The 71,705-nt window shown below is 45.4% G+C and overlaps 1 protein-coding gene across 1 annotated transcript; it reads left to right on the top strand.

Annotated features, from left to right (window-relative positions):
* Window positions 1–12,255: 12,255 nt before the first annotated feature.
* On the top strand, window positions 12,256–60,542 carry LOC119436669 (cytochrome P450 4V2). The gene is made up of 12 exons (XM_037703627.2): window positions 12,256–12,752; window positions 25,403–25,669; window positions 36,627–36,739; window positions 36,822–36,907; window positions 37,877–38,064; window positions 54,988–55,057; window positions 55,139–55,265; window positions 55,493–55,645; window positions 56,659–56,832; window positions 57,782–57,848; window positions 59,517–59,690; window positions 60,167–60,542. The coding sequence occupies exons 1-12, from the start codon at window positions 12,698–12,700 to the stop codon at window positions 60,343–60,345; spliced, it is 1,653 nt and encodes a 550-aa protein (XP_037559555.1). The 5' UTR covers window positions 12,256–12,697; the 3' UTR covers window positions 60,346–60,542.
* The last annotated feature ends 11,163 nt before the right edge of the window (window positions 60,543–71,705 follow it).

Genomic DNA, 71,705 nt, shown 5'->3' with positions numbered 1-71,705 from the left:
TGAGGAGCAGGACGTAGTGGCACGGCTGACGGGAATGGCCAACGGTCTGAGGTGGTGGCCGCGCGATAGCCTCGGCATAGCAGAGAGGTACAGTCACCGGTAAAAGCAACTGGAGTCGGAACCGGCGGAGTCTCGTGGGCAGAAGGTAGAGCTGCACAACTTGCTCTTGTATGACCTGACGAAGGTTGACAGGGAAAGGCGAGGGTGTTTGCGCTGCTGAGGACAGCAGCGAAAGCTGATGAGTGACCTCAGCACGGACGAACGCCTTCAGCTGGCCAAGCAGGGAGTCCATGTCAGGAGAGGTGGCCATGCTCGCTAGGATTTCGTCGGATACAGGGGGGCGCCGCGTGAGAAGCGCCTGTCTGCAGACCTCGTCGAAACTCTGGCAAAGTTCAGTGACCTGATAAACACTGTCAGTTTTTTTTTCAGCGCAAGGTTCATCGTCGGAAATGCCCTTCATGATGTGACGTTCTTGTCCACTTCCGCCATCGTCGGGGTGACACGCCGGCAGAGGTTGTCGATGTCCTCTATGTAGCTGGTGAACGTTTCACCATTTGCAGGAATCGGCTTCGTAGGCGTTGTCCAGCGCGAAGCTTGCGCATGCCAGGGCGGCCGAAAACTTCTGCGATGCTGGTTTGAAGCTAGCGCACGTGCGGAGATCAGTTTCGTGGTTTTTAAACCACAGCTTGGCGACACCCGATAAATACAAGATTGCGTTGTGAAGTTCAGGGGATCGTCCCATTTGTTGGTGGTGCTTGCTCTTTCGTACGATTCCAGCCAATCTTCAACGTCTTTCTTTTCGATGCCGCTGAAGATGTCAGGATCTCGCTGACGCTGGGCACCGGCACAAACGATGGCTGGCGAAAACCGGTGGGGATGTCTGGCTGGCGTCGTCAGGCATGAAGGACGGCAGAGGTTCGGTTGCGTAATTCCAGAGTGGGTGAAAACTGCAGCACCTGTATCAAAATCTAATGCCAACAAAGGATAAGACATGAGAGCAGCAGGCAGCGCTGGCAGCGTCTCAACAAGAGCAACCCACGCAAACTCGAGCTCGCGCCTCGCGGACGACTGCTGATGTGACTGCCGCGCCGGGCATTGCTCTTTACTACACTTTCTTTACCTACTGTTATGACCGGCCCGCAAAGGACCTCTCAAGTGTGTGAAGCAGTCCTGCTCATTTTCCCATGTCGAGGTAATTGCCCTCATCCCCAGGAAAGTGTCACCCCTAAGGTCCCTGTCACGCCCTGAGTGGACAGGCAGGAGAGTACATGAAGGGGAGGAAGTCAACTTCACAAACTGATAAGGGACAAGACTGCGCTGAGCACGCAGGCACTGACACCTTCCTGGACGCAACCACAAACAGACTTCGACTACAGAAGACTACGGGAGTGAATGACCCTTTCGGTGGGGACCTCGCCATCGATTGTATCGATTGTGCGCGAGGGGTTATTTAAGGCCGCCCTGGCCCACTTGTTAGGCAGCACGCTCGAGACTCGGATAGAGCCACAACCATGTACCAATGAAATGATACATACTTTCTATATTTTGGGATTTTTTTTTCATCATCACGATGCCCGCCTTCGTCGCCGTCACCTGATTCTTGCGGTGAAGGCCCACCTCACCCGGTCGAGATCGTATCGGCTGGTTGGAAGCAATAGGATACTCCACGCTTTGTCTTGACTTCAGCAGAATGGTGAGCGCTTGACTTTCTTTGAGAATTTGCCAGGTTTTAGCTCGTGTGTTTTCTAAAACGGCGAATTAGTTTCTGTACGTGCAGGCTCCTGTTGAAAGCTTCCTCACGTCACAGAAGAGTAAGAAGTCCTCGTTCGGGATTCACCACGGATTTGAGCAAACGGAAAAAGCCAGAGTTGTTACTACTTTGTGAAGAGCTGGGAATTCGTGTCATGAAAATTCAGAGAAAGGCGCAGCTTATAAAGGCGATTGACAAGTGCGGTGCTCTTGAGGACAAATTTTCAGAAGCATGGGAAGAGAGAGAGCAACGAAATGAAAAAGCTGAACCGAACGCTGCAGAAGAAAGGCAGAGAGCTGATCAAAAGAAAGCTGCAGAAAGAAAGGAACGAGACGGACAGAGAGCTCACGAACTAAAGCTAAAGGAACTGGATGTGCAGCGGGATCGGGCCAGGCAATCAGCAAATAACCTCTCTATAAAGGAAAGAGATTCAGGTGAAGCAGGAGTAAAAATAAAAGATCGCATGTCGTCGTACAATGTGAACGATGACATGGGATTGTTCCTCGTTACGTTCAAACGAACCTGCGAGAAAAACGGGTTTGCACTAGAGAGCTGGCCACAACAGATTCTGATCATCCTTCTTGGCGAAGCCACCGAAATAACTACACGGCTTAGAAGAGACGATGCAGATGAGTATCAGAAAGTAAAAGCTGCGTTGCTAAGGAAATATCGGCTCTCAGCGGAGGCTTTCCGCCGCCGTTTTCGGGAGGCAGCAAGAACATCGGGCGAGTCTTCAAGATTTCGCTTATAAGCTGAAAGCCAATTTAATTCAGCGGATAAAAGGAGAAGACGGGTTCGGTTGTAACGAAAACGTTGTTGAGATAATTTACATAGAGCCGTTCTATGGGCCCTTGAGCGAAGAGATGCGCATGTGTATTCAAGATACGCTGGGCGAAAAAGGCTTGGAACGTGCTTCGGTGCGACCAGATGAATTCGCCACACGTCGCAAACGCGAGAAAACAGACCGTTCACTAAATTTAGCCAAACGCAAAACAGGCGCTTCTTTCACACCGAGAACGCTGGAAGTGGGAAAAAAGACGTGCCGACCGGTAATTCAGGCCAGAATAACACCACACCAAAAGACGAAAGAAAAACAGCAAGAGAGTTGGAGGCTACAAAAAGGTCGTCTGTTTCCGCTTTCAGGAGCCTGGACACCTTGTGATCAGCTGTCGGAAGTTTAGAATTGTGTTTTTTTTTTTCGTGAAGAGCGACGACGACAACTTGGTGCTCTTAGAACCCTACCTTCGCGACCTAGTAGTGAATGGAATGCCATGTAAGGTACTTAGGGACTCAGCTGCGACAATTTACATTGTCCAACCCGCGTATGTGAAGCCTGAGGATTTCACCGGGGAATGGGCTTATATCCAGCAGACAGTTGAGAAGAATAGTGCTTGCTTGCCCATAGCCAGCGTGAAGATTGAGGGGCCGCTGACTGGAGCCGTAGTATTGCGAAAGCTGTCTAAACATTATTCTCACTTATTCTCAAAGTGCTCTGAGATGCTGTTGATGAAGAAGGGCCTGAGTTTTGGTAACCATACGGTCCAAACTCTCACGCGCTCCAAAGCTCGGGAGATCGCGGCGAAACTAAATCACGGCAACAAAGCCAAAAATATACCTCATAACATAGGCACTCAGGAAGCACAGCACGTAGCTAGTGAAAGCGGTGGAGAAGGCGCTAACGAGGAGGCATGCCTGTCAGTGGGAATTCCACAGCAAGGGCTAGCAGATGAATCGGAGACTAATTTGGTGCTGCCACATTCGGAAGGTTTTTAGACCTACTGAAGGTTGATAAAGAGGGAATCGCGGCATAGCAAGATAGCGATGTATGCCTCCACAAGCTGAAAGAACAAAAGGAAAAGTTGATAGCCAGGAAGAACATCACTTTTCAGCGCCGGAGTGGTCTTTTGCACCGACAGTACAACAACACGAAGGGGGTATACAGTATGATCAGCTCGTTGCTTCCTCAAGATACAGAGCTCCAATCCTCAACCTGTGCCTAGGCAATGGCTGGGCTGGCCATCCAGAAATAAAGAAGTATAAGGACAGGTTACTGCGAGAATTGTATTTGCCTGGATGCTTCAAAGATGTAGAGAATTATGTCCAGAAATGCGAGGCTTGTCAGAAAGTGGGCAAGCCACACGAAACGAGGAAATCACCTATGAAGTTTGTTCGTGTAATCACTGAAACCTTCAAAGGCTTAGAGGTTGATGTGGTGGGACCCTTTCCCGTGACTAGTTCAGGGTACAAATACATTTTGACAATAATTTGCCCCGCAACCAAATTTCGAGAGGTCGCTCCCTCAAAGAAATCAATTCAGTCGAGGTAGTTGAAGCCTTACTCTCGGTATTATCCCAATTAGGTTTCCCATCTGAGCTGCAAATCGATCAGGGCAGCGTATGCACCAGCGCTCTTACTACGACCTTCCTAGAAAGGTGCGGCATTACCATTATTCGAAGTTTAGTGCGGCATCCGCAGAGCAACCGTGTAAAAGCATGGCACTCCGTGCTAAAAAGGGTACTGCGGATTTTGTGTTACGAGCAAAGAAAGGCCTGGGGGGCGTGCTTAGGGGCCACTTTGTTTGCCTTGAGGTCGGTGCCGCATGAAGCAACAGGGTTCATCCCAGCCGAGCTTGTTTATTGGAGGTCGCTTCGATCTCCGCTTCAAATTGTGTGTGAGGCATGGGAAGGGCATGGGGATAATCCTGCAGTTCTTGAGTACGTATTAGAACTGCTACAGCGGTTTCAGTCTTGTCGAGAGATGGTGGAAGCAAGCATGAAATCCGCCCATAGGAAAGCTAAAGTATACTACGATAGGAACGCTCGGAAGCGAACTTTCACTGTAGGAGATAAGGTGCTTTTGCTAACGGCACCCAGAAAAAGAAAACAAGATAGACGTTCTTTAGGAGCACTCTGTGGGCGGAGGTCATAGAAGCTTTCAGACGCGAACTATGCCGTCAGAATAGTGGGCAGACGTAAAGAGCTGAGGATCGACCACACGAACCTAATAAAGCCATTACGAGAGCGCGAAGCCACAGTTCATCTCTCAATAAATGCACCCGAAGAAGTGGAAACAGAATTTTCTTATCCGATGCCGCCAACAGAACCTTTTCTTTCTAAGGTTCACGTGGACATAGGCGCAGACTCAAAATTAGATCCACGCCAGCGAAGAAAACTACGAGAGCTCATGGGTGGCTTTGAAATCTGTTATTTGGGTCGGCCAGGTAGAACTAGCTTGATAGAGCATGATATTAAACTGGTATCGGATGAGCCAATTCGGTGTAGATCCTACCGGGTTTCACCTAGGTAGAGGCAAATTTTGGAAACCGAGAGAGAGAGAGAGAGAGAGAAAAAACATTTATTTGGAAACCGAGATCCAGACGATAATAGAGATAGGGTTAAGTATTCAATCCGAGAGTGGGTACACTTCCCCGCTAATTCTGGTTGAGAGTCCGAGGAAAAGCCCCAGACCTTGTATCGAATACCGCAGGCTAAACACCTTAACCAAGGATCAGAATTACCCCATTCCTAATCTGAAAGAGCAGGTGGAGACAATCAGCATTGCTGAATACGTATCTACGCTGGAATTCACCATGGGTTAGTGGCAGGTACCATTGACAGAGAAAGCTAGCCATTATGCCACCTTTACATCCCCTCTAGGTACCTTTCGGCCTCTTGTCCTCACATTCGGCTTGAAAAAAAACGCTCCGTTTTGTGTCTCACGACCGGGTTCTAAATGAAATGCAGGACTACGCCCTTCCCTATTTTGATGACATCGCAGTCTTCCCTTATACATGGGAGGATCATGTGCATCACCTTAAGATGGTGCTGGAGAGTTTGCGTGCGGCCAGTTTGACCCTTAAAGGTTAAAAAATGTCCACTAGGAAAACGCGAAGTTAGCTACTTGGGCCACAAGGTCGGACGTGGCTACAGACGCCCCCTTGAAATATAGGTAGCCGCCATATCCGATTACCCAAGGCCAGTGACGAAAACAGACGTCTGTTCCTTCTTGGGACTAACTGGCTGTTATCAACATTAGATCCGTAACTCTTCAGAAATCGCAACTCCCCTCACGGACTGTTTAGAAAGAATGAACCAGTAAAATTTGTGTGGTACGAACCAAAAAAAAAAAACAATTCTTTTCTCATGTTAAAGGCCGCTTTAGCCGATAAACCGGTCTTGAGAGCTCCTGTTTATGATCTTCTTTTCATTCAGCAGTGTGATGCAAGCGATCGAGGCATGGGCGCGGTTCTCAGACAGAAAAGTGAAAACTGGGCGGAACACCCGGTAGTGTTCGTAAGCCGGAAGCTCACTGTGCGCGAAAAGGCCTATAATTCAGAAAAGGAGTGCGCTTGCCTTATATGGGCAATACACTAGCTCCAATGTTATCTCGCAGGATCGCGGTTTCTAGTGGACACTGACCATTGTCTTTTGACGTGGCTTAGAAATATGTCCCCGAGGAAATGCACACTACTTCGCTGGAGCCTTAGTGTGCAGGAGCATAGCTTTGATGTCAAGTACAGGAAAGGACGCGACAGTGTCAACGCTGATAGCCTCAGCCGCACCTTCCCTGTGTGAATCAAAACGTTGTAAAGGGCCCCTTTTTTTGTGTGTGTGTGTGTGTGTGTTTTTGTCATTTTGTTTGCTGTTTGGAATTGCTGATTAAACCCATTACTGATGTGTTTTAATGCTCCCTCAGTCTCTCAATAACCGCGGTTTTCTCGGGGAAGAGAAACAAAAACGTTAGACATTAGGTGGTTCAAAATACGCACTGAATTCTGGTTTTCTTATTTGATCCAGACCCACCTCAACCCGTCAAGATCGTACCACTACTCTCCCGGCTTTGGCGTGGCTGCTGCTTCTATCTGCTGTTGATGGATATATTTGTGGATGTATATACCAATTTTGTCCGCAGAATGCGTCCAACAACCGGGATCATATAACCCCTGTATGCTGACCTAGAAAGTTGTGCCAGTCAGCGTATCTATGTTTTGCGCAATAAAAAAAAAGTTATGCAAATCCAAAGCACATGTTGGAATCTGTGTGAAGCGACGCTTTCAGGAAGTGGTTAATTGAATGCTATAGACTCAATGCTGTTCGTACAACTCTATTGTACTCCTACGCAACGTGTAATCCCATGCAATTCTTATGTCTCTGCACCGCACAGATCACAAATTTATGTCAGGCAATGTTCATGTTTATGAAGTACACCTTTCGGAAGCTATGCCGAAATGCTTACAGAGGTTCGTGCGAATTCGCACTGAAAGACATCGACGCAATGACGTCACGAGGATAAAGACATTGTTTAATGTATGTCGAGGGAAGAATTATGGTGAATGTGCAAAGAAGTACGGTGCGAAAGACAGTGATAAAGTTGACAATTATTCGTCCATTTAATTCTAGCGTCTGTGGCCAAATGGAAACTGCATCACGCGTATGTGCGTTTGCGCGAACGTGCTCTCCTGTCTACGTGCTGCACGACATGGCGCAAGCAGCAATCATCTGAAAGAGCTACTTGAAGTTGGCACGAGATAAGTACGCTTGTGGATAAAGCGAGGAAATATGTGACCTAATGGTTAGAAGATCGAGCTCGTGTGCAGAAAGGCAGCGGTTCGATCACACCTTTTGGCACGTATATTATTGCGAAGCATTCTTTGCCTCTTCGCAGGCATTTTGTGGTAGGTAGGTAAGTTCCTGTTTCATTTCGTTTCATAAATAGGAAATAAAAGTGTCCCGATGGTGGGATCAAACTTCTGACGCAGAGCACATCAGCCCGATGCTCTGCCTTTTAGACTATGACTGCATGCATGCTTCTCTCGCGCCAACACCAATTAGCTCTTTCAGACAACTGGCGCGTGTTTCGCGTCACCTATAGCGCGAGATAAAGCAGGTAAGCACGCGCAAGGTTCCATTCGGCCGCAGACTTGCCACACTCTTTCCCTTGGGTCACGAGCGGGAGCGTGTAAATTGCTCCCAATTCTATCCTCGTGGCAAGTAACGCTTTGAGAAGACGTGTTAGACTGCACCACCTTCGGAATCGGCCCACGTCGTAATGAAACCGGTTGTAACGTTTCTTCTCGGAGTAAAAACAAAATATGTTGTAAGTCCATCGCCATCCTACTATCGTCGTCGTCTTGCTTCTGTCGTCACACAGAGGCTCGCGTCAAACCCAACCACTTGCTTTACACAAGCACGTTGCTCCATCTCGTAACTCTTCAGAGAAGCCCCAATGATGCTGAAAAGCCAGCTACCTGCAAAATGCTTGGCATAACATCGATTGCCACAATGTGTGTTATCCGTCTTATTTTATTTTATTTTATTTATTTGTATTAGCTATTCGGCAAGACAGCAGCAGCCACACCCAGCGACAGCCATGGTTAGCCAAGTCCGGGAGGGTTCGCCTAGAAATCTTTATAGAAAGAAGTCGCAGTTTCGCCCGAAAGGCGAAGCATCAATTGCGATAGCAAATTAGTAGGCAGCCATACGATGTAAACATAGTAGTCTTATCGGCCGTATAAGCTCGTCAACATTCGCTTACTAACTAAAATAACATGCATGGTGTCACGCGCGCACTGGCAAACATAAGTACATCTCACTCGATGAGCGCGGACACTCACTGTCAAAATGCTGGCGTGAGGAAGAGCGGCTGCAGCGAGTGATCTGACCTTCGTGCTGCCTCTCGCTTTAACGCGAACTAAGCAGCGAGAAGACAGCGCACACGAAGCTGTCAGCCCTCGGCGAACCTAGGCTCTATACTCATCGCAGATCGCTTTCAAGATAGGACCCGCACGGCTAACTCGGTACTCATCGTCAATTGCTTTCAAGATAGGGCCCGCGCGCCGTGCTCAGCCGCGCCATACGCAGCCACCGCCGGTGTGGAACGCGCCCGGTGCCTTTTGCGCGGTGGAAGACGGCGCGCTTCCTCTCCACCTCCATCCCTTGCGCACACGATATCAAGCCACGATCATCGGCTTCCCCTCGCGCGCTTTCACTCGCACCTACAACATACTGCGCGCGGCCACAGTGTTATCGCATTTTGACTTTATACGGAACATCACGGCGGCGACGCCGACGGCACAAATGCGTCTGGAGTGTTGATATAATTGGCATCGCAAGAAAAATTGTTACATAATATCTGAATATAAAATACCGGCTCATAGGTGTACCTCTAAAGCACACCCACCTCGTATGGCTAGTTCGCATTGGGACATTCGGCGTCTAGAGCGGCACGGAATCTCCTGATGTCGAAATGCCGCGTCGTTCCCATTGCTCACCCTTCGCACAGTTGGAGCTGATGGCAAATCTCGAAATACTTGCTGGCTCGCGTTATGGCTTGCCCGTATCGAGGGAATTCCGGTGGAACCGGTGACAAAAATCGGTCTGGAAACAATCGGCATGAACAGGGCCTTTCCAGTGGAATTCGCCGCCGCTGAATTGGATTACGTGCCACTCCGGACGCTGAATGTCGCAGTTTGAACGAGCCCTTAGTGCATTATATTCAATGGATTCTTCCATTTAGCAATTCGGTATGTGCCAATGGCTATGTGCCGCTGCGTGTGGTTGTTATTGTTCATCAAATGTGTGTAAGGATATGTTGACGCCTCTTACAAGTGCCGGCTATTCCACCACTCCGCGGTGTAGAGCCACCACATGATGTACAGAACCCTTAAATGTAGCTAGATATGGGCCGTAATTCTCTGTTCACATACCTGCCATAATCATTATTCCCTCGACAAGCATCAAACATCGCCGTCACCCTCGTGACATTGCTGTGTAGGCATCTCACATTGTGCATGCGCCCCATTTCGTGTTTGCACTTCAGCATAGCTTGTGATTGGTGTTGCGCGTAAACAAAAATTGCATGAGATGAAAGTTCTGGCCTTCGTGGTCGATAAACATTAACATTACATGAGGTTCTGCGCTGCAAAGGATGAAAGTAAACACAATTGTACACATCATCTTTAGTTGTATAGGATTGAATACGCATGGCTTGACTAAAACTTCGCTTTACATATATTCGGATCTGTGCATTGCAGCAGCATAATTTTCTTTTCTTGCATCGTTTCTTTTTATTTCGTCTTTCGTTGCGTTAGTTTTTTAGGAAGAAGGGTTGGAGAAATCTTCACCGAGGAAGCATCGGTACAAGCTTGTCTGACTTTTCATGTTGTTTTCAGTACCGAGAGCGGTCAATGGAAATTATTGTCGTCTCCGTCGAAACGGAACTTCTAGTCTCGCTTCATTGCTCCGTTACTGTCTGTCTGTGCAATCCAAAGACAGCATAGACAGTCATGTTATCAGGCCCTGCAGCCGGTAACAACACGGGGACTCATCAGAGCGTACAAATTCACGCTTCTTCGTAAACCTAACCGTCACATGACCGTATGGATGCGTACCTCTCTGGACCTTCAATTGTGCGAGGGGATTGTCGCATCTGACAATCTCAGCGAGGTCTCCGGCTCAGCGAGTGTGCTCATCGTGCAAAATGCCGCTATCGGAGGTCTGCTATAATTCTCTCGCCCGCGGAAGGGGGCAACTTCTGAAAGAGGAAAGTCGCACGAAGCATATGCGCTAAAAGTTGTGCGACAAATGTTCTAGCCCCCCCCCCTCCCCCCCCCAAAAAAAAATGGTTAGCGCTTCCTGCTTGACTAATGGTGAATTGCACTTATCAACCTGCCGCAGTCATCCGAGTCCCGGAATCGGCGTTCGGATATCACAAATACAAATATGCTAGTATACACTAGCATGCAGGATCATCGCGAAAGTTGCCACTCGTTACCGGTTACCGTAACGGTACGAAATTTTTCTTCCTGTCTTTAGGTGAATTATAGTTAATAAGAAGCAAGACACCTTTTCCCTCCGTAGGAGAGAATGTGAGCTTGACTGGTCGATTTGGAGCGGGTGCGCGTGTTCCTCGTCGTTTCGAATCAACTCCCTCCGCAGAGGGAGCGCTCACTCCTGCGCCGCCATCGAGCAACTCATCCACCTGGAATTTCTAGAACGCACCGCGTCAATTCTGCCAGTTATGGATGATGAATTAAGCTGTGAGCAATGGCGAGGTTATTTTATCTCCCCTGGTAAATTCGGATGTGCTAAACCCCAGTACCCGCCTCGCTGGCTCAGTGACTACGGCGTTCCTCTCTCTCTCTCTCTCTCTCTCTCTATATATATATATATATATATATATATATAGTTCAAAAATAGAAGCACGTAGCAAAAACATAACAGGACTTTACTGACGTTTCGGCCTGGGTCCAGCCTTCATCAAGAGTGCGTTTACAACCAAATCCCAGCGTAATCCGAAAGCAATCCGAGTAGTCAACCAAGGATGCCGGCAGTCACTTCAAAACAACGCGTGTAATTTGCCGTGTTGTGATCACTCCATGGCAGAACAAAATCAGCTCACGCAAGATAGGGGTAATTGGAGATCGCAGGGAAATGCCTTCGTCCGGCAGAAGACATAAAAATAGGATGATGATGATGATGATGATGATGATCCAGATATCACGATAATTTTAGTGCTTTTACTTCTGCAGTTCGTAATGAGTCACATGCTAATCGAGTATCACGTCAGTAGAAGATACGACGGTGTTTATGTGCAGGTCGCCCCCCCCCCCCCCCCCCCCCTATCTCAAGGAAGGAATAAAACAATAAAACCAGGCACACTCGTCCCCTCATCAGACTGTAAAACTGACGCGTACGTTCTTGAATTTCTGGATGAATCCAAGCGCCGATGGTGCAATAAAGCAAACCGTACGCTTTCCACGGAGTTAATTCACAATAACAGAGGGGAACACACAAACATTCTCCAGATGGACCTGTGGAATACGAATTCAGCGTCAATAGACTTCGACATTAGTTTCTATTGCGCTAAGACAACGCACATACACTGCTGCTGATAGAGCGCGGAAATGCCCCTCATTTTTTTTTAATTAAATGTCTGTTCAGGAGAGGTTGGCATCAAGGGTGATGCCCGCTACTCCTTCTCTCTTAGACCAACAGTACGTATAAAGAATTGGCCGGCTGAAATGCTGACATAGCATCTCTTTATTGTATCTGTTTTAGTCAGCCTATCATTGTTACATACTGCCTATTTCATTTATTCTGTTCTTTCTTTCCATTTTTTTTTTCAGAACGGGTCTCCTAATCTGTGGAACACCACAAAAAGCTCTAATAAGACACGGACCATGCATTACGGTGACGCAGCTGCCACGTGACTGAGTAATGCTGAGACCAAAAAATAATGCACGTTGACAGAATCACTTCCTTTCGTTGAAAACGCTGCGTCTTCAAAGGGAAATAGCCATCATGCGAGGCGTGTTAAACAAAGTTGCCGTGCACATTAAAGACTCAGCATCTCCCTGTGGAGAAAGTACCTTGGTTTTGTTGCCAAAAATTATGCCATCCTGTCATAATACAGCGCACATGTAAATACATGTGCACAAAGGGAGCCCGCCCTGTCTGCTACAAGTTCCAAGGACGCGTGCGGCGACGGAGAAGCGGGTTGACGCACAGCGGCGGCAACAGGCCCGTCATAACGTACGCCGCGTCTCTGACAGCTCGATGACAAATCACCGAGCTCGGCACCCGACCCTATGCTCACTGATGATTAAGCAACACGTATACGTGCAGGTGCTAAACCTCGAAGCGAAGTCAACCATGCGCCACCGCTGCCTGCCATGGCAGTGGGACACGTTTTCATTAAAATCTATATAATGAACCTCTGAAAGCGGAAGCGAGAGCTATCCTCGATTGCCGACCAAAAGTGATGTACCGTGTGACTGAAAGGCAATCAGCGGAAAGACACCTGTCAACTCATCCGACGCCCGCATAGCGCCAAGCAGCAGCACCAGCGCGCGGTGGAAAGCGAGTGTCTGCGTCGCGCTTACTGTGTGTGCCACCGTGTGCGCGACCACATGCGCTCCGAGACCCGAGGATACAAGAGCAACGAAAGATGGGCTACATATCCGAGGGAATCTTCGTGGCAAAAACGTTGTGTGCGCATACAGGTGAGTAAACCTCGATGCACTGCGAACGTCTGAGCAGGTAGAATTACTGTGTATATATAAGGACGTCCCAGGGCCGGTATTTTGTAGCGATGCCTTATGACTTATTTTATACTAGTCTTATCATCCACCGCTCACGGCCGGCTGATCCCGTTGATAACGTGAGCGAACCGTCGCTCTGACCACTGACAAAGCGCGATAAGCGCGAAAAGGCGTTAGCACCGGAAAGGCATCACTACAAAATACCGGCCCACCTATCGTGCACCAAGTTTTATATTAAAAAAGCGAAGCCTTCTCGGCGGGTGAGAAGAGCTAAGTCACTTCTTGAGGTCACTGCTAAGTTCTTAGCAGTAACCTCAAAAAGCGTCCATTTTTTTATACCTCCTTAATAATTAGGCTGTAATTATTATTAAATTACCTTTTCATTTATTATACATATACTTCTGATAGGTCAGCGCTGTGATTTATAACTAGTCGAAAACATAAATATTCGAAAAACATTAAACGCCTAAAAGAAAAACAGTCCCCGCTTATTGGTAGCGCGCAACCGCCGTGTTGCTCTCAAACAGGCTGAGAACGAACAAATTCTGCCCATGTAATGGACCATTTAAAGTCATAAATATGACATCTGCAATTTCGTCGAGACGGCTGCTAACATTCATGTCCATGTTCGGGTTGGCCTTACGCGGCATATTCTTAGCTTGCGCTGTCATTTTAAAGCGAAGATTTTTTTGCAAAACCTCCCGGACTTCCCTGACTGTGGGGCTGCTGGGCGCTGCTGCTGTCTTGCCGAATAGGTAACACTTAAAAAACACAATTTAATAACGTGCCCGATAGTGGATCGAACCTCGGCTTCCCGGCACAGCAGCCCGATATCTAACCATTAGGGCCGCAATCATACGTATACTTCGACTATGCCAACGGCAACTATAGCTCTTTGAGATAGTCGCAGCGTGTGTCACATTGCGTAGTATGGGTGCGCGATATCACATGCGCGCGCGGCAATTTTCTTCACGCCAAAATAAATTTAGGGGTTTTACGTGCCAAAGCCACCATCTGGATATGAGAGACGCCGTAGTGGGGTACTCCGGAATAATTTGGATCACCTGGGGTTCTTTAACGTGCACTTAAATCAAAGTACAAGGGTGTTCTCGCATTTCGCTCCCATCGAAATGTGGCCACCGTGGCTGGGATTTGGTCCCGCGACCTCGTGCTTAGCAGCCCAACACCATAGCGACTACGCAACCCCGGCCGCTCCTTCACGCCAAAGACGCAAGAATGAAATGTTCAAATCTATAGCATTTTATAAACCGCTTCACGAAAGATTCGCGTCGCATTGATGCCAAGATGTGCGTTGGATGTGCATTGGATGTGCATTGGTGTTTTTTGTCTGAGAGATAAGACTTGCGGCTGTCTCTCTGAGGGAGCGGAGTTTGAATTCTACAGGAGCAGTGCGCTTTCTTCTTTCTTCTCTTTTAGTATATTTTTTTATTTTTGTTAGCCACTCCCAAAGAATTTCGCAATTCCTGCGACGATCCATAGCGGTGCCAGTGGCGGACATCCAAAGCACTTCGGGAGTGAGAGCGTAACAGGTATCTCTGTAAAAAGGGAAACGTTAACTTCGACAAAGCACCCGTTGGCGGAAAGAGTGTAATTCGAACAAAACAACATTTCAAATCAGTGGGTTAGTTCATTAACACAGCCCTTTCTATGGGTGTAAGGGTGTGAGTTATAGCACGGCTGCTCGATCAAACGGCTGGAGGTGCGGCCTGTTGGGTTGCGCCGGCGCGCACGGGGGAGAGCGGGAGCGCTGTTTATGCACTTTCGCCCACGTTGGCGCTAGTAGTCCGTAGGGAACTAGAAGCGAGAAGTGGGCTCTGAGCTGTCTGTGCCTGCGCTGCTCCTCTTTTACGCACTCAGCGTCGACCACGTTGGTGCACCCCAGGGACGCTGCCATACGTTTCGCCTGAAAAACCATAGAGTTAATATAGACATGAAAAACTTTCCTTGCTTTGCTGCGTATACACTCGGTTGGCTCGCTGTTCTCGACTGCAAGTGCCGCCGCCTTCGTTCAAGTAGTAGCGTCGCTCTTTGCTTGCTATGTGCATGGTCCTTTGCTCAGTATGCGGTATATGTGAATTAAAACGCCTAGGTTAGGTAGGTTAGGTTATGTTAGGTTAGGTTAGGTTAGGTTAGGGTTGTATTGTTACCCACCCGTATGCCGAACAGGCTACAGGCTCCTGAAGTATGCACCAAAGGCATCTTCGATCACTGCCCTACGCGATGGAGAACCATGAAAGTAATGGGAGAGGACATCCACCGGCGCAGATAAGGAGCTAGATCAATGCTATGCTGTCTGCAAACTGCATTTTGAACCCCTGTATATAATTAGGTAAAAGGGGAAAACAATGATTTCACTTTTGTTGATGTTTAGCGTCAATATTAAGCCAAATTTCAATATGATTCAAATACGACTGCAAAGTTTTATATGGTCTATGTTGTACATCATTTGACACCGAATAAAAAATGCGATATCATCAGCGTATGCATATACCTGCACATCATGGTGTGTCCGAAACACGTATTAGACAGCAAGGATTGAGGTGCGCATCCCTCGTGACAGGCCACTGTCGTCGGATAACGCCGTCCCCACGATTATTTCCAATTTGCCGGAGCACTTCAGGAAGAGAAGCCTGAAAGCAAGGAGCACATGGAAGAGGTGCGAACGTAACGCGGCAACGGCAAAGAAGAGCCGAAGCACACCTTCGGAGTTTGCACTGGCTAGTACTGATGCTTAATTCCCGGGCAGACTGCCGCCATGACGGCGGCTCAGCGCAAGAGGAAGAAGTTAAGCAGCATGCAGCATTGGGCGCGTTAAGTTAAGGCGCTCGAGCGCGCTCTAGCCAACAGAGTGCGCTCTTTTAAACTTAACGGCTAAAAAGCGATTTCCGGTGCGTGATTACGGAGCGACCTGGAAGCGGTGCGCGAGAGCGCGCGCCTGCTACGGCTTCCGGAAAAATGACGTGTTTCAGACTCTTTCCACTTATGCAAGTCCGTTCTCCTTGCCCATTTGTTCCTGCCGCCGCCACGCAGCCGGGTGTCTGCTCTTGGGCGCGATCGGGAACTTTGCGTGTTGGGGCGGTTTGAGCTTGGCGCGTACCGAAAATGACGGCCCGATCATTACTTGCCAGACGCACAGGTACCTAACCGAATAGTCGCAGTTTGGCGCGTTCTTGTCGCTACATTCATGTGTACGACTTCTTCAGAGCCTCATGTTATCATGGAAAAGGTTGGGGCAGTGCTCTTTGAATTGTGTGTCCGTGCATCTGGGCACAGCGTTGATCACATAATTCTGGATGCCTCGGATCATAACGCTTTCTGTCCCCTTGCGATCGGCAATGAGTTATCAATCGGCATACCGCGGAGCAGAAATAAATGCTCTGAAAGGGCACCTCTGAGAACAGCATGAACAGCTTGCATTGGATACGTATATAAGCCGCTGCTGCTGCCTCCGTCGCCGTGCGTCAAGTACTTCTAGCTCTTCATCGTCCATCAAGAACTGCAGGAGGTTGTTTATCGGCGTCGCCATCTTCGAAAAGCGCGCGCAATGCGATAGCGGACGCGGAAGCAACATAACATTCGCCAGACGGCGCATTCGTGCTCCCGTCAAGCCGGGCGCGCGCCGCCGCCGCCGCCGGCGACTGCGGCTGCGCAGAGGACTTTCAACATGGCTCTGAGGCGGAAAAAAAGAAAATATAAAGAAGTGAAAAGCGCGCGCTATCATCGTCCAATCGGAGATACGGGAGAGAGAAAAGCGGCGTTTATCAAAGGATGGCGGTACTTTCTTATATAGGGATTTTACCCGAAAGCAGTCGGCGAAAATCGCCGTTAAGCTCCGAAGGCGTGGCACGCGAGCGCACTCGAGTGTGCTCCCTTGGAGTTCAAAGCGCGCTAACATAACGCGCCCATTGCTTGTCATTTCTTTTTCTTTTAAAAACTCCTTCTAGATATTTACAGGAGTGAGACTCTATTTTACGAAACGGTTTTCTTTCTTTGTCAGGTGTATTAACTCCGAAAGACAGTACGAAAGGAAAAGATGCACCGGAAGATTGCGAAGACCTCCTGAGGAGAGTCCACATAGAACGTGTTCATTTCACTAGCCTCTTAACACTTTTTTATAGTGTACATGTAATTTTTTCATGAACGAGTATAATAAACAGTTTGTAATATTATAAGTTTTGTAATAATATGCAAAACAACTTACTGGTGTTTCTTTGCACACAAAATGTTAGGCGCATGCACATGCCAAATTGCACTCACGTTACAGTAAAAACGAGGTTTTGTGTATATAAATCAACTACAGAGTAAACCTGCAAAGCAGCAATGCTTGAAGGATAAATGTCATGTATGGATGTCGGAATATATTTTGCCTAATGACAACGCGCCTTCACGCTCCAGTCCGGTAAAAATGGACAAAAAATAGGAACGTATAGGGGGATTGAACTCTGCGTGGCAGTGTTGGGGTGGTGCCGCGCAGAGTTGGTTTGGTGCCGCAACAGCCACATTGCACTTTAAAGGCATAACAAACGGAAGAGTGTATTTGGCTTTACGTCCTGTAGATTACTGCACCAACCGTAATAAGCTTTTCACAGCACAACGGCGTGCATTATTTGCAAGGATCATTCATCCGCGCCTCCGGTGCAAGATCTCACCGATGCTCCGTAAACAAACCTCTAAGAGGAGGGTCAAGTTCTTCACAACGCACTGCCAAAATGCACAAATGCAATCTTCATGCCTTGCAGATTGCGCCTCTTTGAGGCATCTTTTGGAATAAACCGGCCGTGAGTGATACGTCCACTCTACCTCGATGCATAGGAAGTTTCAGGTGATGATGATGATGATGATGATTTATTGACATCCCCTTTGAAACGGGGCGGCGATAAATAGCCACCTAGCCTGCTTGATTTACTCAGGTATACTATACATGTTCTTTATCTAGCATTTTTGTATACCTCTCATTATTCTTTTTCTTTTTCGAAAATTTACCTTGTAGCGCTACCTATGATTTTAAGAGATCAGGTCGTATCCATCCTTTCCATGCTTTCTTTCCACCAGTACTCTAATCGTCTCTTGCTTATCTCTACGGCTGATCTGTTTATGTTTCCTTTCACTTTAAACCCAAGCGCTTCTGGGAGTTGCACGTTACCTACGGTTCTCGCTGGGTGGATCCCGTCGCATTCCATCAGGATGTGCTGAGTGGTTTCTGGATCTTTACTGCAGCACGCACATGTCTCATCTAGTTCCGAATATTTCTTCCGATATGTTTTCGTCCTTAGGCAACCGGCTCGAGCCTCAAATAGCAAGGCCCTTTGTGTTATCGTACAGATTTTCCCTTCTAATTCTTTTCTTCTCATTCTTAATTGTAAATCTCCATTGTCCTTTTTGTTTCCATTCTTTGCATCCAATTCACGGTCTCTATTTCTCTCACTTTCTTTCTGATGACTCCTGGTTGTCTATTTGCAGTTTCGATTATCCTGTACTTTGTTTCCAACTTCCTTGATCATGTGAACATGCGAACCGCGCCACCTGTCAGCGACGGCACCTCTGAAGACGATGGTGATTTGCTGTTATCCATTCCGGAACGGGGCGGCGACAAATACTCACAGAGCCTGCTTGAGTTAATCAAGTAATAGATAGATATTTGTCCGTATAGTATTTTGCCTATCTCTCCTTAATCTTTTCTCTGTTCCTTAAAACTTCTATATCTATATTCTATAGTTACCTTTAGCCTGTAATGGACCCAGATTTACAAATTTTCCCTGCTTTTTCCCCCCAATACTCTAAAGGTCTTTTGCTTATCGCGACTGCTGATGACTCTTGGTTACAAATTTACACATTGAATTACCTTGCACTTAGTTTCCAATTTTCTCGACCTCTTTCTCCATTCTGTGTTGACGCTTTTCAGGTACAGATACTTGTATAGTTTAGCGACCCATTTATATTGATCCATGTTTCTGAGTCTTTCTGCAAAACTAATTTTGCTTTGTGCTTCTCTTACTTCAAAAGAGGCCCAACCCATGGCACCCTTCACTGCCTCATTTGTTGTTTTAGGCCAAGCGGCTTACCAAGCTTGACGCAAACATAATGCGTCAAGCACTGCCACCATGTGAGCACACTATAAACCTTCTAGAAAACTAAACCTTGAAGAAGCGCCGCGCACTCTGCCAATACGAAAACGCGCGCGGCAGCGTGCGTAAGCTGTTTACAACTGCGAGGTTGACACTGAAGCCTTCACCGTCTGTCATACGTGCGGAAGCCAAGAAACTGCCGCGGACCGTTTTGTTCGTCCAACGAAACAAATGAATCCTGACTTGCGTTAGCCCGAAGCCTGAAGTTAGCATTAGGAGTGTCAAATTGGAAAAGTTACATAAAAAGTATATATATATATATATATATATATATATATATATATATATTCACAGTGAAGTAGACGCGCGTATGAAGCGGTTTATGAAGCGGTATGAAGCGGTCTCTTCGTCGTCAGTCAGCGCTGGTGTGTGTCTCCCTTTTTGTCTTCTTATGTGTTCTTTTTTTTGTTTTTTTTTTTGTTTTTTTTTGTTGTTGTTTTTTTTTTTTGGGGGGGGGGGGGGCTGTTTCCCTCTCGAGTCAATTACCTTCGTTTATCTATATACCAAGGTATTTATATTCCTTTACCCGTGGTATTTCCTGGCCCTATATTGACACTATCTGTTCACTGTTTTCATTTCATACCGTAACACTTGATTTTTAACAGCGGAGCTATTTAAGCCGGCTGTAATGCGTGCCGCGAGCCGCAAAACCTCGCCGAGCTATGAGGTCACTGCGTTGCCTAGCAATCTCATACCAGCTGTGCGATAGCTTCGTAAGACTCCGCGCCTAGACACTGCGCGCAGCGCATCTGCTCCGCTTGTCATAAACGTTCCGTGTAGCAGGTGTGAAGGCGGGGTTGCTAGTGTGCGGGCGGCAGTAGCAGCCATGAGGAGACCGAGGAAGAACCGCACTCCCGAGGAAGAGGCCGCTTTCCAAGAATCACGCCGCTTGGCCAAACAAGAATACAATCGCCGGCATCGAGCTGATCCTGCACAGAGAACCGAGGAATACTTAGCCAAGCGACGGCTCAGAGTCGAAGCTGCGCCACGCTTCTCATATATCTCTGGCAACGCTTCGCAGCTGCCGCGCCAGCGATGGCGTCACTGCGCGTTGCATAGCGCAGCTTGCGACACCGGCACTGCGTTCCACCGCGTTGCAATGCCGACACCGCGTTCCAGCAGACCCACTCCGCCAATGCGGTCGCCTATAGCAATCCCTTACCCTGCTTCGCCCAGCCATCTCATTGCTTCAAGCCGTAATTCTTGCTTTGCTTAGTCATGACAACACTTTGTGAAGCTTGGCCATGACGTCACACTGATTAGAAACATCATGTCGCCGCGATGGCGACACACCCAACTCTCGGGCACTTCGCACTGAGTAAATGTAACATGGGACGGCCGAAGAAGTACAAGGCTCCCGAAGAAGAAGCCGCTCAGCTGGAAGCTCGTCGTGCCGCCAGCCAAGAACGAATGCGGCGATTGCGTGCTAATCCGGAGTGTCGCACCGAAGCCGCTGCTGCTAAACACGCCAAGGCTAGTAAAACCTGGAAGAAGCTAGGTCGATCACCAGCTCCGCTGTTTACTCCAGCCTTGCACCACTAGTGCAAGCTGTCCACTTTTTTTAATGCTAAATTTCAGACCTAAATTTTCGCCTTCCTGTCCACAGATATTAGCCAGACGTTGCATATCCCTTTGGTTGTTAGCTAGAAACACAGTGTCGTCCGCATAAAACAAACCTGGAAGCTGTTGCTCTACTATTGTACCGGCCTCATTGTATGAGAGATTAAACCCGATATTGCTTCCCCCTAGTACCCTTTCCATCCTTACCATGTACATCATAAACAGCGGGGTTAGAGGGCACCCCTGTCTCGGTTCCTTGTTGATATTAACTGGCTCCTCGCTCCTCAACCCTTAAAATTCCACGCGCACTGTATTTTCTCGGTAAATCTCTCTTAAAAGCTGCATACAGTCGTTGCCTATGCCTTCTCCTTCCAGAATGTTTCACAATATGCTGCGGTTTACGTTGTCATTCTGTATCAGGAGTTGCTCATGTTGCTCTACAATCTTCTCATTGACACTTTTCATCTATAATAACGGAGAAGTTGATTAATTAATTAGGACTAATTATCTAATTAGGCGGAATGCAAAACATAATCTGAGTATCTCCAAGCGATGCCAAACAACATTACCTTGGTTCGGTCCAGCTACGTCGCATTCGCATATTTTTAAGCTTTGGGTCAAGTTACGTGGGACACCCTATATAGGACGGACGAGGAATACTTTTCCTCTACACTGTGAACCTACACTTTTCATCTACACTGTGAACCATCGGCGGTGGAATCGAGCGAGACATGAGATCGTCCGGAGCAACGATATAAAGAAGTCAGATATTTTACGTTAATCTCGATTTACGTGTTACGTAAACAGATGAAACCCATGAGCCAACATTTACGTAAGACAGCGCAGTCCGCAGCTTTGAAACGAGTAGGCGCACAACTTGGTATTGGCGTGTTCAATAACAGAATTAATCTTTTTCGAAACCCGTGAGCCAACATTTACGCTTTCCGTTCCGCGTCATGGGCCTTGTTTAGTCTGCAGTCCTCAAATCACCGGCGACTGCGTTCTCGGTGCCCGTACGTTGGTATTACTAATGGCATCGCCGCAAGTTTGCGTCATTCTTTTGCCTGTCCGTAGAGGCTTGTATGTCCATGTCCTCATCGCCATGCTGGGGCATGAAAATTGCTTAATAAATCGAGAATAATGTAAAATATCTGTCTTCTTTATATCGTTGCTCCGGACGATCTCATGCCTCGCTCGATTCCACCGCCGATGGTTCACAGGCTTCATCGCCTGTCTTCGCTCACGCTGGCGGCCAGTGCAGGCTACTTTTACTTCAGCATCCGGTGAAGGTATATACACCTGAGAGGTGCTGTTCACATGGAGCGGCGCTGTCTAACCGGACCGATTCACTATGATTTGCAACTCCAGCCGAGTTAATTCCATTCATATTTTTGAATTATCTTTGTTTAGCGTGATACCTGTCACCGACTTGTGATAGCGTTGCAATGCATAATAATATTGCGCCAGAAGTCCACCGTGAGGCGGCCCGTATTACAAAAATCCGAATTTATGTTTACTTTAACGCGTCCCTAAATCTTATTTTTCCATTTCGCTTTCTTCCAAGTGTGGCCGCTGTAGCAGTGATTCAGCGAAATGCATTGACATTTCAGTGGCGTGAATATAATTGACACACTTCGACATTACCTCTGTGTATTAGCTCGAGAAGCAGCTGATCAGTTTGAGCACTCTAAAGCAGGCGAAAATTGAGGGCTCGCAAGAGCGTCGCAGCAGTGCCACGAAAGAGTGAAATACTCTAATACCGAGCCGAGTCGTGCTTGCAGACTCTGTTTAAATGTTTTGGCAAAGCATAACTTCATATACGATGTGACGTCGTCCGAAGAAACACTTTATGTGTGTTTCCTTCGCTTCGGATGTCGCTAACTCCAGCACAAAAAAAAAAAAATAAGGCACGTTCTTTCACGCCGAGAACGAGTCCGGCCACGTCTAACATTTGTCGTAGGTCGAGGCGAATAATTTTGCTATTGGCTTGAAGTAACAAAGCAAAATACACGCCATTTCTGTTGCTCTATAAGCAAGAGCGCGCACGCAGTTTCGATGTTAGCACAACGCGGTCTGACAGGTCTCTCCGTGCCAGCGTTGATTGAGCTTGCCCCACGAGGCACTACTGATAGTTCTTGCTCCAACACGCCGCCTGGGCAGTGTCAGGAGCCCATTGACACAAGAAAGCACCCTGAAGGGTTTCGATTTCTTTATTGTCTACCCACCAGAATTGCGGAGTGGCAACTTAGCAGTTGGGATGATTCCGGAGGCATTTGAATGATTCTGGAATAGAATGGAAGCCCGATATTCAGAAATGGGAGTTGGAGTAGAATGAGCGCATAGTCCCGAAGCGCTAAATGTTGATATTAAGCGAGTGTACAAAACCGGTAAGTATGCCAGTTAGACTAAACTAGACTTGGCCAATTTGTTACATTGCTGAATTTTTACTCAATGCGACTTTTTCACTATCTACCTATAATTACCTCTGTCGTGATCATTATACCCAACACGGTATTCTACACATCTTATGACCCGGAAACGTTTATTCGTAACCCTGGTGAAGTGCATTCAAACAAATATTTAGTTAGAGTTAACTCCTTATTTTTAGTGACCTCCTTAAAATTTAGTGAAGGAATTAAGTTGCCGAAATGTATTCGATTCAGCCACAACATGCTAGACGTATGACAAAAAGATGCAGACCAAAAACGGCCACGTCACAAGCGATTGCACCCTGCGCAAGCCCACGGTTATTTGGAAAGCACTACATGTACTTTCGCCGGCTGTCATGTATACTGGAAGCGTGGTAAGAGGCGGTGAGAGAGGTGTGCTGAAAAGTTGGGCCCCATTCGATGAAAGTATATGTGAAAAAAAAGAACTTCTGCGGTTTTCCGTGCTAAACACACGAAATGATTGTGAGGCGCGCCCTAGTGGGGGACTTGGATTAATTTTGGGCCTTTTGGGGTTCTTTAACGTGCACCCAAGCCCGGGAGTTTTTGCGTTTTGCCTTCATCGAAATGCTGCCGCCACGACTGCCATGTTTGCCCCTTTTTCAAGCGAAGATTTTTTTGCGAACTCTCCCAGACATTCCTGACTGTTCCTGACCGTGGCTACTGGCAGCGGCTGTTGTTTTGCCGAATAGTTCATATTGAAAAAAAAAATCAATTATGTGCCCGATGGTGGGACAAACCTCGGTCCCCCAGTACAGCAGCACGATGCTCTATAACTATTAGGCGACACTCACACGCCGAGTGTGTCCCATCGCGTAGCATGGGTGCGCGAGAGCACCCGCACGCGCACCCGAGCTGATGGAAGGGGCTGCGTTTGGACATCTTGCAACGTGGATGATGTGGCTTGGGCGAGGGCCTTCGATATGACCTTGTACTGACATTGCAATAACGCAGAAGCTAACACTGGTTTCATCACTCGTTATACATTTAAACAAAGCTTCGCTCTATGTAGATTCCAGTAACGTGCGTTGGATCTGCCGCAATTTTCTTTCGCAAATAATTGCGTTCACCCACTACGGGAGACGTCGTGTAAGATTATTTTGTACCTTTCTATACATAGAGGATTAATATATAGACAGATTACAGGCAACAACGCCCTGAAGAGACAAGAGGCCACAAATCGTGTTTGTTGTTTCGTGACAAAAATAGTACGTAACATTATTTGTTACGTTGTTAAGGCTTCAACCAATTTTTTTTTTTTTGTCTCTAGGCACAGAATCGCAAGTAGTAAACAATTATAGAAAACGCGTTTCATTTACTGCAATTGGGGGAATTGAATGGGCGAGCTCAGCCACTCCAGAAGTGGGAATGGTCTAACTCTCAATATTCCGAGGAGTTAAGAGGTGTGGAATTATGGGGATCTCCACTTTCCCAAATGGAGCGGGAATAGAAGGTAGGGCTCCACTCTGTAACTCTGGTATTCATTGGCGGCTGGCAGCCGGATTTCTGTAACAAATTCGTTTCTGTCGATGTACTGTTTGGTCTTCTATTATTTATCTACAAGAACGTTGTTAGTGACGAGTTAATGTTTTCTCACTGTAATAGATAATCGAAGAAAACTTTATGGCTGTGTTTTCTTTTTTTTTTACCTTTGTGGGCACTGATGAACCGTCCAATCATTTTTGAGAGCTAGTGAGCACCTACACATTGCCAGGTGACAGCCTGTCGATAGCCGTGTGGAAACGATCGATATGATTTCGTTAACCACAGCGAATGTTCGGGACAAAGAGGTATAACATGAGTGAAAGGTTAACACTCTGATTTTATAATTCAGTTAAAACGTCTATTAGTAATGCAAAGCTAATGACCTGTAACTTAGCCATAATAGAGAAAACCTGTCGAGACAGAGGGAGAACAATTATACAAGCCATTTGAAGCATTCCATTGACCGTGTACGAACTTCCATGGTTTCGTGAAACGAGCGCCCTTGCAGTGAATGTCGTAGTACGGCCTGTGATGAGTCAGACAGATGCGGCAGCACAAATTTTAAGAGCATGCATCAGGGGGTAAGGTGACGCACGCGACACAAGAGTCCCCTTTATCTGTGCTCAGTGGAACGGACCTGTGCGAGCCTGTTCTGGGCAGGAACCATATTTCGGGCGCCATCGACCCAAGACTACATGCGCCCGAAACGTTGCCTCCACGACTCATACATACATATTTTTTTTTCTCTTTAAGGCACCTTCCTCTTCACACCTATAAGGCAACCGCGCCGCCACCATTGTCTCCACCCCTCGCCTCAACCATCGCCCGGTGTGGCGTTCATTGTTTGTTCTGGGGAGAAGGTTCTTCGCTGAACGAAAGACGGTAGCGCCAAACGCTGCATGCGCGGCACAAAAGCGACAGTTTTACGCCTACGCACACATCGCGACACAGCAAACTGCTTCGGTCCCGACAGGAGCAGCGACTACGGACGGTGGATCCGCCATGTCGGCAGATGAAAAGATGACCCCCACGTCGGGTTTCAGCCCGGCAGTGACAGCGGTGATGGCAGTACTGGGTGCTGCTCTTCTTACAAAGATCATCGTGGCCCTGGCCAGGTGGTTGCGCATGTACTGGTGCCTGCGCAACGCACCCCATCCCGAGCAACGGTGGCCGTTCTCCCTCGCTTTCGACATGTGGCAGAGCCTGGCCAAAATGGACCCGAACCTGCAAGTCACAGCAAGTAAGAAACAAAAAGCGGCTAAAAAGCGCGCCAAGTTGCCGAGCACGGAGCAATTTGGCGCGTTTTCTAGTGGTCCGCGCCAGACCTATAAGGAATGATGTGACATCGCGCGAGTGTGCCACTTGTGATTTCGTTCATGAACGCTGAAATGCAACATCTTACTTTCCACTCATTTCAAAAACTGCATTAAATTGTTTGTGCTTAAAATAGTTCCGTTATTAGTATGTTCACATTTCGCGACGGAACTACACGAAGAACAGGTGTCCTGGTGAGCGGGAATATAGCAACGCCTAGAATAATCTACCGCACAAAGCAGCAAAACATAAGTGGCCTGTTTCATCTGGCTTTCCAAATCGCTTTCCTTTTATTATTCATGAGTGATGCGGCGTGATGTAATGAAGCAGAAAGAATGTCTGAAGGACAAGAACCATATAAAACAGCAGTGTTTGCCTGCACATTCCTTGACTATATTTATTTCCTTTTTCCTTCAGCAATCGTCGTCGAGTTCTGATATTCCCGCCTCCCAATACTTTAAACCCACAAAAATCAGTGTTATTTACTTTAATTTAAACTGACACAATTTCACGCTGCAAGTAATTATCGTAGCAACGTAAATGCCCATGGGCTTTTCAAATCCAGACAATTTGTACATTGATTGTTCTGTAGCAACGAACAATGCGGAAAAACCAAGCGTGACACTTTCCAGAACTGACATACGGTATGTCAGCATGCCGGTGTAGGGCAAGAGCCGGGGCTAATCTTACTGCACATCTGTCTGTAAAGTTGCTAGCACATATTCATCCTTTTTTTTAATTACTGCTGGTCACGTCAAGTCTTTATCTTCGTGTAAATCTCTGTCTTATTTGAATCGCTCCATATAACGCGACATGAGGTACAAGATATGGTGCCAACCAGTGCTACTAGATTACACTGAGTTCTCAGACTCAACAAAGGATGCCGCAAAAACACGACCTCCTTCTTTTGGCTGCTGCACCCGCCAGGGGAAAATCTGTTACGCATACTGCCACGTGGTTGGCGAGGAAAGGTCGCTAGTGCAATAAAATCTGAGATTGCCACCTGCCGGTCAAACCAGCATTTCTAGTGTTGCAGTGTTGGTAGCTTAAAGGGACACTAAAGAGTCACACTAAATCAGCTTAGATCGGTAAAGTATTATTTCGAAACTATACGTTCGTTCATTTGGCGAGAAAACTTTCATGATTATTGAAGCAAATGAAGCTCGAATTTTTTTAAATTTTGTGCCGAATCCTCCGCGTCATTATGTCAGTGTCACGTCACGGATTTTAAAGTTTGCTCTCGTATTTGGGTCATTTGGGCGCAGGGAAATTAGGTGAAACTTGCTACGTTGATTCTGTAGTTATACTTCTGAATGCAAGGTAGCCTGTCTTAAACGATGGTCAGTTAAGCAGACCCCAGTAGACGCTATTGAAATCTATGACGTCATTTCGAGCTGGTGCCGAAATGTCAGGATGGCACCGCCAATCGTCTTATGCATGTTTTCTTTCTTACCAAACTTCCTCTGACGACCATTCTTTCACTGCAGAAGCGTAATTTACTAATGCAGCTCCACCTAATAAGCCTATTCAGTGCCCCTCTAACTGTCTTAACGCATGTGAACCGTTTCACTTGCCGCCACGCCCACCGGGCGATGATGATGATCATTTGATCATTTATTGGCATCCCCTCTGAAACGGGGCGGGGACAAATAGTCACTTAGCCTTGTTGAGTTACTCAGGCATGCTATCAATGCTTTTCCTTCTAGCATTCTTGTATACACCTCTTTATTCTTCTCTATCTGCCTTGTACCGCTGCCTATGCCTGTAATGGATCCGATCGTATCAGTCTATTCCCTGCTTTTTTTCAACAATACTCTAAACGTCTCTTGCTTATCTCGACTGCTGACCGGTTGATTCTTCCGTCTACTTTAAATGCAAGCACTTCTGGAAGTCGTACGTTACTTAATGGTCTCGCTGGGTGAATCCCTTCGCATTCCATTAGGATGTGATGAGTGGTCTCCGGATATTTGCTGCAGCATACACATGCCTCATCTAATTGCGAATATTTGCTCCGGTTTGTTTTTGTCATTAGGCAACTAGCTCGAGCCTCAAATAGCAAGGCACTTCCCTTCGTGTTATCGTACGGATTTTCCCTTATAATTTCATTTTGTCAATCTCCATGGTCTCCATGATATTCTCCATGGAAATTGCAAGCGCCATCTCGAAGGCCATGTACCTGCCGTGGTGCGCGCTACCGAGGTGGCCTCTAAGTACAATCGGGACAATTATAAGTGGGATCGCGAACAAAGATTAACCAAAGGGCTATTGCTAGAATAGGGCTAGAAGCGCACATAAAAACTACAATCGAGGCACTACAACGACACATGGAATGGGGAACTTTAATGTGCAGGAGTCTCCGACAAAATTCTGCTTTGCAATCAATTGAGAAATATGAAAGAGAATAGTCGGGCAGCTGAGGTATTTTGGGTATCTAAACAGAAAAAAAAACGTCGTTGACTCAGGGTGGAAAATAACAATCAATTTAACCCGTGAATATCGCTCTTTAACGGAGATGGACAGCGGCAGAGAAAAAGGGTGTTCAACGGGACATGAAAGACGCATCAACAGCATACATGATAGGTGCGGTTGAGAATAAACAGCCTAGGAAGCTATATCGAACAGAAAAAAAGTATAGGGTTCGACGGAACACCGTCTGGTGAGGGATATACGTTTTCTTCTTGACAGCAAACAAATACTCGCCAAAGTTTGAATAAAAAGCTTTGGTGAATGTTTGTTTAAAAAGAAAATGGACCAGAAAAGAATGAACAAAAAAGCGTTTATGATATTTCATAAGGGAGTGGGCTACTGTTCGAAGCCATATAATAATACCTGAAAACGCGGAATTACAGGGAAACATTTGTCTGTGGCTTATGCGTGGAAATAGCGCAGAAATCCTGGAACATGTTTTGTTAGCCTGCCGCAGTATCCATCAAGAGGCCAATGAGGACGTCGTTTTTCCCGACCGAATCCTTGGGTTCTAATGATAAAGTATAGTGGAAAGATAAATGAATCGCAATGGAGTGGGGGGGGGGCAGTAAGAGTCGACTGGAGAATTATACGGTGAAAGTCATCGAGCACACAGACTGAAAAATAAAAGAACATAACTTTTTCAAGGCAATAAAACATTTCAATTTGCTGGTTTGTTAACGAAGACCCGGGATCTTCAAGGCTACGAATAAATCCAGAAAATTGTAAAATTTGCGAGCTCAATGTCTCCAGCTACCACGCCATTTTCCAAGGAGATGCCCGTAAAATACGTCCATCCATCCAGCTCGGTGCGCGTGGCGGGAAAGGAAAGAGGTCACGCTTTGGCGCGGCAGCGAAGCAATTGATATTTTACCTTATAGAAGCGTCGGTGCGAACCGAGAAGTCGGAAAAAGTAAAAAAAAAATGGCATGTTTGTTTATGCACGATCAAATGCGGCTCCACAAAAATGGTTTCTCAAGGGAAAGAATGAAGAACTCCTAATTACGCCATGCTGTGACGACGCGTACTTCAAGGTACTTATTAGTTTCTTTTTTTTCTTTATAATCAGCCAACAAACAATGCCAGGTTACGATTTGGTCCGTTCGTGAAAGTAAAGCAATTGATTAAGCTAAAAGTGAGCTATTATCTAGCGAAGGTTTACCACTATATATGGTTTCCCCGGCAGCTGCTGCTGGGAATTTGATTTTTCTTTCTCTCTACTCCTCCCTTCTTTCTAGCCCCCTTTTTCCCCAGCCCGCATGCAGGGTAGCGAACCGGAGATTTGCTTCTGATTAACCACCCTGCCTTTCCTCTCGCTCTATCTCTCCCTCTTGAAAGTGGCGTCACCAACTCTCTCTCGCTTTTAAGTTGCTGCTTCGCATAACAATCGTCACTGTCAATGCAGGCACACTGGAACGCTCAGTGCTGTGACACAGACGGTTACTCACGCCGGCTGACTTCAGAAACTGTGCAATGCCCTTTTGATTTTTTGCAAGAGCGATGTGAGAGCCGGCAGTCCTATTTTGTGGTGAGATATATATAAAGCAGTCGTTTTTATTGCTTGTATCGTAGAATCAAAACGGCCGTTATCTACACCGTACAGGTGAAGAAAGGTCGCGCAGCCAGGGTTAGCACGTTTACCACAGTCGAGGGTTCACTACGTGGACGTGCAGTGAGTTCCTCGTGAAATAGAGTTTAAAATGTATAAATAAATAAAGAGTGGTGAACTTTCACCTCTTTTTGTCCGTACTTGGACGGCCGCGCCACGTGGTTGCTCGGTTCCCGAAATGTGGCGTAGAAAGCAATCCCACGAGCGCGCCGGGTTTCTCATTGTGTGTGCTCTTTAAGAGGATTGAAAGTGTTATTATTGACACTCAAATTACGCCATGTTGTCAAGTTCCATCATGTTAGGTGTCTCGAGTCAATCAAAAAGGGACGCAGCTTCCCTGTGAGCCAGTCAGGGCTGACAAGATAGTAAATTCGACAATATGGTGGAATTTGGCACTGTACAGAATACCGCCCCAGCACACTTACTGCTGAGGCTGGGACTAGATCTCGTGCATAACATTCAAACGCTTTATCGTGGCGCGAAGACCAGCTCCAAAGGGTCAGGTGCACCGTGCACCACAGCATATGCGCGTGCGCTGATGGTCCCTTGCAGGTGCGGATCGCCGTAGCAGATATCGTGTTATGTTATGCTTAAACACTCTATTCGTCGGTTCGCTGTCCTCGCAATCAGTACTTGCCGTATACTTGTACGCGATAAAGAAAAAAAGTAAGGGATTACAATTACAATCAAATCATTTAAAGATATTATTCATTACTCTGACCAGTTACGGCTCCATGAAAGTATTTGAGCAATTAGTAAAACTTAACTGATTAGTTCACGTTATTTCCTCTCAACCTTTATTAACAATGCTCAAATGTGTTATGTACAGTCTGTGATACGTGCATATGTGCACAATTTTGGAAAATTTAGAACTCCTAGTGTTTCCTCCAGGTCAATCAGGTCACTAAATCGGACAGCTACTATTCGAAATCTTGCATTTTCAAACTACCAACAGTGGCATTGACATGAATGAAACGCAAGTTGAAGAAAAAAAAGTTTACAATCTCTTCATTCGTGGCCGGGGCCGGATAAAAAAAAAAGAATAGACAGGTAATGTTTCAAGCAGCAAGCAACATCTGGTTCTAATTACCTCTTTGTAGTTCAAATGTGTATAAGAACCGAATGAAACAGGCTATCACCCTTCTGAACAGCGCCAAAATTGTAAATGGAACCTGCATGGCTTCCACGCTACCTATCCACACGGTTCCCGAAGCAAATGGCGTCACTAGGAGTACAATTACACCCCTTTCCTTAGAATTACCGTTCCAATAAAAATCTCCTAATTCCACGTGGGGTTTTTCGCACCGTTAACCTTTGCCTTAACGCTAAATGAACCCAAATTTTCTATTATACTTTCGTGCATAGCTAGGAGTAGTCTTCAACTGAAACCCCGTTTAAGACCTTGTTGAGTCACAATAACTTAAAGGCAGCCTGCGAAGCAGTTTCGTTGGTCATTGCGCACTCTTGTTAGTTTCTTCGTAGGTGATCCTAAACGAAAAAGTAAGCGTCGTGGCTTATCAATTCCTCCAACTATTGTTGGGAAGCAAGAATGCTCAGTTAACTACAAATTGTAGAATGTCGTACCAAACAGTACCTGTAAAAACAAGAGTATCAAAACAAGACCTACAGCAACGTTCGCGGCAGCATTGACATTGCAGTGACTAAGGCACCCAATAAAATGTTCGTTCTCTTTCTATGGCATGGCGACAAGCAAGCCGAAATCTGTCTTTTAAACATACAGAGTAACAAAGTCTTCTGTCCCTCTTACCTACTTTTCTGTACCCATATTCACAAGAAAATGTTTATGCTAGCACTGTTCGTAACATCAGGTGCCAGCCAATAATGATGCCGGACATGTTAACGAATGTGACCCGCGAATGAAAAAAAGCACTCACCAGCGAAAAGCTTTGTGAATTCGGCCGCTGATCTTATATTTTAATAAGATGGGTATAGTCGCACTTGTACGCGTTACAGACAAAAAAAGTAACCAATTACTATTACAATTACTTCATTCAAAAAATGCAATTGATTACTGTGACCAATTACTGCCCATGAAAGTGATTGAGAATTTACTAAAATTTAATCGACCACATTTAAGTTACTTTCCTCCCATCGTTTATTAACATCGCACAAATACAGTAAACAGAAGTAACTGGCCTGGCTCTTTCAGTGCCTCCTATGCAGCACTTCACACGTAGTTGTATATCTTCACTAACATTTGCTTCTCCCAATTTTCGTCGGTCATCTCTCCTCGTTTTCTGGTGACGACACCAGCAGCGAGATTGAAAACTCACTCGATGTGCACGCTGGAGGGAAGAGAGGTGCTGCACCGTACGAACACATTGCGTACAAGATTCTGGTTGCTCAATGCCGCGATGCTCGCGTCTGAGTTCTCTATGACACGCAAGGCTTCACTGTTGCTGGGGCTCGGAGAAGGCGATCCCGGTAGGTCAATGAAAATCTGAAAAAAAATCGTCCATAGGTGATTTTCTGGCATCAACAGCCGAAGCAGCCATTGCTATCGAGGCAGAGCAGCGCCGGCTCAAATCATCCGCCAAAATCTGGTAGAGCGTTAAGATAAGGAAAGAAATACTGACGCCCAGGCTTGCCTGTCTGAACATGCGCATCCACGAGGCTGCTGCATAACACGACCACGGACGTTCTACTGTAGTTACCGCCAAATTCAAGTGCTAAAAGCTGCGTCGCCTCTTACGGGTTCCGTCACGAAAGTAACTGATTACATGTTATGGAAGAAAGTAAGGGAATTATGGTAAGCGTTACCGAGTAAAGAAAGTAATACATAAATACAAAGCTACCAAAAATGTTATTGATTACAAGTAATTTTTTAATGTAATTTGTTACGTGTAAGTCTACATAGTATTAAAGTGGTGGTACTCTGTAGTGAATTTCTTGTTACGCTTACTCCTTGAGTTCTTCGCATGCGTTTTTATTTAGCAACTGTCTGTCCAGTCCACATCGTTTCCTTCCGCTTTTATTCCACTCAGCAACACAACCTGATGCACCAACTGGCCCGACAGTCGACGAGTCTTATGTCTGTTTCTGGGCTCTTTCTGTGGAGCTAATGGGGTGCTCGCATCATATAAATGTTCGAGTTTCTGTCAAGCAGTCCATGGGCACGATACCATACGGATTTTGCATTCACTGTGCCCACAACCTTGTTTTACGTGCTTCTTTCCACACTTCACTTAAATTTTACCATTCCATATGTAGTAAATTCAGCAAAAGTGCATGGTATTACTCATTATCTACAAGTATTAAGCAAGGTGACCTTGCATTTCCATCTGTACTGGCTTCATGCCATAGCTTCTGTACATAATGGCTCAACAGTCTTCAATGTATCTTTACAGGCTAGAGATAATTTGATCTGCAGTCCCGTGTCTCAACATCTACTTCATTCAGAGCTTTATATTTCTTAAACCAAACTTTCCTTGCTTATTCCCCCCACTTTTCTGGTGCTGGAATGGTATGCAGGAAGGCCCAAGTTTGGCAAAGTTCGGGATCTCCGCGAGCTCTGGCGATACCCTCAGATGAATTAGCTGATTGTATCAAGACACAAATTTCAACCCTCGGCACGCCTCCAGTTTCACGGCCTTATCTAGATTCACTCTAGGGTTATCATCCCTTGGGCGTTACCTCACGGGCGGCCGTAGAAGTAGGAGTGGCGTGGTTAAATCGCCGGCGCCTTCTTTCATTTGTTCATCGTTCCACTATGTGCAAGTAAGCTGAAGATAAAAAGTTTTTTAATGTATTTCATTGCGCACTTTAAGTTTATAAGCATTTCAAAATGTACAAGATCCGCACTAAGTCTGCTTTAAAATCATTCGCAATCGATTACATATCCCGGCCGCGGCCGCATTTCGATGGGGGCGAAATGCGAAAACGCCCGTGTACTTAGATTTAGGTGCACGTTAAAGAACCCCAGGTAGTCCAAATTTCCGGATTCCCCCACTACGGCGTGCCTCATAATCAGATCGTGGTTTTGGCACGTAAAACCCCATAATTTAATTTTTAATTTAATAAATATTGCGTTGCACTACGAGAAAATGGTGGATAGACAGATGATGTCCGAAAGAGGTGACACGCTCGTGATGTTACCCGAAAAGGCGTGGAAAGCGGCTTGCGCTGAATGTGCAGATAGATATCGGGACAGTCACAGTGTTGTGATATTGCGTTGACAACAATAAGCGGCGCTGGCGCGTAACATTTCCCAGTCTTCTGTGTTTGGGGTGCGCTCGTGTTGACATACGTAGCTTCATCTCGACATTTTATTGTCTGCTGTTTTCACGCGTTCCGCGCTATCTTTGTTCACAGACTGTCATCGAGCAAACTTAGGCGAGCGAGAAACTCGGGGCATCCTGCATAGTACCCCTGGCTGCTGCTTGCTGTCTTGCACAATTGGTCGGTCCCAGACATACGGCAAAGCGGCACCGGATGTCGTGCAAATCGAGGCGACCCGCGGGTAGCAAATGATGTACGTAAGCGCTGACCTGAGAGCTTCAACATACCCCACCATCGTCGTCATGCTGTCGTAGTCGTGCCGTCGTCGTCACTTGATCGTCTACACTGCATTTTTCATTTCGTCAGCATCACGCTGCCGCCGTTACGCCGTAATCATTACGTCATCGTCATAGTATCGTCATCGCGCTAACGTCGTCTTTTCGTCATCTCGCCATCGTCGTCATTGCCTCGTCGTCATAAATTTGTCGTCAAGCACTCATGGTCATAGCCTCGTTGTGACGCCGTTGTGGTCGTTCCATCATTGTCATCTCTATCACTCTAGCTTTGTCATTCCATGGTCGTCATGCCGTCGTCGCCATGCGAGGGATCCGCATGTTCCAGCGACACAAGTTTACGTTGCGCGAGGCGTTTCCCAGTGAAAATGTGTCAAACTTGGTGGTGTTCTCTATACTTGCCAATGGTCGCTAAATAAGAACAACCTTCTTCGTAAACACCAGTGAAAGCTTCAATTAAGCTGATTCCCCAAGCTCGTGGGATCCGTATATCTTTATCTTAGTCAGTTTTTTTGTTATAGTTTAAGCCCAATGTTTCTTAATAATAGGTGCCAATGGATTCTGCAGCACGCAAGTGTGTTATCCGACCATGAGAGCCATACTCCGATGATACTCAATGGTAGTTTCATTGCGCTGACAAATCGAAACATCTTGGTTTGAGTGTTAGTCTTCGCAACGTAATATAAGTGCCCTCATCGTAGTATAAATGTGTCCAAAATTACACGTAGTATACATATATCTTTCGATAAGTAAACTATTCTAATTTATTTCAATTCAAAAAAGGCAGTAACCTGCCTGTCCAGAATTATGTCCGCCTAAGAAACATTGCAAAATTTGTTTTCATGATCGGTGAATCACCTACTTGTGCAGTAATGGATAAATGCCAATGTGTTGCACGGTCGGGTAAGGTAAGAAGTTTATAAATTAAAAAAATACAAACACAGTATTTCAGCCTTTCGTATAGTGAACTGTGTTTATGTAAGTAGGACAGCCGGTCCTTGAGTTAACTTATTTTTTTTTCATATTTTAGCACATAAACAGCAGGTATTAACAGTTTAACATAAATAAGTCTGAATTGCTAAGACACGAAGGTGCAAAATATAGTTACAAAACCTGTCAGTGTTCTCATTTTACCACTAACGACTTGCATCCCACTAAAGACCTGAACTTAAGTATAGCGTTACAACTATCCCTTATATTGCCACACGCATTGGTCGTGCGCATATTCAAAGGTTTCTTCGCAACGTATATAGCCTTGCACTGGCATTCGCATTTCATACCTTAACTTGCGATCTGTTTCCTTTTCTTCCGATCAAATTTCCGTGGCTGTTCAAACTGTCTTACTTTTTCTTTTCCAGTATTTCCTCAAAATGTTTGTGTGCTTTCGCAACTCTTATACTTTGTGTTGACAGATCACGAATGTTCTAATATTCTCTATTGTAGTTTTGGTACGAGCCGTTTGTATATTTCATAGATTATTAGGAGATGCGGGAAATTCTACAGCGCTTTCATGCGGCATTTGCGGCTATGTATTGTAGTGATCATCAGCCAGTTTTTTTTCCTTTGAAACCTGCCAGTGCTTTTATCTTGAGCGGCAATACAGTTCAGGAGGTCGAATACACAAAGCTTTTCGTTGACTAGTGCTCTTCTCCATAGGACGGCAACCTTCGGTAATTATATGTCTAACATCAGAATTGGCTGGAAATTGCTGTTGTGTGTGTGTGTGTGTGTGTGTGTGTGTGTGTGTGTGTGTGTGTGTGTGTGTGTGTGTGTGTGTGTGTGTGTGTGTGTGTGTGTGTGTGTGTGTGTGTGTGTGTGTGTGTGCGTGTGCGTGTGCGTGCGTGCGTGCGTGCGTGCGTGTCTGTGTGTGTGTGTGTGTGTGCGCGCGCGTGTGTGCGTGCGTGCGTGTGTGTGCGTGTGTGTGTGTGTGTCAAATGACTTCGAAATTTACCGCCTCGTTACGGCCTCTATACCAAAGAAGGCCATATCAAAAGTGTCTGAAAGAAACAGTGGTTTTTATGATGCCATTTGTCTCCCATGGAATCTTCCCTCCTTCAGGAGCTGGTGAATAAATGATGTGTATGACAAAAACCTACATTTCATCTAAAGTTCTAAAGTTCTTTCGTTCAGCAATCTTCACAATATATTTTTTAAGCGGGTTGTAGAGCAGGTCTCTGATATTTAAAAGGTTTGTGCAAACTACTTTTGTTGAGCCCGATTGCTCAAAAATTGTATCGCCAGTTAGATTTCATCTGTCTTTTGTGCATCAATCGCAGAAATATTCAACTATTTTGACTGCATGTTCAAGACAATATACGACCAGGAAGTCACAGTTGCTTACTACGGTCCACAACCCTTCCTGATAGCTACGACGCCAAAATCAATCGAAGTAAGGAGGCAATTTTTTTACCTACCTGTTATGATAATGGCGTCAATACAAGATTGACAACTTCTCGCCCCTTTTTTTTCAGGCTGTTTTAACCAACAGTCAAAACTTGAACAAAGCATTTCTCTACGAGATGATGAAGCCATGGATCGGAAATGGCATACTGATGATGTAAGTGTATCCACTCTCCTCGTTTTGCTCGTACCGTACCGTACAATTGCTCTCGAAAAACCTTGATTGCGGCTGTTATTTAGACCGACCGCTGAAGAGTGACGCGGTTGAGATACTAGTTACCTGCTGGCAGCCGTAATTTGTCAATAACATTATACAGTTCCTGCTAACTATGTTCATGCCACGAAGCTATAGTTAGGTGACAAAACAATACGTATCATTTTCTTGGAAATACTAAGCACAGGGCGAATACTTGTTCAAGCCTTGTTATGGCCACAGTGGATTAAACTGAATGCATTGGACGCCTGGCGGACGCCTAATGCATAGGCGGACGCCTTGACTGAAAGTTTGACATTTCAAACTTTGTTTACCGCCCCGCCCCCTTCTCCCCCTTTCTTAGGCAGTCATATTACAGTCTCTGTTGCATTAAAAATTACCTTAAAATTTTTATGAAACAAATTTCGGGAAGCATGCCCTGCACTTAGTATGCTGAATGGGAGGGGGCGGGGCTATGATGGGTTAGTGCAAGTGAATGGGTCATTGTGTCTTCGTATTGCAATTGCTCCATGGGCTTACAGAAGTATCTAGCTACGTTACATAGCTTTCGTTGTTTTGACCCATTAGAAGTTAATAATCCACGCAGCGGATACAACGAAGACCGAAGAATTTGAAGCTTTTCTTTCTAAGTTGATATACAGTATCTTCCTTTTCTGTGGCTTATTGTTTCAAGTGCGGGAAAGATTGCCTTATGTTTCGCTGTGTATATTAATGCGAACCATTCTTTTCCGTTCTCTACAAATTGTGAATGCTCCACATTATGTAGAAATCAACAATTGAGTCTGCCAAACTTTTAGATGGAGGCTTGACTTGGTGCCCTCCAGACGCTCATTGCATTATGGGAATCTAAACTAACAGCCACTGATAAAAACACTTGTGTTTGCATTGTTGTTTGTGTGTCATTGACCGCAGTGAAAAAGGCAAGTGGCGAAGCAGACGCAAGGTCATTAGTCCTGCCTTCCACTTTCGGGTGCTGGACGATTACGCGCCCATCATGAATCGCAGAGCTCGAGAAATGGTGCGCAGGCTCGACGCCATGGGAACGGATTTCTTCGACGTGCTGCCGATTGTACGTCTGGCTGCGTTTGGCATACTGTTCGGTAAGTACCACCTCCGTCTGACACGTTGTGCTTGTGCAGTAATTATTGCGCTATACATGGACACCGGAGCTTAGAAGCCTAAATTAAAAAGCAGAACGTCTTGTTGCCGTCACTGCACGAAAATATGATGGCTGCCATCTTGACTTCCTCCATTTCAAAACAAAACTTGGGCCTTGATCTAAACACGCTTAAAATTTATAGTTTTGTTGCTGAAAATAGGCATAAATCTTTGGAAAGACTTTTTTCTGCAAACGATCACAAACCGATACAGGAAGATGTATGAGATTGTTCAGCGTATGCATACAAGTCCGTCATGTTTCTATTTCTTCCAATATCAACAGGGCCGGTAAACATTCATCATCCATAGATAAATTTCTGACTTTAGTGTACTGAACATAAAAGAATTCTAGTCCTGCTTCTTCAAGAGGAAGCTTTAGCTCGGGCCCAACTCCGATACCGCCGATTCAAATACATGTAAAACGCAGAAGCGCTTTGCTGGGATAACCCCTGGGCCAATTTTATGAAATCTGGTGAAATTGAGAGAGTAAGTTCAATTCTAGGGACTGCAGATCAAAGAATTTTGATTAGAGCCTGAATGTTTTAATAAAATTTGCCGAAAATTGGTAAGTTTGAAAGAAATAGAAGCACGAAGTTTACAAATTAGTAGCTCTGCAGCAAAAACAGATATCGCAGTTCTGTAAGCTGTATCTGTTAGAGCATCTGAAGTGGACAAATTTAGTACAATAATTTACAGCTTATGTGAATTTGTTGCAATGTTTTTATTTCTCCATTTTTGCCATTTCTCCTTGCCTGTGTACTTATATAGGAAACCCCTAGCTGAAATTTCCACTTAAGCCTCAGAAGCGTCATTTATATCTTGAAAAGTGCGCACATTTTAAGAGGTCTCCTGCACTTTGAGACCGTTATACTATTTGCTTAATTTCATAAAGAGCCGTAACAATAACAATAGTTGCCTATCAGGAACAAAATTATGGGATATAACGGGAATGACCTGATAAACATGAGCAAATAAACAGCACGAACCAGGAGGCGTATAAAGTCAGACTTAGAACGTTGGCGCCTGTTTCTTTCACGCTTGTTTGTTTGTTTGGTTGTCTTTTATTGTACACTTTTCTCTATTTCTATAAAATGGCTAGCAAGAGAACGATTGACAAGCTTATCATCTACATAGAAATTGACCCGCAGTAGTATCAGAGTGACTGGGCAGAAAGAACTCTTCAAATTTGCCGGTTTGGTCTTAAGTGAACAAAAATTCTGGCTGAACAGACCCATTTTTGCTAAACACCGGACAGTAATCTCCCCAGAAGAGCCCCCATCCCTTTCCTGAAATGGTTTCGAGCTTTTTATTTTTTAGATCACTTGCAAACCCCCTCGGTCGGTTCCCAAAATCATCAAATGTGATTGGATGAAGCAAAATAAATGAAGCAGGTAACGAGTACTACATAAAGATTGCATCCTTGAGTGCATGCGTGTCTTCATATCACGAACCAACTCTCCCAATAAGACGTTTAAGTGCCTCATTGGTATGAAGTCGGCGGCTAGCAGAATTTAACCTTAGTATAGTCCACTGTGCATGACTTCCGGGCGTTTTCCCTATCGCAAGCGCACGCGTGGGCGAAATACGTGTAGGCGTTTCCGTGACTTTGCTTAGCACACATCCACGTGGAAGGTCCCCCTTGGTTGGGCACAAGGTCGGTTATAATAACTACGTCTCCATTTCGCGTGCATGCAAGTGTGCTTGCTTTCGCTACGCCCCATAGGGTATCATTGTTGCAATTGAACGTGTGGCCTGTATCCTATTGATGCCACCTTGCTGTATTGCTTTTTATTTTTTGTTTGCTTCATGAAACAAAAGCCGTAGCAGACAACAATACGGCATGATCTCGTGCCAGTTACGCTTTGCCGCCGGTGAAAATGATAGTGGAGAAAGACAGCCAACATATGCATTTCCCTTTATGTCATTCCTATTCATGAAGGTAAAGTTCTTGTCCAAGTTTCTTTCACAATCTCCTGCGGTATACCTTCCAAACTTTGCTCAAGAAGGAAATATGCTTAAACTACTATGAAAGGTATCGTATCTAATATATATATATATATATATATATATATATATATATGTGTGAATTTTTCTTGATTAGTCGATTATGCATTTCAATTTTTTGTGCAAGTAATGTACGCCTCTTCGAGTAGACCAGCTCACGAACTAGAATTGTGCTATATGCCACAGGCAACCTTTAGGAATTGTTGAAAGTATTCGCTGAAACACCCTGTATATATATATATATATATATATATATATATATATATATATATATATATATATATATATATATATATATATCCGGTTGTGAAGGAATCATACGAAATAAATAAAATTACGTCCCTCTCTATTACCATTCCTCGCTCGCAGTGCTGTTAAGTGTGTTTTAAACAATGGATACTCGCATGTAGGACGTAAAACGAGCAGTGCGGAGTGACTCTGTTGGCGCTGGGCAGTCGTTTGTTATTTGCGAGCATAGTGTCATTTCCGCCTTCGCAGTTCTGACTTGCCTATTTGGCTTATACGCTGGATGCTGAAGGCAGACGGTCTTTGCGGGCGTAGTTCTTAGGAAACATGGCTGAAAGCGCTCCATTCCATGCGCGCAAAACCGTAGTGATGTCTTTTATTGCATTTATTGCATTTAATGCATTTCAATGCATTGATTAGCATTCTAGCGGGATTGGCGTGCTGCTGCTGTCTGCTCTCTAGCCCCTGAAAGGTCGCTCTCGCGCGTGAAACAAAAAAGGAAAAACATGTCCGATGCTCCCCGTATTAGACCATGGACTCAGGCCTTGAAATCCTACATAAAACCCTGATCAGCTTCGATCGTGCAAGCCAGTGCATTGAGACGCTTGGCACGTATACGTATTGCGTCGCACGGCAGCAACTAACTGATAAAAGTGACAACGCGGGCTCTTCTGGCTGACAATTAAAATTAAAGTTTTACGCTTGAAAAAGAAGCCTGTGCAATCGCACTGTAGTTCATTCGAAGTTAGATATGTTGAACTCCAATTCTACAGTGCCAGCGGGACAAAACTGGCTGTAGTTGGGAGGCCGCATTTATTGAACCTTTCTTTGAACCCTAAGCGATAGAAATTTCAGAATGAACACTCCAGGTTGCAAATAAAGGTTTCTTCGCTATACGGTGTGTCGCTGCATTGCTTGAATGCTAATCGCAGTAACGTCGGTCATTGTGAGATGCCGTCTGGCTGAATTTTATTGCGAATAGCATTCTTGTCATTGTCAGACCAGATTTCTTTCCGGCTGTCTATCTAACCAAAAATATGGGCGGATCCCGAAGGTAGTGCAGTCTAAAATTTTGGGTCTCACATCGTTCGTGGAGCTTTACAGTGAAAAACAACGCTTTAAAATTCATCCGGTGCTGGGTGCAATTGAACACGCGTCACACGGGTTCCTCAACTACAGCAGTCCTACTCTTGCGCGCTGCGCTACGAATGCCGCGGGTAGGGCGATACTAGTCCTCACCATTCACACACACCAGCACGCTACACATCTCAGAGGCCACGCCCAGACTTGTCAGGCACGCCGCTAGACGGCACAGCGTGTCCAAAGAGAAGTGCCAGAGTGGACCCTGGCTGGAGTACATGACTTGGAGTACATGACAGTACATGACGCATATTTTGATAGTCATCGTAGATGAGTTCGGCCCGAATTCGTTTTTTTTTCTATTATAGTTAACGTGTTCGCCAGTGGTGAACACCTTGTTAACTAGGAATAGACAAGTAAATGTCTAGCATTGTAATTCTAAATTGCTTCATCTGTATTATTGTTCTTTAGTGCATGTGTTTCCATTTATTTATTTATTTATTTATTTATTTATTTATTTATTTATTTATTTATTTATTTATTTATTTATTTATTTATTTATTTATTTATTTACTTATACTGCAATCTCCTCTCTGGGGATTTTAGCAGGGCGGTTTACAAAATACAATAGTCAACAAAATTTGCACAGATAGTCAAACAATATAGGTTTCACGTAAACCTGATAACGCTACAAAATATGCAATGCAGTCACTCAAAACTAGACACAAAATATGTGGTTTGAATGATTGACATAGAATGATTAGTTCAGTTATTCCACTCGCTAATAGTTCTCGGAAAAAATGAATATCAAAAACAATCACTTCTAGTAGTTAATGGTGTTATTGATAGATCATGGCGTTGCATAGTGGCATATCCAGATGAGAAATTAATCAATTCCGTCGTGTCGATGTTACAGTGCCCTTAATTACTCCATAAAGAAACTTCAAACGTGAACAGCGGTTTCTCTGGCTTAAGGTTTGTAGACTGGTTTTCGACAATAGATCAGTTATTGATGTGCAACCGAAACTATTAAACACAAAACGAACAGCCTTTTTTGCACTCTTTCTATTTTGTCAATATTTGTTTTTGTGTATGGGTTGGGTGGTGGCGTGGAGCAGAGGTAGAATACCCGGCTTCAAATCTGAAGGTCGTAAGTTTGAATCCTACTCCAGTCCACCACATTTTCAGGCATGGAGTGGTGCCTGACACCGGCAATAAAAAAAATATATCGCCGAGAGCTCGTGGGTCTAAACTAGTTCAGGTGCAACCAAACTAGGAAGGCCCACTAAGCTTCATCAAAGTCACTCCCTCACCAGAACAGGAATTGGCCTCCCTGGTGCAGTATTCGGCCACTACCTCCCTCATGACTCCGACAATTAACCCAAGGCCCTCAGTTCCCAGTGGCTGCGGAGCACCTGACCAAGGCGGCGGTCAGACCTGCTACGCGGCAGAGGGTGCTAAGAATCTCTGGGTCAAGACAGGCCGCCAATGGAAACTGAGCCTGGCAACGTTCAACACGCGCACCCTCTCGAGTGAGGGTAGCTTAGCAGGACTATTTGAAGAATTATCAGGCATTTCCTGGGATATTATTGGCCTTAGTGAGGTTAGAACTGGTGAGGCTTACACAGTGCTGACTAACGGCCACGTCCTCTGCTACAGAGGTCTTCCAGATAAGAAAGAATCCGGGGTAGGATTTCGAGTGCATAACAACATAGCGGGCAGCATTGATTAATTCTACAGCGCTAATGAGAGGGTAGCAGTCGTCGTAATAAAGCTGAATAGGAGGTACAAAATGGAGGTAGTACAAGCCTACGCCCCAACCTACAGTCACGACGATGAAGAAATAGAACAGTGTTATGAAGATGTTGAATTAGCAATGAGAAAAGTGCAAACTCGGTATACTGTAGACATGCGCGACTTCAATGCAAAAGTGGGGGGAAAGCAGGCTGGCGAGCAAGCAATTGGCAACTACGGCATCGATTCTAGGAACACTAGAGGAGAGATGTTGGTAGAATTCGCGGAAAGGAATAGGCTCCGAATAATGAATACCTTCTTCAGGAAGCGCAGCAACAGGAAGTGGACCTGGAAAAGCCCTAATGGAGAAACAAGGAATGAAATAGATTTCATACTCTCTGCCGATCCAAGCATAGTGCAGGATGTAGAAGTGTTAGGTAAGGTTAAGTGCAGTGACCATAGGTTAGTGAGGTCTAGGATTTCTCTCAATTTGAAGAGAGAGAGAGTGAAATTAGTCAAGGGGAAACAGGCCAACCTAGAGGCAGTAAGGATAAAAGCAGACCAATTCAGGCTGGTGCTTGCAAACAAATATGCAGCTTTAGAAAAGGAAGATAAAGACTACATAGAGGTAATGAATGAAACCGTAACTAGGTTGATCTCAGAAGCAGCAATTGAAGTGGGAGGTAGGGCACCAAGGCAACCAGTAGGTAAGCTCTCCCAAGAAACAAAGGACCTAATAAAGAAACGATAGAAGATGAAAATGTCCAACTCAAGAGATCAGATAGAATTCGCTGAACTGTCAAAACTAATTAACAAGAAAAAAGTAAGGGATAATCGAAATTATAACGTGGGAAAGATTGAGGAAGCCGTAAAATATGGACGCAGCATTAAATCAGTAAGAAGAAAGCTTGGCATAGGACAAGGCAAGATGTATGCACTGAAAGATAAGCATGGTAATATCATCAGCAATTTCGACGACATAGTAAAAGCATCGGAAGAATTCTATACTGACCTGTACAGTGCCCAAAACAGCCAAGCTACTTTCATTCAAAATAGTGATGAACCGGATACAGAGGCTCCTTCTATAACTAGCGCTGAAGTTAGAAGGGCCTTGAAAGACATGACCAGGGGAAAAGCTGCTGGAGAAGATGGAATAACAGTAGATTTATTCAAAGATGGAGGAGATATCATGCTTGAAAAGCTTGCGGCCCCTTATACGCAATGCCTCACAACTTCATGTGTACCAGATAGCTGGAACAACGCCAACATTATACTAATCCATGAGAAGGAAGACGTTAAAGAACTGAAGAATTATAGACCCATTAGCTTGCTTTCAGTATTGTATAAATTATTCACCAAGATAATTTTCAATAGAATCTGGGAAACACTTGACTTCAGCCAACCAAGAGAACAGGCTGGCTTCAGGAAGGGATATTCTACGATGGATCATATCCATGTCATAAATCAGGTAATCGAGAAATCTGCGGAGTATAATCAACCTCTCTACATGGCTTTCATAGATTATGAAAAGGCATTTGATTCAGTAGAGATACCAGCAGTGATAGAGGCATTGCGTAATCAAGGAGTACAGGAGGCATACGTGAATACCTTAGCAAACATCTACAAGGATTCCACAGCTACCTTGGTTCTCCACAAGAAAAGTAGAAAGTTACCTATCAAGAAAGGGCTCAGGCAAGGAGACACAATCTCTCCAATGCTATTCACTGCATGCTTAGAAGAAGTATTCAAGCTCTTAGACTGGGGAGGCTTAGGAGTGAGGATCAACGGCGAATATCTCAGCAACCTTCGGTTTGCAGATGACATTGTCCTATTCAGCAACAATGGAGACGAATTACAACAAATGATTGAGGACCTTAATCGAGAAAGTGTAAGAATTGGGTTAAGATGAATATGCAGAAGACAAAGATAATGTTCAATAGCCTGGCAAGAGAACAAAGCATTCAGGATCGCCAGTCAGCCTCTAGAGTCTGTTAAGGAGTACGTTTATCTAGGTCAATTACTCACAGGAGACCCTGATGACGAGAAAGAAATTTACAGAAGAATAAAATTGGGTTGGAGTGCATACGGCAGGCATTACCAAATCCTGACTGGGAGCTTACCACTGTCGTTGAATAGAAAAGTGTACAATCATTCCATTCTACCGGTGCTAACATATGGGGCAGAAACTTGGAGGTCAACAAAGAAGCTCGAGAACAAGTTAAGGACCGCACAAAGAGCGATGGAACGAAAAATCTTAGGACTAACGTTAAGAGACAGGAAGAGAGCGGTGTGGATCAGAGAACAAACGGGGATAGCCGATATTCTAGTTGACATTACGCGGAATAAGTGGAGTTGGGCAGGCCATGTAATGCGTAGGATGGATAACCGGTGGACCATTAGGGTTACAGAATGGATACCAAGAGAAGGGAAGTGCAGTCGAGGTCGGCAGAAAACCAGATGGGATGATGAAGTTAGGAAATTTGCAGGCGCAAGTTGGAATACGCTAGCGCAAGACAGGGGTAATTGGAGATGGCAGGGAGAGGCCTTCGTCCTGCAGTGGACATAAAAGATGATGATGATGATGATGATGATGATGATGATGATGATGATGATGATGATGATGATGATGATGATGATGATGATGATGGGTCCCAAACAATCGCCGCATAAACAAGTGTTGGCATTATAACTGTCTTGTATGCCAGCAGACGGATTTGAGGTGTAGTCAGCTTAAGAGCTCTTCGAAGGAAGTACAGCTTACGGCATGCATTGCTGGTTACGAGGTCAATATATGTCTAGTCTAATTAAGGTTATTGCTAATCAAAACACCTAAATACTTATAATCTTTACCTTCAGAGAGGTACATATTATTAGCAAAATATACGAAAGTGACAGGGTTCTTCTTTCTCGTAAGTTTCATAAAGACTGTTTAATTAACGTTAATGGACATTTGCCAGACTTCACACCATGCACACACTTTCTGAAAGGCCTGGTTTAGTATTAGCTGATCGGCAGAAGTTTTGGCAGTGGACTACAGCACACAGTCATCAGCGAACAGATTTATGTTAACGGGTATATCGCGTACAATGTCATTAATAAATATTAAGAAAAGTAATGGCCCAAGCACAGAGCCTTGTCGGACGCCAGAGTCAACTGGAAGCACGCTTGACGGGTAATCTATGAAAATAATATATCCTCCTGAGACCCGAACACAACTATGTGATATAATCGCTCTTCAAGGTGGTCTTTATTGTCTATTGTTTTTTTTTAACTTGAAAAACAATTTTTAAAATATAAATACCACGTTGAGATGCCAAAAACTGCGTCTCCATATACGTGAACATCTCATCTCTTCATGTTTGCTATGGTAAAAACTGCATTTCATTGCTTAAACGCAGAGATGAAGATAGAACTACGTGTAGTACATTGCCGTGTTGCTGGCGCGTCCAGTATTTTCACACAATCTCAGTGATTTCGAAACACACCTCAAGATTGCTTTCGGCCGTCTGGGACGACACAGAGGTCTAGATCAATTGAGTGTCAAATTCCTCAAAAGCGGATGACAAGAATATGAGTAAACCACTTCTTTACAATTACACATGCATGGTACTTTATACCCAGAATGAATATTTTGAGTAATCACTTGCGAGGGAATTTATCAAAAATGTAGAAGGCAATGTGCAATGTACTGTACAAGGGGTCCTAGGAGGATATTGCTGCCTGTTGCTAAGATAAGCGTTCAGCCAAGTTCAGCGAGCGCAAGTGTTCATCTGCCTCGGCAGGAATGACGTCTTCCCTGACACAACCAATCAAATGGAGCCGTGCCCTAGATGCGCCCTCCTTTCTCCACAGTAGAGCTCTCACAGTTTCCTCTCCACAGTCACCCTTCTTACCACCCCACCCCCTCTCCGCATTATCCTCTGCCCTTCACAGCTCAACCACCGCAGAATCAAAACCCTTATTGCTTCGCAATGAAAGCTTTCCTTAAAATTCGTTGTACATGTGCGCACGTTCTATTTGGGCGCAATAGCAAGTTGCGAATTGTCCGCGTCGCAACGACGCTTGAACACAATGAATTATTCAAATTGCTTAATTGGCTTATTCCGTTTTTGAAACCAGCGTGCTACATTAAGAAGCGTCGTCCGCTCGAGAACTAAATAGTAAGTCTTGCTTGCGAATCCTTTTAACCGTCGTCAGCCATTATTTCAATGACAAGCACAACACTCCCAGATCTACGCGGCATTAGGCTAGTCCTCTTCTTCGGTCGTCTCTATATATGTGGGGGCTAACTACAAAAAATCAAATGGCACTAAAGAAAATGTGCCGTGTAGAGAGTCAGAGAATGAAAGGTAGGGAAGTTTGCTATCATACACAGATGGAGATGAAAGCAGGACGAATAGAAAAAAATATGCATATCCCACGCAATGTAGGAATCGAGTTTATGTGGAGAGAGGACGACTGAGACTCGTCCAATACCTTGTTACCCCTTCCCCCTGCGTAGGGTAGCAAAGCCAAGCGCGTCTTATTCACCTCCCTGCATTTCCTCCCTTTTCTCCTCGTTGCAGGCAGCTGCTTGTTGCGCGCCAAGTGCTGTCCTGAGTCCATTCCGATGCAGTGACTCGGGGCGATCGCGATGGGACTTTGACGGCGATATTAACGGCAACTGGGAAAAAAAGCTTCTGTGGCGCTCAACACGCTTCGTGTATTTGGCCCGCAATTTACTAAAAAAAAACACCAGAGCATCTGGAGCCACCGTGGTCGTACGAGAGCGTTGAATGTCAACTAAACATTCCTCATATTCGCACCAAACGTCTTACACCTGCTGCGGAAGCAAGATCTCTGGTATTCGAACACCTTGACAAAATGCACGGCCGTCATCTCCAGTTATACACCGACCGCTGTGTTGACTAAGAGAATGGAGCTAGTGCAGCGGCTTACGTGATCCCGGTTCTCAATGTCTCATAGGCTACCAGACATGACCACGTCGGGTCGTCTATGACATGTGAAAGTGTCGCCATCGAAGCAACCTAGCTGAAACTAAAGTCCTACTAGCCGCAGCCTGCTGTTCTCTTTTCAGACAGCAAGGCTGTGCTGCATCCTTGATAAGTGCATCCAACGCAGGTTATGTGCTGTTAAAGAATTATAAAACTGGTTTTGCCATCCTTTTCCAATGGCTGTCTTCACATATCGGCATAGCAGGCACCGATGCCGCTGACAGACTTGCGCACAAAGCGTTGCAGTTCAGGCCAAAAAGGCTCCTCGGGACACAAAAAGAGTCACGAAGCAGGCCATCTTAAGTCAGTTTCGTCCGTCGTGGTCTCCACCGCACCAACCTTGCGTGACTAAGAGACTTCACTGAACTGAAGCAGCTCTCCAATTCACGCATCCACACAGAGTCAGCGCAAACTCCAGAGTGGTGGTGCAAGACATCATCTTCGTTCTCACTTGTAGAATTCACATGCTCAAGCGCCCCTAGTTTATGTTGAGCCAGGAGTTTCCCGATGAAAATGTGCAAAACTTGTTCGTGGGCTTTATACATCGAAATGATCGCTAAACAAGAACAGGTTTCTTCGCAAACACCAATGGAAGTTTCGAATTTCCACAGTGCGTGGGATCAGCACATGTTCTTTCTTATCTTATTTTTTTACCCTCTGCACGTCAGACCTTTGAGTTAGGCCGACTACTCCACTTTTTTATCATAATATATATATATATATATATATATATATATATATATATATATATATATATATATATATCTTTCTGTCTCTCTCTCGTCCAGTCGGCTTAAGCCAACACGCAAATTCTGTCTTTCGTCATCAAATAATGGCAGTAGATGATGATCGCCGCAATCACAAAAATCGCACGAGGCACTCACTGTCCAACATGCCGATGCGGAAGCAGTAGGCATTTGTAAAGACGACGCCCAGCTACAGGCGACACGGTAAAGTTGCGTCGCATCGAGATAGACAAGGCGGTAGTCAAAGGCCCAATGAACGGTCAAGGGCGAGCAGTCGCGAGTTGGCACATTCGCTGAAACAATTCATTGCAATGACCAAGTAGGCTAAGTTGCCGCGCGGGATCAGGCCTTTGAACTATAGCTGAGTTACACGCTAGACTTGTTGATGGGCGGAGCAAGCTGCTTTGTCGGCGCTTTCGATTTGATTTTATCGTGTGACAAGTGTAAATTAGAGCTAGGCTGTAATTTAAAGGGCCCCTAAACCACCTCAGATATTTTTTGAACATTTCAAGTAAACATGCGCATCGATTTCAGAATGCCGTCACAATCAACTATGCCAAACGCTGCAGCGCTACGCGCCGCGGGCGCGCCACAAAATCTAAAAACAATGCCGTGCTCCTCTCCGAGCCTTTCCGGTATCCCCAGCGGTCGTCGTGATGTCACCAGGGTGCACCTGGTGATGTTAACCGGAGCGACGATGTCGATTGGTCAAGCAAGAACCTACGACTTCCGGTTAGTGTGCTAGCAGGCACGCGCGCTCCCAGCTCTTCCTCGCCGTGTTGCTCGCTTGTGCGCGCTTGCGAATGGGTAATTACAGCCCGCAACGCAAGTGCCAAATCGCTCGCGTTACAACACAGTTGTGCTTAGCGGTCTGATTAGCTGCGCGAACAGAGTGCGACAGTGTAGGCCTTTCTAGACGTGCGCGCAACACAGGCTCCATAGCGACAGGTTTTGCATGAGCAGGGGCCGGCACGGCAGCAACAGCGGGTAGCCGAGAAGCGATGAGTCGCGGCTAAGGCCCGTCCACGTTACCGGCATGGTAACCCGCCGCACGCCGTTTGCCATTCGCGGGCCGTGGTTCGGCGGCGGTTTTGCTCGCGAACGGCGAGATTTCCTTGCCATAGAGAGGATGAGACCGGGACTCATTTGTGCGGCAGCCTCACCGCCGCTGATCGCTCGACGGCGCCTATATCGTCACTAGGCCTTTTCCGGTTCACTTCAAAGCTAAAGCAGACGGCGCTTCGGAATGAATTACCGATGCTCACAAGCCGCAATATTTTCTTATCGTTGTTGTCACTCTTCGTAAAAATTGTACACAAAGAAGAAAAATACGCTGATATTAGCGGCGCCGTCCGCTGCGATGCGAGCACAGCCGAGCTGGTCGCCTCCTGTCGGCAGCCGTGCGCTGCAGCTGAGCTCGACAAGTATCGGAGCTCTCGTTCATGTTAAACGTTTGTCAGTGGATATCGTTTTTCATAAAATGCACAATTTATGCATCGCTTTATCTATCGGAAATTATTTTGCTTGGAAGAGAAGCCGCTGCCGATGTTTTAGTCGCCGGCGGCGGAGGCGCGCAGCTTCGCGGTCGTCGATTCGCCCGTCGATCGTGCTGGGGGCGGTGCGTCGGCCGAATTGCTGTCTACTTTGGACCCCTCTCGCGCGGCAGACGTTCTACGGCACTGGAGGCCGTTCGCCGTGGGTATATTTGCCGCTAGTGTGGACGTGCCTTAACCGGAAGTGGACAGTGTTCTTGAGAAGCGCGTTGGCGATGACGTATTTCACGTGACATTTGGAGGAGCACTAGGCGAGGAGGAGAGACTAGCCGACGAGGAGAGTAGCGAAGGAAAGAGTGAAACAAGCGAGGGCCGTGTTTCGATCATCAAACGCGTGTAACTCCGCTATTACGGCTCTATTTCAAAAAAATCTCGCGGCTACGTGTTCGTTGTACACTCGTGCACAACTGCAACACCACAACTAAATTTCGACCTCTGGGTGGTTTAGGGGCCCTTTAAACTTGTCATCGCAGATGAATTACTGCGAACTTTGCTGCCCTGATCTCGGTATTGCAAATGGCATGCACCATGAGGCCTCGATGTGCCCTTCTTAAGTTCGGTGAGTGCACTTTAATATATAAAGTTTCAGCATAGTGTCGCTACATTACCGTTCCGGCCATGTTTCTAGCTAGATACCAACTGCAACAGATTGCTAACGTTATCCTAAAGAAATTTTTCACTGCTAACACAAGTAGTGGCTTATTACAAGAATTTTAACAACGATAGATTTGCTTTGTCATTAAATAAAAGTTGGCTTAATCCTTAAACTCCTGGTATTCACACCTCAATTACTGCGACAGCTTTGAGTGAGCTGCTGCTCATTGAAATCTTCACCTACTCACCTTGGTATTCCTGCCAAGCATCGGCCTTGGGCATTATGTCTGCGAGATACGTGATCTTGCTTAGCGTGGGTTTCTTCAATAGACCATCCATGCACTAAGGCTCTGTAAGATCTCGGACAACGCTATGACCACGCTGTTTACGTCGACCATTGCAAACTTTCCTGAGCCGTGCATCAGCCGCCGCATAGACGTAAACATCTGCGAGGAGAAAAGAGCCACGCACTTACTAAATTAGACTTTATGGGTATGCATCCGTATTAGTAATTCTGAGAAAACGGAAGCAATGTTTTTTTTTTTTTTGTTTTGTTTTGTTTTGCGAAAATGTCGGCCTGCACGTCCCGCACACTCGTACAAAAGCCGCATCTTTGTCGGAAAATGTAGCTCTCAGAAATGCACTGTGCGAAGGATGTTTTCGAGCCACTCACGATCGCATATAATGCAATTGCCGCTGAGCGCGTCTTCAGGAAAACTTCCGTGACGCGTGCACCGACCCTTTTCCAGCGCTGCGCCTTTTCGCAATATTTTTTCAGCAAGTATCTTTCCTTTATTCCCTCAGTTGCGATCGAGCTATGACGTTCTGCTTCTGCCCACCGAGCCTTCTAAAACTCAGTCAGTGTTCCCTAAACTGCGTGTTGGCTCCGTTCGCTGGGCATAGACTGCGGCTTCCAGCGACATTGAGTGTCTCTGTCGCACGCATGCCTGCCATGGCATACTATAGTGGGTGTTATTTTTTTTTAAGATCATACAGATTTTGTTTATAAGAAGGCTATGAGCGTAGCGAACGTCGCTTTCATGCAGAAAGTTCTTCGGCGAGGCGGACGTACTTTGCCGCTAATAATGTGAGTATTGAAGGCAAATGTACAAAGAAAATATATTGATTAACTTTTTATTCCAGCCTTGGAGGCAGCTATTCATATGGCAAATTATGACGCCGTAACATTATAATGATCCCCTATTTTTTTATCTTAGAATAATCGCCTAATTCGAAATTCATCGAATTTCAAAGCTAAATCCAGGCACTATCAAAACCGAGCGCGCGCCACAGCTACGTCAAACGGTGACGAATTTTGAATAATGGCATGTCGCGGCAGATACTAATACAGCACGTCGCAGCAGATGTTTGCCAGGGAAAATGTGCCGTATCGGTATCGGCGGCCACTGGACGCGACGTTCAGTTTTAAACTTCGTCACGCTGTTCACCACGGGGCGTTTCAAAATTTAAATTATATTCTGGTGTTTTACGTGCCTATATATACTACGATATGATTATGAAACACGTCGTAGTGGGCTCCATGTCGACCATGCAACCGGGATTCCTTAGCATGCACCCAATGCACGCTTCGCGGACGTGTTTTTCATTTCGCCCCCATCGAAATGCGGCCGTCGCGGCCGGCATTCGATCACGCAGCTTCGGGCTCAGCAGCGCAGCGCCATAGCCACTAACCACCACGAAGGGTACGGGGCGTTTCCGTGTGATGTGATAGCAGGGCGGAATTTTCTGCGCTCACGAAGCGCTCGGTTTCGAAAGTGCCTGGATTGAGCGTTGAAATACGACGATGAATTTCTTGAATTAGCTGCGATTTTTCATAATTCAAATATTATGCCGGTACGTTACAATGTGACTGCTTCCAAAGAGAGAGACAGTAGAAGGGGGAAAGGCTGGAAGGATAACCAGATGGGAAGATCCGGTTTGCTACCCTACGCTGGAGAGAGAGGGGAGTGGGAGGTAAAGTGACAGGAAAGGAGAGATTCCAAATATGTCATTTAAATAACTGCCCCCAAGGTTCGAATGAAAACCTTAGTTAACGGATTTCTTTTTTCGTTAGTCTTCTGATGCTCAGGGTATTAGTGGCAAATTATATCCGCCTCGACAAAGAACTTATCTGCAAAAACGCCATATTTGCTATCCTCCTTGTCATTTTTATAAAATGTCTGTATAGTCTAAAAAAATGCGTTGTATATTCTGGGTACACAGCCTGCGCTGTAAAATATTCATATAGAGGAATGCTTCATAGCTGTACGAGAAAAACAAAGGGCAAATTAGTACAATGTGCTGGCTACCCGCTGGTGCGTTATTACCGATGTTTTCCTTATTTCACCTGTTCAGTGCCGCTCTTGCACTTTCTGCAAGCGCCGGTTTCTATTTATGTCGTCGACACGACGTTAAACTTAAGGCCGTGTCGTCGTTGGCATTTACCGCGGTCTTGGTTCTGATTTCATCTCCTTGCCAGAGAAATTATATACGGGCGCACGCGAGGCAGGTTCGCGCCGTTACCGCAGCTGCCGTCGTCGTGCTGTCGCGGTATAATGACGGCGCATGCTCGGCCCACGCGTGGCAGGCCGAGCATGCGCCGGCCTGCCACGCGCATGCTTGGAAGGTCTCCACAGACACGCAGCGCATTTGGCCGCAAAAACGTCGAAGCCACGGTAGCCACGGAAGTCACTGCAGAGTTAATTAATCGACTCTGCAGCGGAGTCAGGGCAGCGTTCCGCCTTCCGCTGTTGACGTGAACGTTGTGCGCACACACATTAGGTCTCCTGCTGAGCAGCTGTGTGCATACCTCCCACACTCACTGGTGCACACACCAGTGAGCGTGGTCTCAACGGAACGGGTAGTAAACACCGAGCTAACGCTATCTAATCCTTTCATTAGGCCGCTAGCAAATGCCGGTTGTTTACCCGTCGCTCTCATCTCGCGCAGCACCGAGGTGCGACTGCCTGGTATATGCCAGGGTGCTGTTCCTGCGGCGCAGCAGCAATTGTCTCGCATTCTGCGTTGCGCCAACATACCGCGCCCCGCGTATTGTTACAACACCGTCCGATAAGCTCGAGCACAGCGCTAAACCTTGCTATCGCTTTCAATTTTTCCCTATCTGACGAAGCTGCTTTTTTTTATGTTTCGCGGGCTCCAAGATGCGCTAGTAGAGTTAGCAGTCAACCTTTCATTGCCATAATTGAAAAGTGGCGCTAAGTGACTGGGATACGTGTTGAATGCATCTTCATCAAAGAACTTACGTATTTCGGCTTCATGTCTAATATTAAGCGCCGGCAAAAGACAAGTGGCACATAAAGAAACCAAGCCCAAACTTGGACGGCCTTTACTCATAACTAGCTAGCAGAAATAGAGGGCGGAATTATAAAAAAAAGGTGCTTACGCTAGACTTGTTTGCAAGAGCTAATATGAGCCTGTCGTGAAGACGGAGATATCATTCTTGAATACAACGGTCCAGTGTCAAACAGCACTTACGAACGAAAATAATCCTGGATTCTACCTCTGTGCCAGTATTGACAAAAATCTGCTATGCTGAATTTTTCTGTAAGAGCAAATTCCGGCCAGTCCTGATGCTAGACATATCACTGGCGAAGGCGACAAGCCATATGTGGCGAAGATCGCCTACAAACAAAAATCTTTGTGAATACACGCCCTGATGTGTAGCGAACTCATCAATAATAATGGTGGTCACAAAGCAACATAGTATATATGCGCGTAAGAATACTTCGAAGTTCCACTAAGTTGCCGCTCGAGTGTAACCGAACTTTCCAGTACGATTAGATGACATTACAGGTCCGTGTTAATGGTAATCGCCTTAAAAGAGGCAGTACATTAAATGACGAATAGCATTCAAAGCAACTTCTTTTTCTGTTTTTTTTTCCTCTTACATCTAGAGACTGCGCTGGGCGTTCAGATCGATGAAGCAGAGGTTCAAAGGATGCGGCTGCTCGAAATAAACGATGAGTACGAACAAGCACGTTCAACAGCCCTGATACTTTCTTCCAACACAAATAATTCATAGTGTTCTCTCTTATTTGTTCACAGAATTGGTGCCAGCGTGATAGCGAGGATGTTGAACCTTGTTCACTGGTCCGACATCATTTACAGCATGACCCAGTCTTCAAAGGACTTCAAGAAAAATATCAAGTTCATCCACGAGTACAACAGAAGGGTAAAGATACTGTGGAGCACGACCTCTTTCAATCTTTGCTTTCTCTTTTTTTTTCACTGCTCCATCGATATGTTTATTATCCCCACCCACAGGCGCTCATTTTCATTGTATCAATGGCAGCAGCGGGGTTAGAACTATTACAGAGGAATGAAGGGCCGCCTGGCATCGCAAGTTCGTAGCCACCTCTGTCTCCCCGACACGTTCATTGTTTTGTCTTTTTTTTTTAGATTGTGAAACAGCGACTGTCTGAATACAAGATCGGCAAGGTGAAAGCGGATTCAAAGAAGTCCTTCCTGGACATTCTCCTACATATGCACATGGTGGATGGCACACTAACGGAAGAAGAAGTCAGGAATGAGGTCACGTCTATCTTTATTGGGGTTAGCTTTATTTTCATTTGTCTATGTTAACTTTTTTTTTTCAATCTCGCCTCCATGCAAAAGGCAAAGCACAGACTTCAACACCAAGGACTGTGTTTGCTCTGCTTGATTCAGTCGCCAGATGAGAAGTTTGTAAATACTTCAAAGCAGCGTTTCTGTCAAATTACTTTAAAAAATGGGAGAGGGGGATGTGACAGGTATGAAATTAATTTGAAAGAAAGCTGCATATTTTACATAAGCTGTTTGGCGCTTTTTAATAACCTATAATTATCAAACTCGGCTAACTTAAGTGCAGACGTTTCGAATTGAAGCCGCAACACTGGAAAAACTTGAGTAAAGTCTTTAATTATTATCATCATTATTATCTTGACAGTGTGTTGATTACAACACGTGCCGAACGCAGTCAAGGTTAGTCTATCGTCTCCTTGAGAAATATGCCTAGCTATTTTGCAGTCCTTTCCTCCTTCCTTTTTGAGCTGTTTTCGGGTGGCGACAATTTTGCGACAGGAACTTCCCGCATGTCATTGAACAAAAAAAAATAGTGCATTCTGGTAACACCTAGTGCGCACAGCACGGTGGACTCCACCGAACCTTCCTCGAAAGGGAAATACATTTAGTTTCACCACTGGAAGCAAACACATCCTGCTTAATGTGAACATGGGATTTCATTTCTACGTTCTACAACATAATTCTGTGCGTTTCTTTTGTCACTGCGTTGTCTGCAGCCGGGAAGGAAATATTGGACTGATGTAGAATTATAGGCAGGACAGTTCTAGGCATGCCTTAATCCTTTGCGTGATAGTGTAAATAAATGTAATGCCAGCTGTTTTGATTTCTAATATCTTATTCAGTTTAAGCAAGCTTTGACATGCAAGGAAATATATCTATCCCGGTGCTACCATTTCTGTTAGCTTGAACCTATCTCGCGACCTACACCGATATACGTAGTGCTACACGGTAAGTGAAAAACGTCGTTACTGCAAGCGTCGAAATTGCTCTTGATCTCCTTCCAGGGGTTTGAAACAACAGCCAGCTCCATAGGCTACACTCTTTTTTTGCTGGGAAATCACCCCGAAGTGCAGGCAAAGGTGCACGAAGAAATTGATAGCATTTTTGCTGACGACATGGAGAGGGATGTCACTATAGAAGACGTGAAACAGTTGAAGTACATGGAATGCGTAGTCAAGGTATGTTCCAGTTGATCTCACTACACGCAGATGGCTTACATGTCGCGACTGGACCCCGAGGCATGTGGGCCTTCTGTTTCTTTGTTCCGACCTCATCCATTAGTGTGCCCTGCTTTGTCGTTGTGTATTGTTGTTGTTCTTCATGCTGTATTTGTTTTTGTTGTATCTGCCATGGTGATGCCTTGGTTATGGCGCTGGGCTTATGAGTACGAGGTCACACGTTCGATACCCGGCCGTGGACGCGTCATTTCGATGGCACGTGAAATTAAAAACAGTCGTGTACTTACATTTATGTGCACGTTGAAGAATCCCTTGTGGTCCAGATGAATCCGAGGTCCCCCATTACTGCGTCCCTCTTATCCGATGGGTTGTTTGGGACGCTATTTGCGCGTTACTGCAGTTTTAGAAGGGCACCGGGTTCAGTGACCACCTATAGTAGTTAAGGCCCATCTGTGCGTCCTGTTGTACGCGCGTGGTACTCGCCCTTTTCCCTGCCCAGCACCGATGCAGTACGCGTGTATCATCAGATCCAGTGACGAAAAATTGGCATTTCATAAACACGCATATAGAGCAGGAATTATGCCATCGCCTTCACCATCCTACTGTCGTCATCACCGTCGTCGTGATCTTATTGCTGTCGTCAAACATACGCTCACGACACAAACACAATTGCTCGACTCACACAAACCTGTTGGACAACCTCTGTAATGCTTTGCCGAGCCCCAAAGGAAGCTGAATAGCCAGCTACCTCCAAGGATTTTCCCATAACACCAATACCTACAGTGCGTCAGGTCTCTATAGATTTTTCTCTTTTGTGGGGTTTTCATATGATTTTAATAAAATAATAGCAGTAACTGATGCGAACTATTAAAAGAGTGCATTACGTCGTTTTATGAAAACAAGACAACAAAAGGTATGACTCACAAGAACCCTTCGTTGGTCATTGCAGGAATCGATGAGACTTTATCCCCCAGTTCCGCTCATAGCTCGCAACGTCGACGAGGACATGCAAGTTGGTGAGAATGTTGTTTGTTTCTATATTTTTTAGGCATTGGGCTCCTAATGGTATGTACAGGGTCGTTCACTCTTAGTTCGAACACGGCGCAGCGTGGCCGCACATCGAAGCTAAGCGGCGCAGGCGCATATAGGGAATTAAAGGCGGGGCTTCGTGTCGTCTGCTAAAGGGCCGGAGCACGCCGTGCTTTAGCAGACGACACACGACACGAAGCCACACCTGCAAGCCCTTGTGCGCCTGCGCCGCCTAACTTCGATGCGCGGCCGCGCCGTCTGCGCTGGTGCTCGGCGGAGCGCGGCCACGCTGCGCCGCGTTCGTACTAAGAGTGGACGACCCTGTACATCATCGAACGCGGCCGATGTCACAATATTGAAATTTATGGTAGCTGACTTATTTAATCATATCTCAGCAAATAGTCTTATCTAAGTGTTCATACGTTGTTCGTTTTTGTACACATCTAGTATATTTGGATGCATAGACACATAAAGTGCGTGACATCGACACTGCTGTCTCTACGAAATAAAATGTGTTTGTTGAGTGGCTGTACTTAAATATTTCCTCACTACCAGAAAATGCAGTATTCTTTGTTATTCTAGATGGCACTGCTAATTTAACAAATTGGTAGCCATAAACAGTGCGACAAATCAAAATATAACTTATCTACTTTACAACATGAAGTTTGAGAGGACTGGCTTAAAGATGTTTTTCTCGTGGTTGCTATTTTTTCAGTGCTTTACATAAACCCTAAAATAAGCATAAACTGTCAAAATGTTTCGTCTTTTGAACGCTGAAATGCACAAACTCTGAGAGACACGTATGTCTTCGAATTAGGGCACTTATAGTACACTGGAAACAGTATTTCATGCTGGGAGGGCCCCAAAATTAAGCTTGAAATGCTTCTTTTATCAAGTGGAACCGCTTATTCATGCGGACACAGCACAGGCACACTCGCCAAATTAATTAAAAACATTTTTCCTTTCTTTTTGTAGGATGTTTTTATTTTTCTCGAAGCCGTTCATGCATACGGGGCTTTGTTTTTTGTTTTTAAATTTTAATTCTCATGTTATGAGCGTGGTAATGACGAGTGTATTTACTCGAGACTGAATGAGCTAGGTGCTGCATGTAGATTGAACTAAGCCAACGTGAGCTAGCTTATGATTATGTTCGCCATTTTAAGGTTTTTTTTTTGTATTTTCGCACTACGACAATGCAATAGCAACTTATGCACGATTGGCCATGCTTCATACGAACGGATACTGCTGGCGACAGCCGTAGTGTCTTAATGTTTCTCCTCATTGAAGACGTTTTCGCAATAATTCCAGACGTCGTGCCTCGTTGCTGCTGTGTTGAGTCCACTTTTGAATGAACGCTAGGACCCAATGAAGGAACGTTTGGTTATGACTGTCCATACGTTTTAATCAAACACTGAGGGGAGAGTGCGAAGGTCGACTGTATTTCCGTGCAAGAGCACATGAAGCGCAAAAATACCACATGAGGACTTTCCCGGCACTTAGAAACTTAACAATCACCGGTGCCCATTTTCCTTACTTTGTGGTTTGATTTTATCTTGGGTAATGTGCTTTGTTTGTGAAACAGCAATATCAGCAATAACTTTAATTTGACGCTCTAGTTTTTTTTTGTTTTTGTTTTTTCATTTGTCTTCCTTTAGGCGAATACACTGTGCCCAGAGGAGCCGTCGCTGTCGCTGCTATCTACTTCATACAGAGGCATCCCAAGTACTACGAAAATCCGGACACGTTTCTGCCGGAACGATTTCTCGACACCAAGGAAAAGAATCCTTATTTGTACATTCCCTTCTCCGGGGGTTTTAGAAACTGCATTGGTGAGTGTTATAAAAAAAATAAGTGCTTGAATTTGCCTAAAAAGCTATAATTAAATTCGCGTGCAAATATGAGCAACAACATCATCGTAGTAGTATTAGTAATAACAAAATCGTGTAAATTTAGTCTAGCATCATACCAAATTTGGTCAATTTGAAATTCATTCCAGATCCTGCGAGTACTGTGCACACTTGAGTTTGGGCCCATTGTTTCAACCAATAAACTCAAACATCGCGGCCTCTTAACATTAAGGTTTAGTGAAAAAACAATACTTTTGGGCACGAAGTCATATCAAGTTGGAACCCTTACCTTTGGCCTCAACGCTATTGCTAAACTTACTGTAGAATGTGCAATCTATGTGTGTAAATGACATTCTCGGAAAGAGGGAATACGGTTGTGTCAATTCCATTCATTCTAACCCTTTAAAGATCACTTTGATGCAATAGCATACCTAAACAGCAATTTTCTTTCTGACCAGGTCAAAGGTTTGCTAACTTGGAGGAGAAGATCTTGCTAACCCAAATCATGCGGCTTTTCACCGTCACCTCCAAGCTTCGGATGGATCAGCTGCAACTCTCCATCGAAGTTGTGCTAAAAGCTATACAAGGCATTGAAATCAAGATCCAACCACGTAACAAAACGAAGCAAGAGGACTGACCGCGCACGTGGAGAACCCATTGCTAAAGAGCCGTCAACCAAGCGTGATCAGTTTCTCCCATGGCTAGCGAGGCGGGACTACGGAAAAGCGTCTCCTTGTATTTAGTGTACATTACCAAAACATTTATATGTCTGAATGAGTGAATTCGTGCGACTATAAAAGCAACATTCATAGCACCGTAAAAAATGAAAACAAACTCAGTCTTCTTGTCCTCGAAAGCCTTGATTGATAATGCACTGCATGAAATGGATTTTAGGATGTCATTCCTATGAAATGGGATCAAGTTTCTTTTAATTTGCGGCAATAACCTTAAATCTAAATGCATTATGGCAGATTCTTCTTTTTTTGTGGACATGAGAACCGAATTGATTCCAATGTAATTTTTTTTTAATTTAATGAGGTCGTTTAGAAAGTTGCCCATCTGAACGTGCAAGTAGTGCACAAGCAAGAAGATGTCTAAAAATCTTGTGTATCAATAAAGCTGTACATACGTTAATTGGTTCTTCTCGTCCAGTTTATATGGCAAATAATGATTTTGCCTGCTGGCCACTCTTTTTTTATTTTTGTATGCATAAGCCACAAGTAGGCATAACTTTTAGGCTTCCATGGAAACTTCTGAAATTAATCAACATGTCGAAGAAGAACATCTAGAAAGTGCTCTAGACCCCATCCTACAACTAAATGTTGTAAGAAGCCAACAAACTATGACACCAAGACAACACACGGGAAATAACTTGTACTTACTAATTGAATTAAAGAAATGATAAATAATGGAAATGAAAATGAATGAAAGAACAACTGTCCCCAGGTGGAGAATGATCCCATGTCTTCGCATTACGCGTGCGATGCTCTTACCATTGAGCTACCACGGAGCCGTTTCACCATCCACTTTCTGGGGTATTTATGTTTATTTATGTCCCCTATGTTGTCCTTGGTGTCATTGTTTGTTGGCTTCTTATAATATGATTAATCAAAATCGGGCCCCTCGGTTCCCTTTTCTTCTCGTTCAATACACAACGAAGGTCTCGAATCCGGCAACATTGATGCCTTCAGTTAGCATATGTGGGTTTATTGACCAGTTTCCATCACCCAAAAAGATCACGTGCTCGTGACTTCTGCAGCAGAAAGGATGTTCCACATCCGCCGTCATGCTTTGAAAGTGGCTACGATGGCTAACACTCCCGGGGTTGGTCTTCGTTGTAAAACATAAATACCCCAGAAAGTGGATGGGAAAACGGCTCCGTGGTAGCTCAATGGTAAGAGCGTCGCACGCGTAATGCGAAGACATGGGATCATTCTCCACCTGGGGACAGTTGTTCTTTCATTCATTTTCATTTCCATTATTTATCATTTCTTTAATTCAATTAGTAAGTACAAGTAATTTCCCTTGTGTTGTCCTTGGTGTCATTGTTTGTTGGCTTCTTATGATATTGTTACGCTAAAGCTACGGCAAGGACGCAAGAAGAGGAGAACGAAGTGCGCTTGTCTTTGTAGCGGCTCGGTGTCGGCGCGGCCCCTTTTCATTCATTCATCTGTTAAATAAACGCACCCCATCGTAACAATATGATCAATAATAATCGGGCCCCTCGGTCCCCTTTCTTCTCGTTTACTAAATGTTGTGTTATTTAGGGGGTATTATGCTGTGCATGGCAGGAGAAACTTCCTTCATTCAAATTGTAATTGCCATGACAATGAGTTTTAGTGCCGATAACTTTACTTCAGTACAGAAGATTCTTGTGCAATATTTAACATTTATCTACAGCAGTGGGTAGAAAAGCTGGAGCACCCGCCGTGGTGTCTCAGTCAACTAAGGCGTTGCGCTACTGAGCACGAGGTCGCGGGTTAGAATCCCGGCCGCGGCGGCCGCATTTCAATGGAGGCGAAAATGCAAAAATGCCTCTGTGCTTGCGTTGTAGTGCACATTAAAGAACCCCAGATGGTCAGAATTAATCCGGAGCCCTCCACTACGGTGTGCCTCATAATCAGAACTGGTTTTGGCAAGTAAACGCCAGAAAGAAGAAGAAACGCTGGAGCCTCATAATGGTGTCGTAACTTTGACAACATAGAGATGCGTTGACTTCGAGCGCCTCTGTGAACGCAGCTTAACCTTTATGGTCTGCATTCTGGAACCAGTGTTGCAGCGAAACACCAACATTTTTATGCGTTGAATTAAGCGCCCTGACTTTAGTTTTGTTGTCTACCCCATTATTCAACGTATCGGATCTGAGAAAGCCGGCAGCAGCGTGCGTGGCGGAAATGTCCAGTCAGGTACAATATCAGGAAAAACAGTTATCATTTGTTCTTTAAACTTCCCAAACATTAGGTCGAAGTTCCATTTGAGGTCCAGTTCCAAGTTCCATACGCCTGAAATAAGCGTATCCTAGTGCGACGGATCTCACTGAGATGTCAACGGCTCTTTCGCACTTCGTAACAGAGCAACGTTTACTCGGAAAGTATTCCCAAGTATTCTGCGCCCCAAAGAAATGTACAGAGCACAATTCGATTATCTAGGTGTGCTTGTGTGCGGATCTAATAAAGATTAAGGAGAGTAATGTGCCATATAGCTGTACACAGCCTTGGCACTTGTATACCCCTACGGTACTCACTCATGAACACAAAAAGTTCCTGCACTACAGCGTGATCCCTGGAGAGTTTCATCTCGCAGTCGCGCTACGCCTATTTCGGTGTCAGACGACAATGCGGAGGTTTGGCGGCAGTTGTGTTTTATTGACGGCTGCCAACGGCCATCGTGTGTTTTAGCATACCAGACGTGCTACCGCCTCGACGACGTGCTAGCTTTGCACGTGCTAGCTATGCCGCAAACATATGTAGCAGCTTAGCAAGCACGCACAAAGCAGGCAGGTGTCGGAGACGGTAGCAGTAACAAAAGGAGTGGTAGCATACTAAAAAGCTCTGTTCTGATGATAGTCTGTCTCAAGACAGCTTTGATGAGCAATGGGCATTTATGCTCAAATAGCTACTAATATGTTCCTAAACACGTTTTTTTATTACAGTGAAACTTCACTTGAACGAACTTCAAGGGACCCCCATGAAAAAGTTCGTTAAAGTGAAATTTCGCTGAACTGAAATAGCTATGTTGCAACTTGTTATTTATGTATTTATTTGAACATACTGCTAGCCTCACATTTGAGGCTGTTGCAGGAAAGGGGCAGGATACATATTCAAGAGAACACGGTTTAGGTAGGCGCGGACGTAGATAAGTTTAAGTGAACAGGGAAGTAAAATATGCACTCAATATTCATTATACAAATGCTATAAAACGAGGGGGAAAAGTAGTAAACGCCGTGTTGGAAGGTTAGTACAAAAAAGAAGAACGAAGAAAGAAAATGTAGTCATGAACAGCAAAAAAAAATATATATACATATATATATATACACACACTTATACACACACATATATATACACATACATACCCACATATATATCAGGGCAGAAAACAAGACACTGCGAAGTGATTCAAAATGCCATTGTACGACACAGCGCGCCTACGTGCATATAGTAGCTAGAAAGCACTGTTTGTTAACTTGGCGATAAAGGTTTGCAGTGATGTGCAGGTGACAACGTCATCAGGCAACAGATTCCATTCACGGATTGCCTGTGGAAAAAATGAGTACCTGAATATGTCGTTGTGAAATCTGTATTCTGTTAAGTGCTTGGTGTGTTTTGTTCGAGAACTACGTGTATCTGTCTGCTGTAAGTAGTCACTCGCATTGATTTTCATGCTACCATTAAGAAGAAGGAAAAGAAACTTAAGACGAAGTAGTCGGGCTCGGTTTTGTATAGTGGGAAGCTCAGCTTGCCTTAATAGTTCTGTAGGGGAGTCAAGATGGCGATACTTATTAAAAATAAATCTAATCGCTTTCCTTTGTACGCTCTCCAATTTTGCTATGTACTTTTTACGGAAGGGAAACCAACATACTATTCCATAATCCAGTATAGAGCGAACTAGTGACAGGTATGCTAAGCGTTTAGTATCTATGGATGCCGATCTAAGCGACCGTTTTAACGAGTATAGAACTGCCAGTGCTTTATTAACAACATATGTTACCTGCTTGCCCCATTTAAGATCTGATGAAATTATGACGCCTAAATATTTATAGTCTTCTACTTTCTTCAACATCTGTCCTTGTAAATAATACGGGTAGTTCATGGGCGCTCTTTTATTCGTTACTGTCATATAAACTGTTTTTTCTGTGTTGATCACCATCTGCCACGTTTGGCACCATTGCGTTATATTTTCAAGTGCACTGTTTAAAGTTATCTGGTCTTCACGACAGGTTATTTCCTTGTAGATAACGCAGTCATCTGCAAACATTCTTACTGTGGCGTTAGTATTAAAGTGTAAATCATTGATAAAAAGAAGAAAGAGTATAGGAGCTAAAACGGCACCTTGTGGGACGCCAGATAGCACATCGCCGCAATCAGAAGAGTAGTCTTTGAAACATACATATTGACGTCGACCTGCAAGATAGCTTTTTATCCACTTGGTGACGTTGTTGTCACCGAAATAGTGGATAAGTTTCTGAAGTAATTTAGGATGGGAAACCCGATCGAATGCTTTGGATAGGTCTAGGAATATCATATCGGTTTGACTGCATTTGTCCATTGTAAGCGCTAAGTCGTGGATTGTCTCAATCAGTTGAGTTGTCGTAGATAATCCTTTTCTAAAGCCATGCTGATTAGGGACAATTAAATTATTTTTTTCTACAAATGATACTATATGTTTTAGGATTATATGTTCGAGGATCAGAAGCTAAAGAAAACATCAGTTGTTTAAATGAAATTTGAACCCTTTTATTTGCAATGCTGCTTATTTGAATGTGAATTTCTGCTTATTTAGCATGTTTTAAGATGGGCAGTAATCTTTTGCTGCACTTGTGCACTTAGGACTGCAGTGGTCCACACACCTGTTTCAATGCGATACCATAATACGCCCGAAAACGATGCAATCATCCACTGCTTGCGTCAAAGCCAGTGACATCGAAAAGTGCTGCGAATTCCACAGGCTTCTCTTGAATTATGGGTCCTGAAACAGGGATGTTTCTGGATCGTAAATCATTTAGCCATGTGGCAACAGCGTCGTCTACTTTAGGGAAATATCCAGTGCACAGTCTCTTGCGCGCGGGCTCGAACTTTGCACTTTCCGATGCGGCCGCGATTGCTTGACGCTGACTCTTAATTGTCTACAATGATGACGCCGGGATCTCAAATGCCTTCGCAACGTCGACATGACTCTGCCCGGAGTACAGCCTACGCAAAACATCCAGTTTTTCGTCTAGAGACAGGCGCTTCCGTTTGGCACTCATAACCAGCACGCGGTTGCAGGGCTAAGGCTGCAGCTGTCACTGCGGCTGTGACTCCGTTTGGTTACGAAAAAATGTCACAGTTTCGCCCTAAGGGCGAAGCAATGAATGCGATAGCAACACAGCAATGTCATACGAAGTAAGGTGAGCGGCTTTGGTAGCAATATGAATTGTAGTAAACATGAGCTGATTAAGTAAGCAGGTGTGCTGCGGCGTAAGTAGACCGACATGAAGAGAGACTCGATGACCACGAGGAGGCGCGTGTGAAACGGTGGTGTTGATGAGAAGCGCTTCCCGTGGGCAGCGCGCGTGCGAAGGGACACACCTGTAGCGCTGCACTGCCGATCCGGGCAGCATTACATGTGTAGCGTGCGTTGGAAAATGTGGCCCGACTATTACTAACTTAATGAACAAGCGTGGTGTGAGCGCGCACAAACAAACATGAATAGATCACACTGAATGACTGCAGACAACGACTGTCAAAACGCTGGCAGCAAACGCTGCAGCGGGCGGGCGAAGGTACGTGCGGTCTATCGTTTCAACAGAAACTGAGCGGCGAATGCGTCAGAGCCGTGTGGAGATGAGAGACGGTGCGGCGAGCGACGAGCGCGGTTGTTGGCAGAGGAAAAGTGCGCCCCCCCCCCCCCCCCCGCTCCCTCCGGCGCTGGCTTCCCTTTCCTTGCTTGCGCGTGGGAGAGATAAGAGACCGTGCGGTCGAGCGACGAGCGCGGTTGTTGGCACAGTAGAAGTGCCCCCCCCCCCCCCCCCCGCTCCCTCCGGCGCTGGCTTCCCGCTTCGTTGGTTGCGCGTGGGAGATTGAGTGCGTTCGCTCTCCGTGATAGCGCGCGTCCCCGCACGCTTCCGCTCGGGCATACGGCGCGCGGTGAAGATCTTATCTATACGGAACCTCACGGCGACGGCGACGGCGACGCCGACGGCAGAAATCCGGTTGAAGTGTCCATATAATTGCTATCGCAATAATACGTACGTAGCCAGCCAATCCAGTTCAAAGCCGAAGGGGTCCGACTGTTCGTCACGGGGTATGAAGCACCGTTATCAGCGTAAAATAATGGCCCCCGCGCTGGGCGCCGGTGGCCGCTGGCGGAACTTCACGCGAAGGCCACGGTTAAAGCTATGCTACAGAAAGTGCGGTTGTACTTGTGATCAATATGACGTGGGAGGCATCGGTTGGTGTCACAAAATATGTTGGTAGAACTTAAATGCGCTCTGCACTATATTTCGGTAAACTGAAATGCGTTAGCGTTGGGTCCAATGGCGCTTCGGCGGGGGATATAAAAAAAGTTCGTACAACTGAATAGTTCGTTTAACTGACGTTCGTTCAAGTGGTATTTTACTGTATATGATATTCAGGAGATGTTGTCGCCTTTAATAAACGCGTTGTTATGACTAACTGTCGCAAGTATTTCATTGCGAGAAAATATTGTTGAAGGCGCAAGTAATGCGCAATATCACGTTACAGGGGAATTTGCACAATGCCGACAACCCTGCGCTGGGTTGACAGTTCTGGAGGCCAGCTTTTGGCCGCCATTGTGAGCGATAGACATCGGCAGGCTCTATTTGTCAGTCGCCTGCCCGACCACATTCTGTTATGTTTTGTGCTATTTTCCCAACGTTCACGCACAGAAATACGACATGTCAGCATACAGCTACATTCCGCTATGCAAGCACTGTGTTTACGTGTAGACTTTGGGCCGTAAGGCGTTTAAATGTGCCATATTAAATATGGTGTTGAATACACCGGCTTCACATGTGAACTCGACCACTGCACGCCCATGCCTATCGTTCGCCCGTATTTTGCACTAATTGTAACAGTTAGGTACAGCAGCTTTGATTCACAAGTCACTCAGTATATTTAAAGTAATGTGTGCAGCGCACAGATGCCTAGTTATCATTTTTTCACATTCATGAGTTACAGCATCGTCCTAATGAGCTGCGTCACTCGCCCAAAGCCGTGTTTCTTGAAATAAAGATGAGATTCCGGCAACAGTGGCTACGACAAGCTGACTAGGTCGTATGGCCTAATACTCTGGTGGATGTTGGACCACACTTTTACTCTGCCACACGAACACACAAGCGATCGCAGCATGCAGCGCTTCTTGGTTTGCATTCCTCTTTTTCGTGCAGTTTGCTCTGATTGACCCGAAACTGGGAAAAAGTCGTAGCCCCTGTAGTGAAGTCTTCTCTCCGTCACCGTTATCAATTTGGAGTAGCCAGCCACGAGTTTGTGGGGCAAGCGCGGGATCATATGCCAAGATATTCCACGTATCACGTTGCGGGTAGTGACGCTCTCGCAAGGCCACATCATGCGGCGAACACTGGTTATGTAAGAACGCCACGCCAAACTTAATGAAAGATGTATCACAGCGCATGTGACATACAAACTTTCTACGCTCATCCTGCGCTCTCCCGCTCGTCTGTGCCACACGATGGCGGCAGAAACTGAATGCGCGCACAGGGTCGTCGGTATTATGGAAAAGGTCTATACGTACTACATAACGAGGTGCATGGCCAGGTATTTTTCTGTCGTCTTCAACATAAACACTCACTACGCACCTTGCTCGTCAATACCTAGTGGCTGCTACAACTATAAAGTAAACGAGGGGTTCTATGACAGCGCACAGCAAATGAAATTATTGCGCTGCATTTCACCTGTGGAGACGATATTGCCACCAATGAGGCGGGTGCCCAGAGGCGGCAGAAGCAATGTAAGGTTGTGGAAATTGCTCCCATTTTCGTAGCCGCTGCCGAACTTCCTTGTACTTTTTCATTGACACATCGGGGACCACAGCGGTGCTCGACCATTACGAAGCCACACTGGTGCAGATCTCAACTAAAAAACTTATCATTAGCCTCTCATTTGGCCACCTCTCCAAAGCCTACCCTTCTCTTCGCTTCCCTTCTTTCCACTGCTGGTAGCTCAGTTGGGATCGTGACTGTAGTCACGGTCTGCTTCGTTAATCTCAAAGGAAAAAACTTGCGGAGTTTATATCGCCCCAGCTACCGAACCGCCAGGTTCTTCTTAGACGTACTGCAATTACATATAACCTTGAAAGTTTTTCGATTTGCCATGTGTCTATTTATCGGCAGTGCCACCATTTTTTAGGTGGCGCTGCGTAGCGGGGACTCATTAAAAATGCTTTGGCATCTTACTTGTTTGCAATTTGACATGCCTCCACTGTAACTGCTTGTTTAATGTTCCCTGTGATATATTACGTCAGCTCATACTACAGAAACAAAGTCTACGATGGACGGCTTGTTTTTATGCACGAAAACTGAGCAACCTGAATACTCGCCGCGGTGTCTCAATGGCTGTGAAGTTCTGCTGCTAAACATGAAGGGAGCATAACTTTTCTATCAAGGCTAAGATTTCTGCACGTTGCCTATGCACCGAAAACTGAGCAACCTGAATACTCGCCGCGGTGTCTCAATGGCTGTGAAGTTCTGCTGCTAAACATGAAGGGAGCATAACTTTTCTATCAAGGCTAATATTTCTGCACGTTTGCCTATCCCCTGTGTTCCCTGCATGTGCAATCCAAGTCCTTTTAGCACCCGCATAGCCAGCAGACGCAAAGATGCGTTGGCACGTCAGTTAATGAAGGCATTCTGCATTAAAAAGGAAACGAGACATCTATGATACGTGCGTGGTCCTGCGCAGTGGTGAAAACAAACGCGCGTGCACACACACACACACACACACACACACACACACACACACACACACACACACACACACACGCCGTCACTCCTATATTCCCTGGCCGCTGCTTACAGGTGGTCCGAATCAATCCACAGCTAGTTCTCATAGCCCTATTGTTGCTTTGGGACATCAAACTCAAACAGCACTCAACATATAGCAGTGTAATTTTTCTAGCCACGCTTCTTTAACGCAACTATGAGTTCACCTTCAGACTCGTGATATGTTTAATAGGGAGGGGGGGGGGGGGGGGGCTAATGAGAGGAAACAGTAAACCACAGAATTCTTAAGATAACTTGTTTGCATTTTTTTTTTTCAGAAATAGATAAATTGTTATCGGAGAACATACAGGTAAAGTTTTCATTCTCCAAATTTCGCGCTCGAACTGGTGCATCCGTGACGTCAGCGCGACTTGCACATCTTACTGCACGTTCATGTATTTGGGTCTCTCTTTTAAATACAGATACCCTGAACACTCCCGGTTCAATCATTCCTTACTTTCGAAAGTGACGTAATATTTTTCTATCGATAAGCAATTAAGTAGACCTGAGCGGAGACATGCTGTCACATAGGCCAGACGCAGAAATGCTAAGGTGGACAGTGTGCTAAATTTGGCCGGTTGTTACATACCCGTGCCAAGGAAATATAGTTTTTGAACGCGGTAAGAGGAGACGGGAGAGCGATCGTGTCCGTCGTCTCCTCTATCTCCGGTTAAAAAACAAATTGTGGGTTTTAACGTCACGAAGCTGCACAGTGGGTTATGAGAGACGCCGTAGTTTAAGGCTCCAGATTAATTTAATCACTTCGGTTTCTTCAACGTGCGCCAAACGCATGTGATGCAAAGTATGGGATCACAAAGGAATCCCGTGTAGTCGAGTAACTTCAGTGCCTTCGTCGCCTTAAACAGTTATGTGCAAGGGGATAGAAATTGCACGGTAAAGCATTCGTCTCGTCAGATTATAATTTGACGCCATGTCAAGAGAGAGAGAGAGAGAAGCTTAATGATGCGAAATGCAGAGAGGTCGGCCTGAGGTAAATTCCTCTAGCCAGCTACTCGGCGTTGGGGGAAGGGGAAGAGGGAAAGAAAGAGGGAAGAAAGAGGCGCATGATGGGTGACGATGACGAGAAAAGGAGGATGTAAAACATATGGCAAGCAATTTGGCATGCTCAAAGCCTCCAGTCCAGGCCCGTACTTTTTAAAAAGTTCAGCAACGCCTGGATGGCCTTGACACTCGATGGAGCGTTTGGCCAAGGGCCTAAAATAACGTCCGGCCATGTCAAATCTTTTGAGAGTAACTATACTAGTGATGATTTGGAATCGTATACTGTCGTCACTCCTCGGTGCGCCAGTGAATCTACTTGTGTACGTTGAATTGCGATTCACCCTGCTGTGGTAGAAAAGACGTTACGTTACCGTCAAGGTAATGCGACCGCACTTTACCACTGAATAGTTTCGCAAACGCTGATGATTGGCCTTGCTTTTTTTTTCTTTATATTTCGTGTGTCATTAAAGGAAAACGCGGTAGACACATAAGCTTGCATATAACATAACAAGGAAATCCAAGCGGTTTGCTACGGAATAAACGAATAACACATTATTCTGTCCGGAGGATCAAAACCGGCACCACTGCTTTTCAGGTGCAGTCACTCTACCTTGACTCCTTGCTCTATCCACTACTTGATCGACGCTTCTTGGCTTTCTGTAACGAGACTGAAATCCCACTCTTGATTTGATTTATTTATTGTGGTACTGAAAAATAACGGATGTGCACGTAGTCGGCATCCCTACAGAGTGAGACTGTTAAATAAACTACCACTACTGATGTGCAGTAAATCCTTACAGCAATAATGTAGTTCGGCAGCATACGTGGAGCACTCATTAGTACGTTTAAGAAACAGAATAATTGCTACACAGAGGTTTACACTAAGAACTTGTACTGCTACCTCCAAGGCACCAGCTGTAACTACTTCGCACTAACAAAGTATTCGTCAAGCTAGACTTCTCGGTTGTCCGAAAGGACGACGCATCGATTGTAGAAAATTTTTTTCAATCTGAGGACGATGCCTATAAAACACTCTAGCTCCACCGGAATTTAGATTTAATCTGGCCGATACTAGTAGAGTCCAACGTCCGCTCACGCAGACACCATATTCGTTTTACGTGCCACGCGCCCTGAACCAGCCACTACGTTGGACGCAACCTCCTTCCGCGATTAATGTTCCGGCTGATACGGATGCTGCATCGATGCCCCGTCCAGATGTGTAAAGGAAAAGCAATTAAATGTTGCGCCCATCAGAGCTCGCTTGAGTCGGCCTTTCA

The sequence above is a fragment of the Dermacentor silvarum genome, chromosome 1, assembly GCF_013339745.2.
Source record: "Dermacentor silvarum isolate Dsil-2018 chromosome 1, BIME_Dsil_1.4, whole genome shotgun sequence".
NCBI classification, from domain to species: domain Eukaryota; kingdom Metazoa; phylum Arthropoda; class Arachnida; order Ixodida; family Ixodidae; genus Dermacentor; species Dermacentor silvarum.
The sequence above is the reverse complement of the archived record's forward strand: the minus strand, read 5'-3'. Positions and strand labels throughout refer to the sequence as shown.

Coding starts and splice junctions, on each gene's coding strand:
- LOC119436669 (XM_037703627.2), top strand. CDS start 12,698: ATGGGCTACATATCCGAGGGAATCTTCGTGGCAAAAACGTTGTGTGCG. Junction 12,753..25,402: donor AACGTTGTGTGCGCATACAG/GTGAGTAAACCT, acceptor CGGTCCCGACAG/GAGCAGCGACTACGGACGGT. Junction 56,833..57,781: donor ACATGGAATGCGTAGTCAAG/GTATGTTCCAGT, acceptor TGGTCATTGCAG/GAATCGATGAGACTTTATCC.